General features: G+C 39.0%; 1 protein-coding gene across 4 annotated transcripts; it reads right to left on the bottom strand.

Moving 5' to 3' along the window:
- Positions 1–28658: 28658 nt before the first annotated feature.
- Positions 28659–60314, bottom strand: KIF1C (kinesin family member 1C). 4 transcript variants are annotated; one of them, XR_007953437.1, is made up of 24 exons: positions 60044–60314; positions 57883–57985; positions 57529–57661; positions 57040–57116; positions 56621–56800; positions 56196–56261; positions 55893–56071; positions 55617–55728; positions 55221–55298; positions 54996–55061; positions 54807–54882; positions 54382–54460; positions 54017–54162; positions 51156–51325; positions 50917–50996; positions 50699–50774; positions 42036–42115; positions 41130–41224; positions 38124–38207; positions 34904–35090; positions 34602–34674; positions 33454–34065; positions 31950–32708; positions 28659–31312 (listed from the first exon to the last, which is right to left on the bottom strand). XR_007953437.1 is itself a non-coding variant. In XM_051995944.1 (24 exons), exons 4-24 carry the CDS (start codon positions 57632–57634, stop codon positions 32025–32027), a joined length of 3306 nt encoding a protein of 1101 aa, XP_051851904.1. In that variant the 5' UTR covers positions 57635–57661; positions 57883–57985; positions 58773–58851; positions 60044–60314; the 3' UTR covers positions 28659–32024. The 4 variants fall into 4 exon arrangements, 3 of the variants coding, with proteins under 3 accessions (XP_051851904.1, XP_051851903.1, XP_051851905.1); XM_051995944.1 differs by adding an exon at positions 58773–58851 and having other exon boundaries at positions 28659–32708; XM_051995943.1 differs by having other exon boundaries at positions 28659–32708.
- Between the last annotated feature and the right edge of the window lie 11775 nt (positions 60315–72089).

Genomic DNA, 72089 nt, shown 5'->3' with positions numbered 1-72089 from the left:
AATGCTAGCTAGCTATACCATCATTATCAGATTTATTCTATGTGTTAGGTGGATTTCCTAGTGTTTTTTTCCTCCTTTTTCTTGTTAAAACATTTATTATAAATAATAATAAGCAAGTAAGGCAAGGCTTATATAATATCATTACAATAAAAATTATTCCAATAAGTAATAAGCAATACTTGCTGAAAGGGATAACATGGGGGAATCTAGGTGATATAAAAACAAAAGGTATCACAAAAAAAATTTTATAAGAATGAATTGTTCTCAAAAAAAAAAAAAAAAAGATGAATAGTTAAATCTTGTGAATGGGGCACCTTACAAATAAGGAGGGAAAAATCCAATTGTAGGATGTGGCACTCAAAAGATCTGCAATGAAAGAGATTCCTGTTTCAATAATATTTAAAGTATGTTCTAGAAGAAGCAAACTAGACTTCTACTGAACCTCAGTCCTAGGTGCAGCACCACATGAGATCTCACGGGAGAGATGGAAAGAGATTAGAAGAGAAAATAGATTATTCACAGGTACTCAGATCACCATCTAGTGGCTGAATAATGCACTACATGTCCTCAGTTGGTAAATGAATAAATCCTATGACAAGCCTTTGTAATAAGCAGAAAACTGGGAAATAGAGGTGACTAGATATAATTCTGGCACTGACACTATATGCTCCCATCACACTTAGAGTATTCATCTATCTTCTACAACTCAATTCAAAAGTGATTTTCCTCCATCAGGATTTTCTACCTTTCTAGATGAGTTAATGGTTTTTCCCTACTTAGCTTGGTGAGGTAATTAGTATTAAAGATTATAACCTCCATGAAGATGAAAATTACTTAATATTAATCACCCTTAGAATTACAATCATGTACATGGCATTAAATGAATATTTATTGTTTTTGCTTTTGCTATGATTATCTAATGTTAATTTACTGTTTGTGCTGTTTTTTGTTGTTATTGTTGTTTAGTATCCTATTACCCCCAATTATATGTAAAAACAATTTTTAGCATTTGTTTTTAAAATTTTGAGTTTCAGATTCTTTCCCTTCTTCCCTCTTTGCCATTGAAAATGCAAACAATTCAATATAAGTTATACTTGTGTGGTCATGCAAAAAATTTCTATGCTAACCATGTGAAAGAAAGTATAGATTAAGAAAAAAAAAACTCAAGAAAAATAAAGTTTAAAAAGTGTGCTTCAGTCTGCATTCAGACACTATCAGTTCTTTTTCTGGATATAGATAGCATTGTTTACAATTTATTCAGCCATTCTGCAATTGGTGGGCATCCCCCTCAATTTCCAATTCTGAGTATGAGTTTTGAGCTTCCTTGTCACTATAATAACTTTCTATGGTCAGAATTTATTTCTGGTATTTGCTTCAATCTTTGTTAAAGTAAGGCTTTTTTCCAGCATGCCTCCATTGTCCCAAGCTTCAAGGGGTTTGTGCAACTGTTTTTCAAAGCTATTTCTAAGGACTTATATAAGTGCAGACATATCCAATCAGAAGGCCAAGTTATAATATCAACCTTTGAGGTTATTTTTCTCCTATAAAAGAATCTACTGATTCCCCATTTCTTTGATAACTCCTTTTAGCTTACTTATTGTCTCAGTGGCTAGTTCATTAGGAAATCAGCCTGTCTTGATGGTGTCTTCTTGTTATAGCATCTTTCCCCTTGTTATGGCAAATTCTGCTAGGAAATTCATTTTTGGAATTTAGTCTGCCAATCATGATATAATAATAAAATCTTTGATTTGGAGATGGTTTAAGCTTACAAATTCTTCTGAGACAAATCATGAAACTGACCCAGAATCCCAATATATATTTGGGGTCCAACCCCATTCCCCAACATTGATAGGCCATGCTGGAGAGCCCTGGAATCCCAATATTTAGTCGGGCACAGGTTCAATGTTTCTGTACTCCTACACTCCATCATTTCCAATTCAGGGTTTTAGCAACTATACCATCCAGCTATCCTACTTATCCTCTTGTACTGTTTTCAACTTTGCAACTATTTATAATACTGCTAAGAAAATCTTTGACCAGAATTTTTAAAATACATATTCCACATTAAAAGGAATATAATAATCTTCTCAGTCTGCAAAATGAAGGAGTCCCAAGAAATTGCTGAGTCACCCTGCTAGAGTAAAATTTGTTGTATGATGAGATTTGGCCCAGGGCAGGGTGTTGTGGGAACTCCTTTCTGGCAGCGCAGGTCCTTCATAAATGAATTTACGAACCTGAAAAGTTAAACTAGCAAAAAGAAATTTATTAATTGGCATTGGGAAGTCAGCCTTTGCTAGAAAGACTGAATTCCTTGGTGGCAAGATCCCGACAGAGGAATATAAAGTTTTTAGCAGAAAAATCCTATCCTAGCAGAGAAATACCAGCAGGAAGGTAAAGAGGGCATAGTCCTGTTAGGGAAATAGGAGAGAGAGAGAGAGAGAGAGAGAGAGAGAGAGAGAGACAAAGAGGGAGTAACACTAAAAGAGAATATTTTTCAGCAGGCAGAAAGTCCTGCAGGTAGCTATGCCAAGGGAGGCCCCTTGACCTGTCATGATTCCTGCTTTGAGATCTTCTACTGCAGAAGATTAAGCCCAGCTTCCCGCTTTTATGGCTAGAAGCTGGGGGCAGCTCTTGGTGGGGACCGGAGCAGTTTGAGCTGGAATCAGAATAGAGAATCTTGGAATTGAATGAGTGTCTCTGGGCTAATTTCCAACTCAATAGAGTTGGATAGAAATCCTATCTCCAAGTTGGGCTAAGTAGGAGTGGTCCTGGACTCAACTAGTCCCACCCAGATAATAAAATAAAACCACTTTATCTTGATTCACTAGGGCAGGTCTCTCAGGGGAGAGCTTAGTGTTCCCCTCCAAGTCACAGAGAAAGAGAGTTTCGGGGCTCCCCTCTTCAGTTTCCTGAAGCTCCCTTTGACTATTACCTAACTGCTAATTTCTCAGAGTTCCTCTTTCCCAAATGTTGGATGCTATTTGACCCAGATCCCAGTGGACTACCCTTCAGCCATTCTTCCTGACCACCCCTCCTTTAGGGAGTAACTCTCTTCAATAAAACCGGTATGCTTCACTTTCTGTCTGTTCTAATCTTGTTTTGCTACTTCTTCTATCTCTCAAGCCAATTTCCTCTTCTGAAGCATGAACCTCCTCCATGAATATGACACACTTCTATCAGTTTTTGACTTAGGAATGCAAAATGCAAAAGCTAAATCAAATTGCACTTGGCCCAGTGGCAAGAGCCTTCTCCTTTTTCCTTCTCCTATGGGCTGACTAGGAACCCTGTCTCAAACTACATACTCGTGGCAAATGGTTACTGATGCTATTTGAGTGGTCCAGATTCCTGGTGGTCTAGAGGTTAGTGGCTATAAGAGAGTTATTAAGAATCCCCTTTAAATCAGCCGCAGGTTTTAGGAGTGAAAGAATTCACTCATTCCCAAATATTAGTTGCAAAATGAAAGTTTATTGTTAGATAGAAATCAGTTTACCCAGAGACTGACTTCCATAGTGGCAGATCTATGGAAATGGAGTTTTGCCCCTGAGAATGCAGTTCTCAGTGGACAGAAGGTCCTGGGAGAAAAGGGAGCTGCCAAGGTCCATCTGCAAAGACTTTCATTGATGGAAGCTATTATATGGAGTGTCTTGGTGGAGGCTGGGGAAAGCCTGAGCAGATCAAAACCAGGGCAGGCTGGGACAAGCCAGGATCTCCTATTGGAATTCAAAGGGATGCTTTTTGACCAGGATTTGTAATTGAATTAAAGGCTCTGGCATCCTGGAAAAACAATTTATCTGGGGAGCATAAGCCTCAGCCAAGAGGGGCTGGGAATCTGAAAGGAATCACAGATTATTAGGAAATAGTTTCTTAAAGGGACCCCAACCCGCTTCAGTTACTACCTTTTCTTCTTTCCTTGTACTATATTGTAATAGTCTGAATTTCCCTGAATCTGTGTTATAATAAAAATATGATTCAATTAATTATTGGACCAAAGGGCTGCCAATACTCTTAAGATTTACAAAATGATTATTTTTGTAACTTTTATTGCCAAATTGCTCACCTAAAAGATTCTTTAGTATTAATATTTTCATCACCATCAGTATGAGTCTCCCTAAAACCCCACCAACATTAATTTTATTGCTTCATTTTTTTTTTTTTTTTGGCCAATCCAATGGACTTGAGGTAGTACCTCTCAATTTTTTAAAAAAATTTTTTCTCTTTAATTATGAGTGAAGTTGAGCATTTTTTCAAATAATTATAAATATTTCCTTTTATAGTAACAATTTGTTCCTTACTTGAAAATTGTGTCCTTATCCTTTGACCACTGTCTGTCTTTATCCATTCTGAAGTAGGAGTTACCATTTTGACTTTTACTCTCTGGCTGGTATAGGGCAGGAGTTGGGAAATATTTTCCATGGACCACATCTGCCCTGTTTCCATAAAGCCCGTGAATTAAGTGATTTTTTTACATCCTTAAGAACAATAAAACTTTATTTTAAAATATAAAAACTATCCTTATCTCACAAGCCATACCAAAACAAATTGAGGGTATACTTTGTCAATTCCTATTGTAGTAGATGTTGGGGCTGGAGTTAGATAGACCTGATTCAAATCCTGCCTCAAATACTCCTACAATTTTGTGATCCTGGGCCAGTTACTTAAACTGTCTCAGCCCCAATTTCCTCATCTGTAAAATGGGAATAATAATAGCACCTACTCACAGAGTTGTCATGAGGATCAAATGAATGAAATATATAAAGTGTTTTACAAACCTTAGAGTGCCAGCCACTTCACCTGCTTGCTGTAGCCCTACATCTCTCCCCTTGTGGTTCTAAGGGATCCTGAGGATATTTGGGAATATATCTTTTCTTTAGGCTCAAGCTGCCAATAGCTGGCCCAGTGGCTAGCATTCTATTTCATTTAACCACTTAACAAGGCTTCAGAAACATAAGAGTAATGAACATACAAACTCTCCCCCACCACACACCACTTCAGTCTCTAAAGTACATAACATCAGATACAGCACAGAGAGGATCAACCAGTTCTACTCTGATCCTGGCCAGAGTTCAAAGAGCCTGGCCAGTCCATTGGCACTAAGGATCGGTCAGACTGGCTTAATAGGCAAGAGGGAGCAAGAGCTGCTCCAATGTCTCCTCTTATCCCCTCTTCTTTGGGGGTTGCACCTCTGCACAGACACCCAAGTTCCAGTGTATGAAGAGGTTTTAGCCTAAGTTGTGCTCTTCTCAACTCCCCTTACAACTGTGCTCACCAATCTGAGAATGGGAAGGTCGGTCACATCCCACACACTCCCTGAAATAGATGAGAGAACTAATTGTTAAAGTTTCAATATGAGGCAACAATACAAATCAGGGCTTGATTTGTTTTATTGTTTGTTTCTTGAGACTAACACAATCATACCTAGTTTTATTGCTCCTTCCCCCCATATTGCATCCCAATGTTTCTGCTCTACAAAGTGCTTACCTGCTCACTCTCTCTTTCTCTCTCTTTGTCTCTCTCTGTGTCTCTGTCTCTGTCTCCCTGCCTCTCTGCCTCTTTCTGCCTCTGTCTCTGTCTCTCTATCTCTGTCTCTCTCTGTCTATCTGTCTCTGTCTCTCTCAGTCTCTCTCTCTCTCTCTCTCTCTGTCTCTGTCTCTGTCTCTCCCTCTGTCTCTCTGTCTCTGTCTCTCTGTCTCTTTCTATCTCTGTCTCCATCTCTCTCTTTGTCTCTGTCTCTCTCTCTGTCTCTCTGTTGCTCTGTCTCTGTGTCTGTCTCTCTCTCTCTCTGTCTCTCTCTGTCTCTGTCTCTGTGTGTGTGTGTCTCTGTCTGTCTCTCTCTCTCTATCTCTCTCTCTGTCTTTCCCTCTGTCTCTCTGTCTCTGCCTCTGTCTTTCTGTCTCTTCCTCTGTCTCTCTCTCTTGTCTCTCTGTCTCTGCGTCTCTGTCTCTCTGCCTCTCTCTGTCTCTGTCTCTCTCTCTGTCTCTTTCTGTCTCTCCCTCTGTCTCTTTTTGTCTCTTCCTCTGTCTCTCTGTCTCTCTCTCTGTCTCTCTCTCTCTCTCTCTCTGTCTTTCTCTCTCTCTCTGTCTCTATCTCTGTGTCTCTGTCTCTCTTTCTGAATCTCCCTCTGTCTCTGTGTCTCTGTCTCTGTGTCTCTGTCTCTCTCTCTGTCTCTCTCTCTCTCTCTGTCTCTCTGCCTCTGTCTCTGTCTCTCCCTCTGTCTCTCTCTCTCTCTGTCTCTGTGTCTCTGTCTCTCTCTCTGTCTCTGTGTCTCTGTCTCTCTCTCTATCTCTCTCTCTCTCTCTCTCTCTGTCTCTCTGCCTCTGTCTCTGTGTCTCTGTCTCTCCCTCTGTCTCTCTCTCTCTCTCTCTGTCTCTGTGTCTCTGTCTGTCTGTCTGTCTCTCTCTCTCTCTCACACACACACATACACACACACACACACACACAGCCCAGTAAGTTTCCTTAAGGCACTCTCACAAGTGCCATTGGGAAATTTCCAGCTCCCCACTCCCTGACGCTCCCAGATCACCTCATCTTGGCATCAGGTGCCTGCTTCCCTGGAGGATGTAGGCTCTGTGTTTGGGGGCAGTGACCAAACCATTTTGCATTCAGAGTGAGACAGAGTGAGTCACATAGGGTGAACAGACATGGTTGAATTGTGAGCTGGATTGCAGATATTGTTTTCCCCACAGACCCACCCAATTTCCTCATTTCTCTGCTACTCTTGAGGGCAGCAGCATCCTTCTATTCATCCAGGTTTTTACAACTTTATCTTGTGAGTTCTATTTTCACATTTCTAGTGTCTGTCTTCTTTCCCTTTACTCATACAACTATCATTCTAGTTTAGTCCCTCATTCTGTCTCACCAGGACTATTGCCTCTTCTGACTTTTACATTAAATTTTTTGTAAAGTGTATGTCTAGGGGCAGCTAGGTGGCGCAGTGGATAGAGCACCGGCCCTGAAATCAGGAGGACCCGAGTTCAAATTTGACCTTAGACATTTAATACTTCCTAGCTGTGTGACCCTGGGCAAGTCACTTAACCTCAATTGCTTCAGCATAATAGTAATAATTTTTTACAATGAATGTAAAGTGTATGTCTGACTATTGTCACTTTGTAACTCAATAAACTCCAGTTACTCTCCATTACTTTTAAGATCAAACATTATTACAATTTGTCCTTTTAAAATGTTTATTTTTATAAGTTTTATAATATAAACATTTAGTACAGTACTATATGTAGGGTATAAATAAGTAAACATGCATATATTGAGAGGCATGCTCAACCATTTTTTATTAATAGGAATCAATAAAATTTTATACTATAAATAAAGTAAAAATTCAGGGAACCCCAAGACCTCTTTAGGGGTCCAAAAGTCAAAATTATTTTCACAATAATACTAAGATGTTTTCATTTCTAATACAATTAAGATTAATAGATATCCAGAGGTATTCTGTAACCTGGTTCCAGAGAACTGATTGTTAAACTTTCAGTGTGAGGCAAACACTACAAATAAGAGCTTGTTTTGTTTTTATTGATTGTTTCTTGAGACTTGTTATTTGTACCTATTCCCCCATCTTCAATCCAAAGCTGTTTGTTAAACATTTACCAACATACATCTGGATAGAACCTACATAAACAAAAAGAGGGATGATTCTCAATAGTTTTTAAGACTGTAAAGAGATCCTGAGAACAAAAAGTTTGAAAATTGTTATTGTAGAGAAACAGTGGGACTTAGGAGATTCTATCAAAGTCTGTGCTATGGGAGAAAGAGAAAGGGCAAATCATTCAGAGTTCTGGAAGAATTAAGGGACTGTACGACTTAGAACTAAAAAGCACCCTAGTAACTAGATGAGATTCTTAATCCCAGGTTAAGATAACTTTGTGTAAAGATATAAATGGTGAGCTCATATGTAAAGAAAGGTCCACGTGTAAGGAAGGCTCATTTGTAGTAAATAAACTATTACTGGGTGACTTGAAAGATGCAGAATAGATAATTTTAGCTTCTTCTCCCCAACTGTTCTCTGAGGGAGACTTTCATTTCTCACAGGAGGGAAAGCAGGAGATTGGGACAGGAGAGTCTTCCTCAGAGGAAGAGAGTACCAGCAAGCAGCTTATCTATATGTTGTTTTAAATATTCTTCATCTAGTATTTATGATCAGATTCCATTTAACTTTTGATCACTTTGTCATTTGGGGGAAAGAGGAACCCTAAGTTATGTCTAAGACTTGACTCCTTTCCTACCTAATACCAATTCCACAATGAATACACCATATCAAATAGCAAAAAAGCCCATTTATCCAACTCAAATTGTGTTAGAAGCAATCTTACTAACTCCATGTCCCATACAAGTTAGATTAATACACATACCCACACACAATATACATATATATATATGCTATGCATGTGTATATAATGTGTGTATGTATGTATATGTGTATGTATGTGTATATATATATTTATTTATATATATAAATACAATGTATGAACATGTATGGATTTGCACGCATACATACACACACACACACACACACACACACACACACTTTAAAAGATATTGAGACCATTGCTAAGACAAGGTTTGTTTAGGAGACTAAGGTTCAAACTACTGATACCTTTTTATCATCATCTGAGTACAAAAACAGTCATGAGAACCTCCTCCAGGTATTCAGCCTGACCACTGACTAATCCTTTGCCTCCTCAGGCAAAAGTGCTCCAGGGAATCAATTGAAGGTGTCCTCGATGCTGCTTCTTGTTGAATATATTCCTTCTACTATGGCTAAATGGATCTCTTTTTGTTAACTGTTTAAGACCCACAAATGTAGGTACACAAATAAAGAGTGGCCAAGTCAGACCTAGTCCAGGATAGCCCTCATTTTACAGATCAGAGGATCATAAGTTTAAAGCTTAAAAGACCAACCTTCTTCCACCAAAAGAAAATGTTTGTTCAGCCTTCCCCTCAATAATCAAGTAAACACAAGATTTCAGTTGTGCCCAACTCTTCATGACATATTTGGGGTTTTCTTGGTAAAGATCCTGGAGTGGTTTGCCATTTCCTGCTCCAATTCATTTTACAGATGAAGAAACTGAGGCAAACAGGGTCAAGTGAGTTGCCTAGGGTCAAATAGCTAATAAGCATTTGAGACTAGATGAATCTTTCTGACTCTAGATCTCTGTACAATGGAGAAAGAATTGAATACAAACAATTCTGACTTTGCTACCTAGGTATATTTGGGCAAGACACTTTCCCAATCTGGGCTACCACATAGTCTAGTGGCGTAATAGGCCCAGCTTGATCTTGTGTCATCTAATTGCCAGGTAGAAGAACTTTTTTTTTTTTTAAGCTTTTTATTTTCAAAACATATGCACGAATAATTTTTCAACATTGACCCTTGCATAGCCTAGTGTTTCAGATTTTCCCCTCCTTCCCTCCACCTCTTCTCCTAGATGACAAGCAATTCAATATATATTATAAATGTTAAAATATATGTTAAATACAATATGTGTAAACATATTTATACAATTCTCTTGCTGCACAAGAAAAATCAGATCGGAAAGGAAAGAAAATGAATAAGAAAACAAAATGCATGCAAACAACAAAAAGAATGAGAAAGTTATGCAGTGATCCACATTCAGTTTCCACAGTCCTCTCTCTGGGTGTGGATGGTTCTCTTCATCACAAGCTTATCGGAACTGACATCAATTATCTCACTGTTGGAAAGAGTCACGCCCATCAGAATTGATCATTATATAATATTGATGTTGCCGTGTACAATGATCTCCTGGTTCTGCTCATTTTATTCAGCATCAGTTCATGTAAGTCTCGCCAGGCTTCTCTAAAATCATCCTCCTGATCATTTCTCATAGAACAATAATATTCCATAACATTCATACACCATAATTTATTCAGCCATTCTCCAGTTGCTGAGCATCCACTCAGTTTCCAATTTCTCACCACTACAAAAAGGGCTGCCACAAACATTTCTGCACATGTGGGTCCCTTTCCAAGAAGGGCTTTTCTAAAGAAGACCAAGATAATGCTGATAGATACACATATCCAAAAGGGCATGGGCCACTGACTCTCAGCTTCTTCCTCACTGGCATATCATAGGAAAATAAGATTAGAGATAAGGGAGATAGGATGAAAGCACATATGGTTATATATTAACTAGAAGGTAATATAAAGGAAGAGGAGATGGGAGTAAAGTACAAGCTACCTCTCCCAACAGACTGAATAACACATACAGAAAGATAAGCAAGACTGGAAGCAATGGAGTCATTCAGGCAGACTCAGCACAAGTTTCAATACCCTTCCCCCTACATAAAAGGTACAGAGAATTAAATGCCCCATCCCTTGTGCAAGCTGACCAGCATGAATAACATAAGGTCAAGAAAGCTATACCCAAACTACTTGCTGTGTTCTCCCTGAATATCCATTCCTTGACTTTTGTAATTGTTAAATAATCTGTAAGTACTCTATTTCATTGCAATCTCAAACCTGAACTACAAGACCAGCCTGATTCAAACTGGGCCTATTAGCCACTAGACTATGCGGTAGCCCAGATTGGGAAAGTGTCTTGCCCAAATATAGCTAGGTAGCAAAGTCAGAATTTGTTTGTATTCAATTCTTTCTCCATTGTACTGAGATAGGGAGATATGGAAGTTAGTTTATGAAGAATTTCAGTGAAACAATCCCAAATTGGACAAAAGGGGAAAGAATGGGTTAAAGAAAGGCAATAGAAATTCAATCCAAGAAGGATACCTCTGAAATTTACTATTTGTGAGAACATGGATATAGTTGTTTAATTTCTGGTCCCCAGTTTGCTAATCCATAAAATGGTATCTAGGTGGCACAGTGGATTGAGTGCCAGCCCTGAAATTGGGAAGATCTGAGTTTTAATCTGGATTTACTGGTATACAAGTCATTAAACGTATTTGTCTCACTTACTCTTCTGTAAAATGAATTGAAAAAATTGGAAATTAGTATGGCAGAAACTAGGCACTGATCCACTTAACAAGATAAGGTCAAAATGGGTTCATGACCTAGGCATAAAGAATGAGATTATAAATAAATTGGAAGAGCATAGGATAGTTTACCTCGCAGACCTGTGGAAGAGGAAGGAATTTATGACCAAAGAAGAACTAGAGATCGCTATTGACCACAAAATAGAAAATTTTGATTATATCAAATTGAAAAGTTTTTGTAAAAACAAAACTAATGCAGATTAGAAGGTTAGAAGGGAAGCAATAAACTGGGAAAACATTTTCACAGTTAAAGGTTCTGATAAAGGCCTCATTTCCAAAATATATAGAGAATTGACTCTAATTTATAAGAAATCAAGCCATTCTCCAATTGATAAATGGTCAAAGGATATGAACAGACAATTCTCAGACAAAGAAATTAAAACTATTTATAGACATATGAAAATATGCTTCAAATAATTATTAATCAGAGAAATGCAAATTAAGACAACTCTAAGATACCACTACACACCTGTCAGATTGGCTAGAATGACAGGGAAAGATAGTGCGGAATGCTGGAGGGGATGTGGGAAAACAGGGACACTGAATCATTGTTGGTGGAATTGTGAACACATCCAGCCATTCTGTAGAGCAATTTGGAACTATGCTCAAAAAGTTATCAAACTGTGCATACCCTTTGATCCAGCAGTGTTTCTACTGGGCTTATACCCCAAAGAGATACTAAAGAAGGGAAAGGGACCCGTATGTGCCAAAATGTTTGTGGCAGCCCTGTTTGTAGGGGCTAGAAGCTGGAAAATGAATGGATGCCCATCAATTGGAGAATGGTTGAGTAAATTGTGGTATATGAACATTATGGAATATTATTGTTCTGTAAGAAATGATGAGCAGGATGAATACAGAGAGGACTGGCGAGACTTACATGAACTGATGCTAAGTGAAATGAGCAGAACCAGGAGATCATTATATACCTTAACAACGATACTGTTTGAGGATATATTCTGATGGAAGTGTGTCTCTTCGATAAAGAGAGCTAATTCAGTTTCAATTGATCAAGGATGGACAGAAGCAGCTACACCCAAAGAAAGAACACTGGGAAATGAATATAAACTGCTTGCATTTTTGTTTTTCTTCCAGGGTTATTTATACCTTCTGAATCCAATTCTCCCTGTGCAACAAGAGAACTGCTCGGTTCTGCACACATATATTGTATCTAGGATATACTGTGACATATTTCACATGTATAGGACTGCTTGCCATCTGGGGGAGGGGGTGGAAGGAGGGAGGGGAAAAATCGGAACAGAAGTGAGTGCAAGGGATAATGTTGTAAAAATTATCCTGGCATGGGTTCTGTCAATAAAAAGTTATTTAAAAATTTAAAAAAAAAAAAAGGATAGGGAAATCAAGATTTAATTTTAAAATTAAATGGATCAATGTGAAAAAAAAAATGAATTGGAGAAATGTGGTCAAAGACAAGACTAATCAGCAAAACAGCAACAATGAAGATAATCACATCCCCAAAGTTCATTTCAAGGGTTGTTATAAAGAAAAAAAAATGCTACATAAACTTTGAAATGAAGCGATTAGTGACAGTGCAGAGAGTTGAGGTGTGAGAATCCCCTTCTGGTCAGCACGGGTTCAACTTCAAAGAATTCATGGACCTGAAAAGTTTGACTGTTTTATTGTTGGCAACTGCAAAAGCCAACTTTGCTAGGAAGACAAACTTCTGAGTGACAAGGTCCTAGCAGAGAAATAACAAAAGGCTTATCACTGAGAAGAGGGTCTCTTCACAGCAGGCAAGAGTCCCAGAAGGTAGCTATGCCAAGGAGAGAGGTTCCTTGACAAGGCATAATCCTGCTTTGGACCTCTGCAAAGAAATGAGTTTAAAATTGCCTTTTTTATATGAATGAAATTCCTTAGTGGATATCTTTGACAAAGAGAAGATCCAATTCAGTTCCAATTGATCAATGATGGACAGAATCAGCTACACCCAGAGAAGGAGCACTGGAAAATGAATGTGGACTACTTGCATTTTTGTTTTTCTTCCCAGGTTATTTTTACTTTCTGAATCCAATTTTTCTTGTGCAGCAAGAGAACTGTTCGGTTCTGCATATTGTATCTATCCCTTTAACATGTTTATCATATATGAGATTGCCTGCCATCTAGGGGAGGGGGTGAAAGGAGGGAAGGGAAAAGTTGGAACAGAAGTGAGTGCCAGGGACAATGTTGCAAAAATTACCCATGCATATGTTCTGTCAATAAAAAGCTATAATTTTTAAATTAATTAATTATGTTTTTTTAAAAAAGAATGAGATTCCTTCAATGTTGTCACTGCCCCCAGGCCTAGATTTCTAATTGAATGAGACCACTTAAGTTCTAGCTACTGGGAGTGGAACTGGATTAATTTTCAACTCAATAGAGGGTGCAGCTAGTCCTACCAAAATAAGAGTATGAAACCACTTTATCTTGATTCCCTGAGATGGGCCTCTCCCAGAGGAGAGTTTCTCAGAGTTCACCCTCATGGCTTCTCCCGCCTCATAGTCAGGGAGGACAGTTTCGGTGTTCCCTCTGTCAGAAACTCTATCGTTGATATAAATTCTATAATCCTAATACTCTTAATTCAATGTAGATGATGAGTATGAGATGATGGGTATGAGAAGGTCCCTGTGGACCTGACTCAACACACAACTGGAAATATGTTCAGTAGTCAGAAGGAACATTGGCCCTGGCAGTCTTTATGTAAGCAATAAATGGGTAGCAACAGCTGTCAAGCAAGGAATCACTGGAAGAGTAATTTCTTTCTTTTTAAAAAAATTATTATTATTGTAGCTTTTTATTTACAAAACATATGCATGGATAATTTTTCAACATTAACCCTTGCAAAACCTGTTTCCACTTTTCCCTCCTTCCCCCATCCTCTCCACTAGATGGCAGGTAGTTAAATATGTTAAAGTGTATGTTAAATCTAATATATATGTATACATATTTATACAGTTATTTTGCCACACAAGAAAAATTGGATGTAGAAAGAAAGAAAAAAACCTGAAGGAAAACAAAAATGCAAGCAAACAATAACAGAAAGAGTAGAAATGCTTTGTTGTGGTCCACATTCATTTCCTATAGTTCTCTCTCTGGGTGTAGCTGACTCTCTTCATTATTAAACAATTGGAACTGGTTTGAATCATGTTGAAGAGAGCCACATCCATCAAAATTGTTCATCGTATAATTTTGTTGTTGCTATGTATAATGATCTCCTGGTTCTGCTCATTTCACTTAGCATCAGTTCATGTAAGTTTCTTCAGGCCTTTCTGAAATCATCCTGCTGGTCATTTCTTACAGAACAATAATATTCCATAATATTCACATGCCACAACTTATTCAGCCATTCACCAATCATTGAGCATCCATTCAATTTCCAGTTTCTGGCCACTACAAAAAGGGCTGCCACAATCATTTTTGCATATGTGGTCCCTTTCCTTTCTTTAAGAGAAGAGTAATTTCTTGATCAAGATGAGGAGTTACATACCCAAGCAGCAGCAGAATAGTAACATTAAGAAAGGAAAAAATCTTTTTGGTATTCTTTATTGTGTATTAAAAAATGTGTTCTACATTCTATCTCATGTTAATCTGGTGCTAGTGATGAGGGCAAGGGTATGGAAGAAGAGGTTAGGCAGGAATGGGTGAGGTTTCCTTGTTCTCCAAGGCACGAGTTCGCAAAGAAGGAATTTCGCTAAACCCAAAGGCTATGGTAAAAAAAGCTTTATTTTTAAGGGAACACCAAGACAGATTCTCTTGGCAGGCATATCATTCTCCAGAGAGAAGTGATCTGCAAAGAGACATTTTCTGAAGACCCATTTTATGCATGAGTCCAAGAATTGACATCCTGTCAGACTTCCTCCAAGTGCTTATGCAAGACCATTTGAGTTTGTATATCAAAGGAGACATTTTCTGAAGACCTATTTTATGCATGAGTCTTAAGAGAATCCTGTCTCCAGAGGATGCAAGACCATTTAGGTTTGTATATACATTTTACAGCGCTGTCTCAGGTCAAGCAGAGTTTTACTCCCATCATTAGCAAAAGAACTGAGATCGCCTAGATAAGACTTAGAAACAAGACTAATATAAATGAAATGGACTATCCTGAACCATAAGCAAAAGAAGCCATTGGAAGTATTATTTCTTGAAATGCCTCAGAGATTGGTTTTGTTTTATTGATGCCCATTGTTTTTAACTCCACTTTTATTTAAAAATATGTTCCTCTCCTTTCCCAGTGTGTCCCTGCTTGTAACAAAAGTTGAAAAAGAACAAATTCAGTAAATCTTATTGAGTGGCCCATTTTTTAGGAGGCACCTATTTGCATATGAAAGCCATGAAACTAGGCTGAGGTTTAGTAAAGACAATGGACTCTTCAACTTGGCTAGAGGAGAGGAGAGGATAAAGAAGGAAAAGGATTATTGATTTTGCTCTTCTTTTACCTTGGATAACTCAAATGGGCCATTTAAGTTCCCATGTTTTATAAAGTACAAATGAGCCATTCAAAGTGTCAAAACTTTACATTTTCCCTTTCATAAGATGGAGTAGGGGACTCAGTTGATCAGAGATTCTGTGATCAATGCCTCCCTAAACATTTTTTAAAATTCTTCATGTATGTCATTTCTAATGGCATAGTGATATTAATATCATAATTTTTTAAGCTAGCTCTCAGTGAACATATTTGTTTTCTACCCTTTTCTTAATTCCAAAGCTTTCCCTATGTTTATAATTTTGCATGTATCTTATATATAGCTCTTTTTTGTATATAATTGTTTGCATATTGACTCCTTCATTAGATTGTAAGCTCCTTGAGTATAGGGATTGTCTTTTGCTTTTTATTGTATCTTCTGTTATGCCACAGTCTCCTTGAATTGTCCTACCTCAGTTATTCTGCCCCAACCCCCAGGCAACTCATTGCCCTTCCCTCTTAATCATCAGGATGTTTGATAAGGAGAAAGATCTTCTATCTTAGACATCCTGACCCCAGAACCCTCCCTACTTATCAGAATGTCCGGTGCCTCTCCCCATTCTGTCATTGTTCTTTTTGACCCCAATTTACCAGAATGTCCAATGCCTCCCCACCCTATCAGAATCAGAATGATAGTCCCTTCCCCTCTCCCTGCTCTGACTCTGCCCCTGCCTCGTTCTACCTCCTGTTAGCTTGGAGCTATGTGTATATATACTTCATGGGAAGCACACATTAGCTGCTGGATGCTCCCCAGCACAATCTCTCCCTTTCAAATAAAATATTAAAACTCTCTAATCTCTATCTTGCCTCAGTTTCTCTGGCATTACACCTCTACACTTAGAACCATACACTTAGAACAGTGTCTGATCTGTAGTAGATGCTTAATAAATGTTTATTGATTGATTGATTATTACAAAAATCACCCTGGTATATAGGGTGTAATGTCCAGTAGAGCATTCTCTGGAGTCTGGAGTCTGAGCTCGAGCACACACATACTCAAGTCTCCTTACTTCAAGTCTTCTTCTCAGCCCTTATATACTTTAGTACAATTACATCACTATAACACACTGAGCATGTGTCAACTGTAGAACCATTACATCACCATACTAAGTATATGTGAAATAGAGAGCCATTATCTCATCAATCCCACTGAGTTAACACCCTGCTGTAAGTATCTTTGCTTCAAGTATACTTTTCTCAGAGTTCCCCAATATCTGTGGTCCTCTACATATGAAAACTTTTTCTGTCTTTCACCTTCTTGAGGTAAGATATTATTGCCAAAGCAATAATATCTCTGAGTCAAAAGTTAAGCTATTTTAGTCTTTGAAATATAATTTCAAATGGTTTTCAAGAATGATTCCATCAAAGCAGAAATACTGAGGAGTATGAGTAAATCTAGAATGGCTTTTCTCTGACAATAGGGGTCAAATGTCAATATTGGTGAAGATGGGGAAGGAATCCAAGAAGTTGTTTCAGCTTTCCCGTTTTCCTTGGAAATAACGTTAAATCAAGCCTTGAAATGGATCCTGGAGTGACAGAGTCTACAAAAATGAATGAAATAATTTTCCAACTTAAGACAACGTAAAAGGATTTCAGGGAAGGTCTGTTTCACTTGGGTAAAAGGGGAGAGTAGCCCCGCACAGTTGGTGGGCAAGCCAAAGGGAGGCCTTAAGCCATAGCACAGATCAGCAACTTAAACCCTTTTGTCTTAGCTCAGCAGGCCAGCTGTGAGGCCTCTAGCCCCAGTACAGAAGACAAATTACCAGCCTTAGAAACAAGGCAACAACAGGTGCGACTAGACCAGGTCACCCCTGTATAGTAAATAAGCCACTGGCACCTGAGGCCCAGCACACAAAGTCAGTGATCAGCTCCCTCATTCCCAGCACAAGAAACCTGGGACAGCACCTCTGTGCCCCAGGAATAGAGCTCAACTTTAAAAGCCATGAAATAGACCCTTCCAAAATTAGCAAGAAACAAAAAAGAACTTCCACCATAGAAAGCTACTATGGTAACAGGGAAGATCAAATCACAAATTTGGAAGAAGGCAACATTGTCAAAATACCTACATGTAAAACCCCAAAGAAGAATATGAGTTGGTTTCAAATAGAAAAAGCAATCTTGAAAGAGTTCAAAAGAAGATTTCAAAAGTCAAATAAGAGAAACAGAAAAAAATTAGCAACAGAAATGAGAGGTATGCAAAGAAGAGTAACAGCTTGGAAAAGGAAGGACCAAAATTGACTGAAGAAAATTATTGGACTACCTGATCAAAAAATGAGCCTGGACAACATCTTTCTTTCTTTACTTTTTAATTGAAGGTTTTTATTTTCAAAACATATGCATAGATATATATTCACTCTTGCAAAACCTTGTGTTCCAAATTTTTTTCCTCCCTCCTTTCCTTCTATCCCCTCCCCCAGACTGGCAAGCAATAAATATATATTAAACACATGCAATTCTTACATACATATTTTCATAATTATCTTATTGACAAGAAAAATAAGAGAAAAAGAGAAAAAAATGAGAAAGAAAACAAAATGCAAGCAAGCAACAATAAAAAAAGTGAAAATATTATGTTGTGATCCTTACTCAGTCCCCACAGTTCTCTCCCTGGGTGCAGATGACTCTCTTCATCCCAAGACCATTGGAACTGTCCTGAATTACCTCACTGTTGAAAAGAGCTATGCTGGACAGTGTCTTTCAAAAAAAAAAAAAAAAGTTTTGATATTCTAAAACCAAAGAGTGATATAGTCTTTGAAAGAACCCATCCATCACCTTCTAAAAGAGATTCCAAAATAGAAATTCCAATGAATATTGTAGCCAAATTCCAGAATTATCAGTTCAAGGAGAAATACTGCAAGTAGCCAAAAAGAAACAATTTAGATACCATGGAACCACAATTAGAACTACACAGGACTTAGCAGCTTCTATATTAAAGAATTTAAGGATCTGAAATATTATATTTTGAAAGACAAAAGAGGCAAAAGGATTGGAAAGTCTGGGCTAGCTCCCTGGAGGCCTCAGGAACAGCCAGAGACAGGATAAATTAAAGTCCTTGGTCTTTAAGGGGAGAAGTGAAGGAGACAGACAAAACTGCCACAAGGCTCCTGGATTCTCGAGTCCAAAGTCACTAACTTTTCTCCTCCTCCTCCTGCTGCAAAGTGAAATCTATACTGTTTCACCCCATACTCTAATCCTTGCCTACAATTATCTGTATACACCAAACATGGAGTAAGCACCAGTGGTGAGAAGGGCCATTTTTCTAAACATACACTAATAGAGTCATTGTCAAATAGGTAATTAGTCTTAAGTGCTCAGTTGTCTGATTCAAGTGCACTTATTCAGAGTTTTAGCCCTTTACAAAGGATTACAACCAATAATCAACTACTCAGTAAAACTGAGTATAATGTTTCAGAGGAAAAGCTGGACATTCAATGAAACAGGGAACTTTCAAACATTCCTGATGAAAACCCCAGAGCTGAACAGAAAATTCAATCTTCAAATACAAGATTCAAAGAGAAGCATAAAAAGGTAAATAGGAAAGAAAAAATGTTATTAAATAAAATTAAACTGTTTACAGGGAAAAATGATGCTTGTAACTGTTGAGAATTTTATCTTTATTAAGGCAGAAGAATATATAGACAATGTAGATAAAAATTGACTTTGATGTGATGATATTAAAAAAAAAAAAAGTATTGGTGCAGTGGATAGAACACCAGATCCGAAGTCAGGAAGACCTGAGTTCAAATCTGACCTCAGACACTTAACACTTCCTGATTGTGTGACCCTGGGCAGGTCATTTAGTCCCAATTGACTCAGCAAAAATAATAATAATAATAATTAATTAATCAATTAATTAAGGATTGTACTGGGGGAAGAGAAAAAGGTAGGCAAAATAGGTTAAATTACATCACATGAAGAGACACAAAAAAGCTATTACAGTAGAGGAAAAGAAGGGAGGATGAACATTGTTTGAATTTACTGTTTTGGGATTTGGATTAAAAAGGGAATAACATATTCTTTCAGTTGAATATAGAATTTTATCTTACCCTATAGGGAAATAGGAGGGAAAAGGGAAAGAAAAGGCAGGGAGTGATAGAAAGGAGGGCAGATTAAGGAAGACAGTCTGAAAGAAAACACTGGTGAAAAGAGACAGGGTAAAAGAAGAGAGAAAAGTAAAAATAGGATGAAATAGGACAGAAAGAAGTACACAGATAGTAATCATAATTGTGAAAATGAATGGAATGAACTCTCCGATGAAATGGAAACAGAAAGCCAGGAGTGGATTAAAAAACATAATCCTACAATGTGTTGTTTATAAGAAATATATTTGAAACACACAGAGTAAAGGTAGAAGACTGGAGCAGAATCAGACAAAGCAAAAGCAAAAATAGATTTAATTAAAAGATAAGGAAGGAAAATACATCTTGCTAAATGTCACCACAGACAATGAAGTAATATCAGCAATAAACATATATGCTCCTATTGGCATATCATCCAGATTCTTAGAGGAGAAGTTAAGTGAGTTATAGGAAGAAATAGACAGCAAAACTATAATAGTGAGAGATCTCAACATCCGCCCTCAGAACTAAATAAATCAATAGTAAGGAATTGAATAGAATTTAGAACAGTTAGATATGACAGACTTTGGAGAAAACTGAATGGGGCTAGAAAGGAATATATCTTTTACTCAGCAGTAGATGGCCCCTACATAAAAACTGACCATATATATTAAAGCATAAAAACCTCAAAATCAAATTCAGAGAGGTAAAAACATTAAATGCATCCTTTTCAGATCATTATGCAAAAAAAAATTATATTCAATAAAGGGCCGTGGATAGACTAAAAACTAATTGGAAATTAAACAATTTCATCCTAAAGAATGAATGGGTCAGACAACAAATCATAAAAATAATCAATAATTTCATCCAAGAGAAGAGGCAACATACCAAAGTATATGAGATACAGCCACGGCAGTTCTTAGGGGAAATTTTATATCTCTACATGTTTGCATAAATAAAACAGAGGTAGAGGAAATCAATGAATTGGTCATGCAACTAAAAAAGCTAGAAGAAGAATAAATTTAAAATCCTCAAATTAAAATAAATACTAAATTAGAAATTCTGAAAATCAAAGAAAGATTTATAACATTGAAAGTAACAAAACTACTGAACTAATAAATACAACTAGACAATAAATATAATTAGAGCTGGTTTTATGGAAAGAAAACAATAAAACAGATGAACCTTTGGTTAATTTGATTTTTAAAAAAAAATACTAAATTGCAAATATTAAAAATGAAAAGAGTGAATTCATCACCTATGAAGAGGAAATTAAAACAATAATTAGGAGATATTTTGCCCAACTTATTTGCTAATAAATCCAACAAGCTAAGTGAAATGGATAAATAATTACAAAAATGTAAATTGTCCAGATAACAGAAGAGGAAATAAAATACTTAACTAATCCCATTTTAGAAAAAGAAATTGAACAATCTATTAATGAATTCCCTAAGAAAAAAATCTCCAGAGGCATATGTATTTACAAATGAATTCTACCAAACATTTAAAGAACAATTAATTTCAATACTATATTCACTATTTGAAAAAATAGACAAAGAAGGAATCCTACCAAGTTCTTTTATGATACAAATATGGTATACATATCTAAACCAGGAAGAGCCAAAACAGAAAGAAAATAATGGACCAATCTCCCTAATAAATATTGATGCAAACATTTTAAACAAAATATTGGCAAAGAGATAATAGCAATTTAATACACTATAACCAGATGGGATGTATACCAAAAATGCAGAACTGATTCAGTGTTAGGAAAAACTATCAGCACAATTGACCAAAGTAATAACAAAACTAACAGAAATCATTGATTTCCTCTACCTCAATAAATGCACAAAAAGCTTTTGACAAAATGCAATATTCATTCCTATTAAAAACACTAGAGAGCATAGGAATAGTTTTCTCCTTAAAATGAAAAGCAGCATCTCTCTAAAACCATAAGCAAGCATTATACTTAATGGGGATAAGCTAAAACCATTCCCAATAAGATCAGGAGTAAAGCAAAGATGCCTATTATCACTACTATTATTCAATATCATAGTAGAAATGTTAGCTTTAGCAAAAAGAGAAGAAAAAGAAGTTGAAGAAATTAGAATAGGCAATGAGGAAACAAAACTATCATTCTTTGCAGATGATATGATGCTATACTTAAAGACTTTTAGAGAATCAATTAAAAACTACTTGAAACATTTAACAAATTTACCAAAGTTGCAGGATAAATAAAATAAACTTAAATAAAACATTAGCATTTCTAAATATTACCAACAAAGCCCAGTACCAAGAGATAGAAAGAGAAATTCCATTTAAAATAACAGTAGACAATTCAAAATATTTGTGAGTCTACCTGCCAAGACAAACCCAGGAACCAATTACAAATACCTCACACAATTACAAATAAAGTTAGATTTATACAATTGGAAAAATATCAATTGTCTTATGGGTAGGCCAAACTAATATAATAAAAATTACAATTCTAACTAAATTGATTTATTTATTTAGGTCCTACAAATCAAATAACCAAAATTATTTTATAAAACTACAAAAAAATAATAACTAAATTCATCTGGAAGAACAAAACATGAAGAATATCAAGGGAAACAATGGGGAAAAAATGCAAGGGAAGGTGGCCTAGCCATATCAAATCTAAAACTATATTATAAAATGACAATCAAAATTATTTGGTCCTGGCTAAGAAATATAGTAGTGAATCAGTGGAATAAGTGAGATACACAAGACACAGTAGTAAATGACTACAGTATTTACTGTTTGATAAACTCAAAAACTCTAGCTTCTGGGATAAGAACTTCACTATTTGACAAAAACTGCTGGGAAAACTGGAAAATAATGTGGCAGAAACTAGGCATTGACAACATCTTCACACCTATACCAAGATAAAGTCAAAATGGGTACATAATTTAGACATAAAGGTGATACAATAAGCAAATTAGGAGAGCAAAGAATAGATCCTGTTAGATCTGTGGAGAAAGTAAGAATTTATGATCAAATAGGAGATAGAGAATATTATAAAATGCAAAATGGATAATTTTGATTACATTAAATTAAAAGGATTTTGCATAAACAAAGCCAAGATAATCATGATTAGAGCTGAGAAATAATTTTTATAAGTTAGTGTTTCTGATAAAAGCCTCATTTTAAAAATATATAAAGAACTATCAAATTTATAAGAATACAAGTCATCCCCGATTGATAAATGGTCAATGGATATGAACAGAAAATTTTCAGATGATGAAATTAAGGCCATCTATAGTCATATGAAAAAATTCTCTAAATCACTTGATTAGAAAAATGCAAATTAAAAACAACTCTGAGGTACTACCTCACACCAGATGACAGGAAAAGAAAATGATAAATGTTAGAGGGGGTGTGGGAAAACTGGGATACTAATACACTATTGGAGTTGTGAACCAATCCAACCATTCTGGAGAAAAACTAAACATACTACTATGCATACCTATTATAAACTGTGTATATCCAGCAATTCCACTACTAGGTCTGTATACCAAAGAGATCATAAAACATGAAAAGTGTTGTGTCACTGGAGCCACCTGACAGTGGCTGCTGGAGATCCAACCCAGACCTGCCGAATGGATCTCCTCATGTGAGAGGATGACACAAGGAGACTGCAAGTCAGTTGCTGTTCTCTGACCTCTCTGACTGAGAGAGGCTATTGCATTGTCTGACCTCTTTCCTCTTCCCTCTGCCTCCAATTTATCTCATTCCCAGTCCACAATACCTGTGTCAGCAAAGGCTGCCCTGCAGCTCCTTCAGATGTTATGATTCACAGTTGTGGAAGCTCTCAGAGAATTGGCCTGTCCCTTATCAAAAAAGGACCTATATATACAAAAAACTTTATAGTAATTCTTTTTGTGGTGGCAAAGAACTGGAAATTGAGGGGATGCCTATAAATTGGGGAATGGCTGAAAAAGCTGTTATATATGAATGTAATGGAATACTATTGTTCTATAAGAAATAATAAGCAGAAAAATTAAATGTACTATATACAAAGTAATAGCAATATTGTAAGATGATCACAGTTATGAATGACTGCTATTCTCAGCAATACAATGAGCCAAGACAATTCTCAAGGACTTAATGATGAAAACTGCTATCCACACTCAGAGAAAGAACTAATTGTGTCTGAATACAGATTAAAATATACTTTAAAAAATTTTTTTTTCTTGAGGGTTGTTTTTTTGTGTGTGTTTGTGGTGATGGAGGATATCTCTGTTCTCTTTCACAACATGGCTTTTATGGAAATGTTTTGCATAACTTCCTATATGCCTTCTCAGTGGGGGAGAAGTGTGAAAGAAGAGAGAAAATCTGGTACTCAAAATTTTAAAAATGTTAAAAAAAATTGTCTTACATTTAACTGGGAGAAAGAAAAATATTAATTTTTTTAAAAATGTTAAAACCAAAAAAGGAAGAAATGGATGAGCAGGTAGATTTCAGAAAAACCTGGACTTACATGAATTGATGTTGAGTGAAAGGAACAGAATCAGAAAAATACAGTACACAGTGACAACAGCCTTGTGCAATAATCAATTTTGATATACCTCTTCTCAATAATATAATGGTGTAAGATAATTTCAAAAGACTCATGATGGAATTAAGAAAGGCCATTTTGAGGAGGGAGGAGATAAAGGAAAGGCTCAGAGAAACAAAACTTGAACTCAAAATCTTATAAAAGTGAATGTTGAAAACTATCTTTGAATGTGTAATTAGGGAAAAAAATACAATTAAGCAGGGGGAGGGGAAAAGAAACTTAGACTTTCAAAATAAAGCAGCTTTTGATTATTGATTGTCTAAACCAGTGGTTCTCAAAGTATGGTCTAGAGAATCCTGGGGATCTCTGAAACCCTTCTAGAGGGTCTACAAATTCAAAAATAGTTTTTATTTCCAATATGGTAAATATCTATAAATATAATCCAGATAAACAAAAAAATTTTGGAGAGATCCTCAATAATTTTTAATAGGATAAAGATACTGAAAACAAAAGTTTGAGAACCACTGGAAGATGATGGAGAAAATATTAATGATGGAACAGACAATTCTCAGATGAATAAATTGAAACTATTTATGGACATATGAAAATATGCTCCAAATCATTATTAATCAAAGAAATGCAAATTAAAACAACTCTGAGATACCACTACACACCTGTCAGATTGGCTAGAATGACAGGGAAAGATAATGGGGAATGTTGGAGGGGATGTGGGAAAACAGGGACACTGATACATTGTTGGTGGAATTGTGAACACATCCAGCCATTCTGGAGAGCAATTTGGAACTATGCTCAAAAAGTTATCAAACTGTGCATACCCTTTGATCCAGCAGTGTTTCTACTGGGCTTATACCCCAAAGAGATACTAAAGAAAGGAAAGGGACCTGTATGTGCCAAAATGTTTGTGGCCCTGTTTGCAGTGGCTAGAAGCTGGAAAATGAAAGGATGCCCATCAATTGGAGAATGGTTGAGTAAATTGTGGCATATGAATGTTATGGAATATTATTGTTCTGTAAGGAATGACCAGCAGGATGAATACAGAGAGGACTGGTGAGAGTTACATGAACTGATGCTGAGTGAAATGAGCAGAACCAGGAGATCATTATATACCTCAACAACGATACTGTTTGAAGATGTATTCTGATGGAAGCGGATCTCTTCGATAAAGAGAGCTAATTCAGTTTCAATTAATCAAGGATGGACAGAAGCAGCTACACCCAAAGAAAGAACACTGGGAAATGAATATAAACTGCTTGCATTTTTGTTTTTCTTTCCAGATTATTTATACCTTCTGAATCCAATTCTCCCTGTGCAACAAGAAAACTGTTCGGTTCTGCACACATATATTGTGTCTAGGATATACTGTAACCTATTCAACATGTAAAGGACTGCTTGCCATCTACAGGAGGGGGTGGAGGGAGGGAGGGAGAAAATCGGAACAGAAGTGAATGCAAGGGATAATTCTGTGAAAAATTACCCTGGCATGGGTTCTATCAATAAAAAGTTATTAAAAAAAAAAAAAGAAAATGTTAATGATGTAGGTTAAATTTGAATGTGTCTGAGCCTTTTCAGAGTTAAACATTTACTAGCATAATTGTGCCTACTGGTAGTCCATCTGCCTTTTCCTTCTCTGTATCCTTTGCCAGCTCATTATCCATAACAAGCCCCCTCACCAGAGGTAATGGACAGATTCAAGGGAAACTGGAAAAACTTCTGTTAAAATTGAAAAGAATCAGTAGGACAATGTATATAATTAACATCATTAGAGAAAAGAACTTTGAAAGTCTTTAGAACAGAGATCAACAAATATAAATCACAAGTCCTTGGAATTGAAGATGAAACATGAAGCATGTTTTCATCTACTGCCAGAGAGATGATGGTCTTAAGCAGAATAAGTCCTGCATTTTTAGTTATGACTAATACGGGAATTTGTTTTTCTGGATTATAAATATTTGTTATATGATTTCATTTTATGTATTTTTAAAAATATATTCAATTAGGAAGGGACAGTTGGGAAGGAGAGAAAATAAATACGTGTAAAATATGTTTAACATGTACAAAAATAAGAGAATGAATGGAAAAAAACTTAATTACTTCTACAAAGAGTCACCTACATTCAGTTATTTCCCCCAATCTCTTCTTATTTGATCTCCCAGTTTTTTAGGTGGGTTGCATGGATTCTCACATCACATTTACCCACAGATTCAGGAAAGAGAATAGAGAATAGTGTTGTGTCCAAGATTTCAGTGATGGATTATGGATTCTACTGGGTAAAATCAGGAGAAGCAATGAGCAAAAGAATCTTCCCCTCCAATTCATTAGCCCTACTACAGAAGTCACCCACATCTGTCAGTCTCAGAACTGGTCTGGTAGCTTCTGCAGGACATGTTCCCAGCAGCTTAATCTTTGATCTTAATCTTTAATCTTTGGCTATGATAGCAGTAGTGGCTTTCCCATAAAATTCCCATTTTGGAAGCTCTGTAGTCTCAATCCATTGGCAGAAACTGTTTACTACCCATTGCACTTGGAAGTTGCAAGCCCAGTCAGCTGCTAAACCTACCAGATCTGTAAATGAAGCTGAATCTCCAGGGAAGTAGAAGGGAAAAAAAGGCAACCAATTCCAGATGCTGGCTTCCACATCCTGTCTCTTTCATCCCATCATAGTATTGGCCAGCACATTTTTCCTCTTACTCCCAAGGAAAAGATGAGATAAGTACTTGAGAGCAAGGCCCAGGCAACCTGGGATGCCCTTACCAGCCTACTTCCATCCCACTTAGCTCTTCCCTTCCTCTCAATCTTCCTGATTATGTTTATCTTTTTCTACTTCCAGGTAGAAGCTTATGACAAAGGTCCTGCTCTATTTTCATCTTTGGGCCAATTTCCCAATCCAAATGGGTCTACCTTAGATCCTCCAGTTCTCTAGCTACAGAACAGGAATCTCTCCCCTAATCTCTCTCCCCCTCTCCCCCACTGTTTGGATCACCAATTATACCAACTACAATCCCTTTAGTAAGATGAAGCACCAGACTTTTCCATCATCTTTCCACTATATTTTTCAATGCACCCCATAGATCCCTGAGCCTTGCCATACATTCACCCCAGGACCACCAGGCTTTGCCATATTCTCTATAGTTTAACCCAGAGAAAGATTTACAGATACTGATCCAAAATTAAATAAGCAGAACCAAGGAAACAGTACACACAAAGACTACAACAGTAAATGGAAAGAGAAACAATGGAAACTTAATGTTGTGAAAAAAAAAAAGTTGTAAGAATCAAATTTGACCTAAAAAAAAAAAAAAAAAAAGATATGAGAAGACATCATTCTTTCTCTTCTTTGCAGACATGAGTGTCAACCTTCTTGATGTATTGGTTAGTTTGCCAGATTATTTTTGATTCTCTCCTTTAATTCTTTGCTCTCTAGGTAAAGGAAATATAAGTGAAACAAAACAAAACACAATATATGTAAAGTCCTTTATAAACTTTAAAGTTACAAATAGGTAAGTGAACATCTCCATGTCAGCTGAGACAACTTCTCTGTCGGAAGGAAATAATGTTTTTATGATATTTATGGTCTGCACATACTCTTTACCAATAGTGGTTTTCTGCTGTTGTTCTTCATTCTCAAAGAGGACCATGACAGGGAGATGATGCCATGACATGCAAGTGGATTGGATTTAAATTAAGGAGGGTTGTGCAAGGTCACCTTTCTCACCTTTCCCCCCCAAAACCATCTGGGTCCAGTGGCAAGATATAGATCAAGACGACAGGATAAAGACCTTGGCCTTTTTAAATAAAGTTCTTCAACAGATCTGTTTGACTAAGGCCCCACCCATTCAGTGATTAAAACAAGGTAGCAACTGAGTCAAAGAATCTCCTTTTCTAGTCCAAAAAAAAATTAAATGAATCTGAGAAAGCAGAAATGACTGTTATTTACAATCAATCTCAGACAATCAGGACCCAAACACTGATTTAACAGGGGTTGGTCCAGGACCCATTGGTGCCCAATTAGAATCAGATTGGTTTTGGTTTAAAGCCTGATCCTTTGGAAAGAAATCTAGGCAGTAAACCCCAAGATATCTTGGGAAGGTTCAGAAGTGCAAAAGACAAAAAAGAATGCTTTTAAGAGCCTCTGTAGATAAGGATATGATACCCTAAATGGACAAAGGAAGGGAAGAAGGGAAGCTCAAGTATCTTCACATACTACCAGAAACTGATCAGTCCATAAAGTACTCCTATTCACTACTGCTTTAAGCTGACCAAATTTGGAATTTTAACTAGTAATGATATGAAATACTTATCAGGACATTTATAATCAATCTCTAGCCTCTATATGGAATCTTCTCTATTCATAGATCACCTTTCCCTGCTAGAGAAATAGATAGCATAGTGTATTAAACAGAATCAGGATTGGAAATATTTAGAATCAAAAAGACATGAATTCAAATACTACATCAGACATTATTAGCTGTGTGACCTGGGCAAATTACTTTCAGATTTGTCTATAAAATGAAGTAGCATTCAATGACCTCAAGGTGCCTTTCAACTCAAAATTCTATGATCATATAATATACACAAGTCCAAATTCAATGTACTTTGGCAACATAGTTTATTGGACATAATTAAAATGAAAAGAAATTAAAACACTACAGCACCCTCCTCTACCCACAATCTCCTAAAATGTTTATTCTCCCAGACCTTTTTGGGGTGCTAAAGGAACAAACCTTAACCACTACTTCAGACCATGGAAAGGATGAGGAAGGCAATCTTTATGGGAAGCATAATATAAGTGCTTTCCCCTTCCTTTCCATTTCTTCTACTATATTGATCCCTGGTGTTTGAGTATTTGGATGCTGTAAATTTAGGGAAAGCCGGTTCTGTTCTTGGCTTTTTCCTAGGCAGTTTGTGACTACTACAATCCACCAGGACCAACCCCAAGATTACTGGCTGCTTGCCTACAAGGTTATCAATAGCCCTGACTCCATCAGTAACTGTTAGGCACCTTAATTTCGCCCAGGATAAGAAATTTCTAAATCTGAAGAGCAAATATACAAAAAAGAATTCCATACCCAGATGTCCATGTCTAGAGCTCCTCTTTCCTTCCTCCACTAGAACACTGCTGTAATTTTATTTCCAAGGCAGAGACTGTTTCACCTATTTCCTATATAAGAATTTCAACTCCCCAGTAATAAGATTATACATAAACATTGACTACATTTTAGGTTTTTGGTGTTTTCTCTGCTTGATAAAAGGGAAGAGTATGGATGCAGGTTATAATGCTGATGGTTGGTTTTAAATGTCCTTGCAACAGTGAGTTGGGGGGGGGGGGAATATTTATAAATGGCTATTTTTAAAAAAATCAATACAACTTTGATCTAAAGAATGTAAGTAGTCAAATGCAGAAATGACAAGTACTTTCTTGTTAAGTTGGGTGCATTTAGCTTGTCTTCCCCCCTCCCACACTCTCAGGCATAGGTTACATTGAATCATACCTTGGTAGAAATGGTTACTGTGACTATTGACAACACACTTTTTCTGAGTAAGTTTCCTCACTATAAAAAGGCAAGGATGTTTGCTCTATTTCACAGAATGTTGGGAAGCATCCATGAGTACCTTGCACTATAGACATGAATGTTTAGTTACATGTGCAGTTAAGTGTCCCTAATTGGAATAAACGTTCCTCATGGGCAAGAGTGATTTTTTTTGTCTTCCATAAAGTCTGGTGCAATACCAGAATAAATTTCCCAGTTGAGTTAATGACCTATCAGTTAAACAATCCAAAACTAACTCTGTAATCAGCTGCCAAACAAGAAATCAGTCATCAAGTAAGGATGTCAACAGCAAAATGGAGAATTTCCCACTCCAATTTAAAAGTCACCTACACTTAGAAGACTGGATGTAGGTGCTTGTCATCAAAGAGACAAGGTAAAATTGGAAAAGGTTTAAGGGTCAGGTGAAGTATCAAGAGTTGGTTGCAAAGGTTTTCATAAGGACAGGATTGAAAAAATCAATTTCTACTGAAAAGTCAAAAACAAAGTAGACAATCTCTAAAACTGCTAAAGATGTGATTAGGATGGAAATGCATTTATTCATCAAATCACTGAATCCTAAAATAAACATTTTCCAACTCCTGAAGTCTGAAAAATAGTTTAGGAGCAAAAAACCAAGAGTACAAACTAGTAATTTTTGCACCAGAGAAAATTACCACAAACGACACCAGGAAATTATCCATGGTAAAATCTCAATTGAGTTGCTTGTGGTAGAGGAAGGAAGGGAACATTAAGAAAATTGTCCCCAACTACCTTTAGTACTTAACTCTCTTGTTTCTATATTGAAAGATAAGTGCTTTTAACTCTTTCTAAACTGAGCACCTGAGGACAAAACATAAGTTGCCCTGGTGTAGTTATGGCACTGGTAGATGCAAAATCTAAAGTGGGCATTCACTCTCTTAATGATGGCAAAGGCTGAAAATGTAAATATGATCAAGAAAGATTAATACAAAAGTATAGACAATACATCCAATAAGGGATATTTCGATATTAAATATAGATAATAGGGTGATGTTCCTTTTTGTAGAAAGCTGCTTTTCCAATGGATCAGTAAGGCATTTCTTGAATCTCCATTCACCATTCAACTCCTCTCCTCTCTTCAATGTAATGAGAAAAGAAGTGATAGTGACACTTGATAAGACTTTAGGAAGGCAAGATGTTTGGATAGTGTAACTGTAAAGTGCTTTTATAAAATCTAAGCTCTGTGATAAAGTAACTTTCAAAAGGTGTGCAGTAGTAATTGTACAGAGTCAGTTTCTGCTAAGTGTGTTTTGAAATCCTTTGTCCCATCCCCACTCTAAGACACTGAGTCTTGGCTTTGAATCAGGAACTTCATAATAATAGGTCTACCTCCTCTTCCCTAAAGGGGTAAAGAAAGTGAAGTGTTTGGGAGAAAAAGTGTAAGAATCCTAAGACCCAGGTTTTGGATCTGGAGGCCCCATTGTCTGGGAACCCCTTTTGTTGCTAATTTAAATGTTCAGTGTATTGTGACTCATCATAGCAAGCACTATGCTGTTAATTAAAATAATCCCTGGACTGTGTTCTTTAGGGAAAAACATGACCAAAGCACTATCAAAAGTGAGGGATAAATCAAAAGAATTTCCTTTATAGATGCCTTGCAATTTTCCAAGAACGGGTAAAGAGCAGGTTTCCCTCATTAAAATGGCACTCCTCTGTTCTTCATCACCATCCTTCCCCTAAAAAAAGCAAAGCAACCCAGGGTGTGTCAGCCTAGACATGGAGGCCATTCAATAGACTCACATCCAAGACAAATCTACACAGTACTTTGCTGATTCTCCTAGTCTTCTATTCCAGTCTCTTTCTCTATTATACATCTCTCACTTTTGGCCCCCCCATATACACCATCATCCTACTAATGAGCCACAGACCTTCCTGTTTGCTTCCTTTTAATGAAGGGTCCCACTCTGCTGTGGGACCCCAACTACACCTGGCATGCTCCTGAAAACATATTGGAAGGCCTGGAGGGGAAGGGAAAATCTTAGGATGGCCTCATCCCCTTAACATGGAAACCCACTGGTTTGGGGATTTTTGTAATGCTCTCTTATGTCAGCATACCTGCCCCACTTGAAAACAAAGAATTAAAAAAACCACACACACAAAACTGGCTACATAGCACCCCACTCTTAGCAGCATTTGGGGGGAGGCCCCCCTCTGGGAGACATGGCCTTAAGGCAGCCTATCCCCCTTTTCCTTCTCTTCCCTTTGGTTTACTCCTGGCAACACTACACTGTGCATCCTACTACTTCCTCCAACTCTAAGACCAACCTGCTCAAGCCCCCCAACACCTACTCTGCCCTTCTCATCTGTCCCTACCTGTGCCAATAATCCTACAACTGGGGGAGCAGCAACCCACATCTCTCCTCTCAGCAAGGAGCCCCAGTTAGGCTCTCACACAGCTGCCCCCTTTTCCTTGAGGTCAGGGGCTGAGCGCTGTCGTCTCATTCGAGGAGGTGTGGTGTAGGGAGGATATCGTGGACCAGAGGGCCGCTGAGCTGGGTAAGGTTGAAGCTGCTGGGGATAATAATTGTGCTTCTTGAGTTGAAACTGTTGGGATTCAGGTTGGTTGGGACCTCCACCCTGAGGGCGGCCTCCTCCATCCAGGGAGTTCCTCCGAGGCCTGTGGGGCCGTCGAGGACTGGGGAGCCTTCTAGAAGTAGGGGTTGATACAAGAGTACCCTCCTCAGAGGGCTGGGGTATGGCCAAAGCCTCTCCACTTTCCCCAAACCCAGGCCATGACTCTCGGTGCTGGGGATTGCTCTTGAAGGGAAATCGCAATTTGCAATCATGGGGTGGAACAAATCGGGCAGGAGGTCTGCGAAGCCCCCCACCTCGGCCTCCAGCAAGGCCTTGTAACCCCTGAAGGCGCTGCTGCTCCTGTTTGAGCCATCTAAGACGGCCACGTCGGAAAGCAGGGTCTTCTTCCATCAACCTGGACACCCGTTCCCAGCTTGAGGGAGGAGGGGATGGGGGCTGGACAGTGGGGGTAAGAGCTCCATGGGTTGTCCCTTCTGGACTTTCTATCCCTTCTGAGGCTGCCCAGGTCACCTCAACATCCACTTCATCCTCATTTTCCTGTGAAAAATAGGAAGAGAAAAGAGAAGAAAGGGCAAGATGAGTAGGAATGGGGATATCTGAGTCTTGAAAGATCGAGATGAGAGAGAGAAAAAACTCCAGAGAAAGAATGGCCTGTTCATTCAGCATTTATTCAGTGCTATGTCTCTAAGCAAGATATTTAACCACTGAGCCTTCATTTCCTCATCTATAAGACAGAAGCTATATATATATATATTCTAAATTCTAAAACTACTTATCATTCTAAATTTTAAATTCTACAACTACTCCAATCATTAAATTTAAAGCTGCAAAAGATCATTAGTCCAATCCTTACCTCCCCTCCCCTGACCTTCTGCAAAAGAAATTGAGTTTTAAGACAATTAAGTGACTTGGGTAATGTCACAAAAGTAATTTAAAAAGTAATAGTTCCAGCTTTGAACTCAGTTCTCTAAATGCTATGCTTTTTCCACCCTACCATGATATTGTGAGGATAGCCATCTATGAACTGTACTGAAGTTGTCCCTTCTAAATGATTCTAATTATACAGTATAAGCTATATCAGGGGCCTTACAAAAAACAAATGTAAGAGGAACAAGAGTTAAGGGGTAGGGACCTAAGAAGGAAAGAATACAATGGGGGGATGGATGACTAGGTAAAGATGGAAGTGAAGGAACAACATTTCCTCAGAAAAAGGGTAGAGAGAAAAGCGAAAGCCAAGCTAAGGAGTGCTTGCCAGGGTCCAGAGATTTAAGAACTGACTCACCTGGGTGAGGGGGATGACTCTTTCCATCCTCAGCATCCGATCCCTTAGCGCCCGAAGTTCCCGATCTTTGGTGCTATTTTGCAGCTTCACTTCTTGTAGGATTCCAGTCAGTTTGTCAATGTGTGCTCGAAGATCCTCTACCTCAGCCCCTCGGGCCCCATCCTCAGTAGACCCTCCTCCACCACTTCCTTCTTCTTCCCCTACTGTATCCCAAACATCTCTTGCCACAGCCCGCCAGGCATCCCCAGGCCCTTCAGATTTGCCATAGGTACGGCATAGCTCCTTCATCTTGAGGGCAGCCAGTGCCTCGATCTCTGCCCTCCCATGCCGGAAGTCAGCCAATGCCACCTCGTAACAGATTTCCTTCACTGCCTGCATCTTCAGGTCTGCCATCGTGGCCCATCGAGGGTCCTTGCCCTGCAGTCGCCGTCGCTGGGGAATCTGATAGACTCTCCGTGGAGCCCTGCGCTTACCACTGCTGGGCAAGCCACAGCGCTTGACGATGGACTGGACAGTGGTGGGTGGAAGTTGCTCTCGCAGTGACGAAATCAGCCGCCAGCTCTCCTCACAAGAGCGTTTGTCTGAATCATCCCCGCTGTCTGAGTCTGCATACTGGGGTCACAAAAAGGTATGGAGGCTTAGGCTTTATTTTACACCTTGGGACAACTGGTCTTAGTATGTCAGAGGGGAGCTAAGACAGGGATTGTAACAAGCACACAGGAGTTATGCAAGTAATTATGGTACAATGGAAAGAACACCAAGTATGAAGTGAGTTGACACAAGTTCTTTTCCCAGCTCTGTCTCTAATTAAGTGTATGACTTCTGACAAAATCCTTTTCTGGTCCTCTACTTCTTCATCTATAAAATGAGGGGGTAGGATAAGCTCTCAGAGGTCCCTTTTAGTTCTAACAAATATTTTGTGCAAATTCCATTTTTTTACTTTAATCTTCATTATCTTTTCTTCTTGTCATTACCCTGAAACTCTATTCTTACCCTAATCTCAAACTCTCATCCCCATAGTATTCTGCCTAACCCATATTGTCACTCAAAGTCCTAGCACTAATCATGAGAGTAGCCTAGGCATGACGGCTAAGGCCAATCTCCCCACTCCTCCAGCATTAGTTCTTGATCTCTCCTGTCCCACTCACCAATCGATGCTGCTCTAACAGAAGATCAGCCTCTTCTTTCTCTTTCCGGTATTGATTCTCAAGATCCTGTAGCCTAAAGTGAAGGGAGAAAGAAAAATTTCAGGACCAATTTTTTTTCCTGTGGGATTAAGGAGGCATAACTACAGAGGAGCGGTAGCACAAATTGCAGCAGATGGGAGAAGAATATTAAGAGTTGAAAAAAGAGTCATGTCTGGACCCCCTAAGAAAAGAATGGTATCAGAGCAGAAGGGAGGGGAGCAGATATTAAGACACACTTCTCCCTCTTCCCCCACCAAAGGCACCTCTTCTCCATTTCCAGCTTGATATCAATGCCCTGCTGCTCTAGAAGCTCTTTTTGGGCAAAGTTCCAATCCACAGGTTCAGCAGGTGGCCCTGAGGTTGGGGGGACTCCACGCTCTCGTTCTAGTCTAGCCTGCTCAGGGTGATTGAAGCGGAAGACATGGTTCTTGCCCAGGACAATACGGTTCCCTGGAGATGGGGGGAAGGAAGAAGAAAAGATCTATCAAAACATTTCTCTACTCACAAAGCAGGAACTAGAATTTTCCCAAGAGATACCCAAGAGGGACTATAACAGTCTCTCTCCTTTCCATCCCAAGTTAGAGTCTCTATGTAGTAGGAAAAAAAATTTTTAGTGTCCTTCCTTGAACTCTCTTTTACTCAGGGACAAGAAGCCTCATCACAGCCTGATGCTAATATAACTATCTTTTCTAGAAACCAACTAAAAATGAAGCAAGACAAAGTTATTAGAATCTGATTCTACATTGCTATTTCCTTGGAACAGGAAGAGTAAGAGGGTTTTAAACTTGATTGCTTGAACCTTGCTCACACGACCCTATATCTGTTCCTAGAAACCTGTCAGCCTATTTTAAGTTATTTTTCTTGGACTACTCCTTTGTGTATTTTTGGCAAAGCAAATAATGTTTCTCGTGCTATCTAACCTTGTGGATAAGAAGGAGGAAAATAGTTAGTTAATCAACATTTATTAACCACCTATAAGTGCCAGGCATTGTGTTAAGTACAGGGGATTAAAAAAAAGGCAAAAGACAAGATTATCAAAAAGCTTACAATCTAATAGAGGAAAATATGTATGCACAAACTATATGCAAGGTAAATAGGAAGGAATTAACAAAACAAAGGCACAGAAATTAACAGCCTGGGAAAGGCTTCCAGTAGAAGAAAAGTTTTTAGTTGGAACTTCAAAGAAAGCAAGGGAAGTTGGGAAATAGAGATGAAGAAGAAAAAAGAACATCCCAGGCACAGGGAACAACCAGAGAAAATACCCAAAACTGAAAGGAGTTTCTTGTTCATGCAATAGCCAGAAGGACGTGTCATGTAATCAAAGAGCATGTGGCAGAAAGTAAGATGTATAAAACTTAGAAATATGTAGAAGAGAGGAAAAGAGAATAGCTAAGTTATGAAGAGTTTATAAGATCAAACAGAGGATTATGTATTTAATTTCTGGGGTAATAAAAGGCTATTGGAATTAATTGAATATGGACTTTTAACATAGTCAGACCAGCACTTTAAAAATATCACTTTGGTGGCTGAATGGAGGATGAAGTAGAGAGTGTTATAGCAGACAGACTACTATAAGTCCAGGCATGAAGTGATAACAACCTACAGCAGAGAGGTGGCAATATCTGAGAGAAAAGGGCTGCATTCAAGAGATATTATAAAAATTAAATTAACAGATTGGGTTGGGTAGATGAGAAAAATTGAGGAACAGTAGGCAACATCTGCATTGTGAGGTTGGGGAAGTGGATGGTGGTACTGAGGGGGGGCGAACCCTGAAACTGTGTCCCTTTTAATTTCTAAAAGAAGGGAAATTTGGAGTCTCAGGCTTTCCCTGGGAAAGCATACCTTCCCAGACAAGTGGCTTCATTCAATTGGAGATCTTGGTCTTTGTCTGATGGTCCTTCAATTATTAGTCCAGACAGCTCCCAGCCCCAGGTCAACCTTTGCTCATATAACCAAGGGTCTGTTAAACACACCTTTGCCAAACTTCTAATGAGGAGTTTTGTCCACTAAGAAAGCCGCCTTATTAGCGAACAATAAAAATCCTTTTTTGCCACAGATTTTAGGATTCATGAATGATTTCACATTGGACCTGCATTTCCAAGCAGAAGGGATCTCTTCCCCTATTCCCACATCTCAACAGCACCCTCAAGAGTAATAATGAAATAAAGAAGACAGGACAGTTTAGGAGAAAAGTTAATATGTTTCGTTTTGGACATCTTGCAATTAAGATGTCTTACTAGAGATACACTTTAAGACGTCTGAAGGACAATTTTATGTGAGACTAGGACTGAATAAGCAAAGCTGAGAATCATTAGTATGGAGATGAAAACTGAGCAAATGGGAGTTGATCACCAAGTAAAATAGTACAAAGAGAGAAGAAAAAGTGGCTCAAGACAGAACTCTGTGGGGCACTCATAGTTATTAAGTGTAACTTGGATAAAGACCCAGCAAAGAAAAAGGAGGAACAATCAGATATGTAGGAAAAGAACCAGGAAAAAGAGATGTCCCAACATCTTAGAAATAAGAGAGCATCAAGAAGAGGGTGACTGACAGTCAAAGGCTGAAGAAAAGATCAAGGAGGATGAAGACTGAGAAATTGGAAATTTGGCAATTAATAGATCATTAGTAAATTTGGTGTGTGCAGTTTTGGTTCAATGACATGGTTGGAAGTTAAGTTAAGAAAAAGAGAGAGGTAACTATTATAGACAGGCAGAAGAGATACAGGATGATAATTAGCAGGAATGAAATATATCAAGTGAAGGTTTTTGAGGCTGGAGGAGACATGGGCATATTTGTAGATCGTAGAGAAGGGACCAATAGACAGGGAGATTTTTAGCTTTTGCTAAGAGATTCTAATACTGCCTTAGAGCCAAATCTAGAAGCCAAATCAAGTGAAGCAACTTAATGCATGGTGCAGATTGTTTGCCCATAGTCCAAGGCACATAGGTTTTTCCAATTTATTTAAAACCAATTTTATTTAAAATATTTAATTTATTTACACCCTTATCGGGGGTATGAGAACTACTGTTGTGAGCAGTAAACATAGAGGCTTCCCCCAACCATAGTTATCCCTAAGAGCCTGAACTATCCCCCTTATGAAACTCTTGACCTGACAACATGAATATAGAGTGAGCCTAGAGAGAGAGAAGGATATGTGGTACCACTCCTTTACTACACAAGGATTGTTTGTAGAAAAAGAGAAAACTTAAGAGGGCCATAACAACTGTTTTCAAGTAATTTAAATGGAAGATCTACTGGACTCCAGGGAGAAGAACTAGAATTCTTGGGTGGAAGTTGCAGAGTGACATAAAAATTATTAATTATAACTGGCCCAAAGAGAAAAGGTTTGCCTCAGGAGTTCTGGGTTCCTTCTCACTGGAGATTCTCAAAGTGCTTTCTAAAAAAATTACTTTATTTCCATGCCTCTGGCAATCTCCTCAGACTTATCCAATACCAGAAACCCCACCTCTGAGACCCTTCTACCTGATCTTAGCACCAGTGGCTGGGTCACAGGGTTTCCATTTACATATGTCTCAGCTCCCTCAAAGGGCTCCAGAGTCACCACAACTGGAAAGAAAAAAGAAAGTTCAAGGTGGAGAGGGTGCCTATGGGCTTGTATGCTGTAACTGGTTGTATGTCTGTTCTGTCCCACCCTCCTCCTAGCTCCCTTAGAACTCCTAGTCAATGAGATTTTCAAATGCTCAATCACACAAACTCAGACACACACTCTCAAGCTCACAATGCCTCTCCCCCTACCTGTGGGGGATGGATTGGCCCCGCTGGTGGCAGCACAAAGGGAAGAATAAAATAAGTTAGTCCTAATTCAATTGCCTTTGTTGTGGACCTCCTCATTCACTACCACTATCACTGTCTGAAAAGTTGACAGGAGACAATTCTAATCAGTCACTTTGACCTCCAATCTTTTTATTCAACCCACTCCATTTCCATTTTCATCATCTACATAGCTTTACCTTTATTTTAACAGGCTCCTAACTTATACCCTACTATAATTCATCCTCCAGAGAACTGCCTGACTCATCTTCTTCATCTACAACTTCCATCAGATAACTTCCCTGTTCAATAGCCTTCAATGGATCCTACTCTCCTTAGAATAAAGTCCAAGGTCTTCAGTCTGGTTCTCATAATTTGCTTTTCCCCTACTCTTCCTCACTGAATTCTCTGCTTCTCCTTTGTTTCCGAAACATCATACTCAGTTCTTCTCAGTTCAATTTGCTCAGGATTCTCCCCATTCCCTCCTGAAATGCCATGAAGTATGTGATGGGGGCTGGGCCTAGGTACTGTTGATAGGGAATAGGCACTAAAGTGGAGATTCTGTTAAGAATGTGTGTGTGTGCACGTGCATTGTTTTTATAGTAGGATTGAGGGAGATCTGGAAAAAGCTGACCTGATCTGAGTCCCAAGGTTATTGTCAGGGCAGGGTGGAGGAGAAGGGGAGAAATTCCTGATGGATTGGGGGGGGTGTAGAAGGGAAGAATTCTTTGGACAACCTAGAGACAAAGTTCCCTCCAAGAGATATGATCTGTGCTGAAGGAAGCTTAGAGCACTCTGACAACCTGGGGGGAAAAAAAACTAGCATCACTCAATCCTATATTCCAAAATGAAGTACATCTATGCAGGGCTAGCTGGTTCCTAGGTGCCTTCAGAGCATCAGGCTGGTTAAAAGATGCCTACTGTTGGGGCTACAATGCAATGTAGTGAAAAGAACACTGGATCTGAAGGGGTCAGAAAGACCTGGATTTGAATCTGGTACTAACTACTTTATCTCCAAACCCATCTATAAACCATCTGTAAAATGCAGAGTTTACTCTAGACCAAAGGTGCCAAATTATCTTGGGCCACATATAACTTTCAAAAGTCCAGTGATTAAAATGTAATTGGGAAATGTTTACCAAAATAAAGAAAAATTACAACACAATAGCGATTATGTGCATTTATGGTTTTCTTTATCAGATCTGTTTCTATTTGAAGTGAACACCTCTGGTCTAGATGACAATGCTAAGTCTTTTCCACCTCTAAATCCTATGATGCTTATTGTTTCCCCCTTTTTCTGAATTCTTCTATCTACCCATACCACTCAACACTTTAGATACAACCTTACATTATTACTGACTTATTTTTCATGCACTTGTATGCTGCTCCCAGGCCATACTTGTATCCCTGTCACCTGCCTGAATGTCTTAGCACTGTGCTAGACAGATATCTAACAGAAATTCAGCAAGTGACTTAAGTTCAACCTCACAGCTGCCCGAAGAACTGAACCGAGTCAAAACAAACCACATTAACTTGCTAGGGTGACCAAGTCTGACTAACTCCCTGAGACATACTGTGAAGTATCATGCTTCAGGTGACCTGAAATGCAAAGTAAGACACCAAATTTTCAGACGTGATCACTATAGTAATTTGTTTGGCTCAACTGTACTTATTATAAGACAGAAATTAATTAGAGTGAGTGTCAGAAAAATCACTGAAAAAAGATTATGGCAAAAAAAAAAAAAAGGAAGAAAAGTTTTTAAAAAGTACCAATAAAATATTAAAAAGAAATATCAATCTGTTAAACTTAGGCATGAATTTTATATAATGAACTGTGATTCAAACCAATTCTGGGAGGGTTGGGGGAAGAAAAACCAAAATAAAACAAAAACTACATGTTCCTCATCCCCTTAACTCCGAGGCAGGAAAGCTCTCTTGAGGTCACATCACATGAAGCTCCCCTTCCCTGTTCTCCTAGTTAATCTGCTATTCATTTAACTTGGCCTGACTGTATGTGGACCCACTGTTTCCCCAAAGCTAGCCTGGATGCTATCACAACCTATAGAGAACGTCTATTTCTACAGAAAACAGGCTGAGAAGTCTCTCTGAAAACTTTGGTTCGTGTTCATAGAGTCCATAATTCCCCAAAGTCCTCACTACTTATAGTTACTCTAGAAGATGAAAATTCCCAGAAGTCTTTCTTAAAAAGCCAAAGAAAAGCAACTTCTGCTAAAAACAAATGCACATTCCCAAAACATACCTTGATGGTACTCCTGCCTGCTGAGGAAACTGAAAAAGTGATATTGATCTGATTTCCTTCTCCATTCAGTTCTCCATTCTTCAAAATTTTCTTTGGATAACACTGACCCAAATTATTCATATTCGCAAAACTAGAGGATGGCAGAGCTAGGAGATTTCTTAAAGATCACCTAGTCTAATCTTCTAATTTTACAGATGTTCAAAGTAATACACAGGATAGCAGCAAACCTGGTATGAACTGTTGAGTATCTTGACTTGCAATGACCTTTATTTTTTGATATGTTGATATATGTTTCTAAAGTATGCATCTTGTCTCTCTTCCTCAGGTCACCAGAGGCCTAGAACTATTATCTCTCCATTAAACATTTACCCCCACAGCACTGGCAAAAAGTGCTAAATACACTGGGTATTGAGTATATGATATGTCCCATCTCCCTGCTCAGCCCAAACTCCCATTACCTTCTCCATCAGGCTGAGTGAGACTCCGAAATACACAGTGCTTCTCTAAGATGAATTGCCCAGTCAGTTTGATATCCACATCTACTTGGCCTACTCTAGGAGGGAAAGAGGGGGAAATGGTAGGTAGGTTATGGTGACAGGGAAGAATCTTTGAAAATGCCAGGATCCCTGCTAAGAACAAAGGAGTACTTTCAGAAAAAAATTAAACCCCTCTGTTGGTACTGGAAGGTAGGGTCATTCCAAGGGATGAGGTCTATTATACTCTTTCCCTTTACCTTTTTCCCCCATCCCAAAATTCTTGCTTAGTTTTTTTACATTTTTATAATTCTATTCAAATGGATCAGATTAAATTAAATTAATGCCCAAAAAAATGGTCTGAAAGGGAAAAAGAATTCCCAGGAAGAAAACATGAAACATAAGTGGAAAGGGAAAAGAAACTAGACCTTTTGCCATTAATAATGGAAAAAATCTGGATTAATTTTATGTATCTAGGCCTCAGATGATAGAACCTGCCTCCTTTTTCTCCCATGTTTGGGATTCCCAAAACAATTAACCATGAGGACACTTTGCTCAGGGATAATCTGTAACTATATAAGGAGCATAGGGATAGGAAGAGACCTGCTAGGGCTAGATTTGGAACCTGCAGTCTTACATTTAATTGAATTTCTTCCTTAAGCCTGAATAACAAATTCAAAAGCAGATTAAAAAAATGAGGTCATACATGGGTAAGGTAGAGTGCCTGAGGATTATTAAGGGCTTCATTTCCAAAGACATGTGTTATCTTAAGTAGTTCTCTTTCTCAGGAAGAGGAGACAAAGGAAAACACCAAAACGTCACTCCTGCCAACCCAAAAGGTGATTGGCTCTGGAAGCTAATACAAAAAGGGTGACTGAAAAGAACGGCTACCTGGTGATACCGTCTTTAATGTGATAGAGTAGACACTCTGACATCAAGGGATCTTCATTTAGGTTCACTAGATGAGGAGTCTGTAGAAAGGAAAGACATGAGTTTTCATGAGTTGAGGGGAACTAATCAGGGAATAACAGGATAAAGGGAAGGGAATGAGGCATGAGGGAATGAGTAGAGATCTTGGGAATCATTGAAGCAATCATAAGAGAAATATCAGAAAGTATAAAGATATGAGAGAATAGAGACAGTTAAGATCAGAGATCAAAGGGAAAAAATCAGAGACTAAAAGAGAAGACAGCCATGAAGCACATACAATGTAGTAGTACACAGTGACTTACTAAGCCAGGGTGCAAGACCAAAGTCATCCCACCTGATTGGTGAAGGGAGGAAGAGGGGGAACCCCAACTCCTTTTGTGAAAGCTGACCTTCTTGTGCCCCATGTCACCACACCAAAGCCTCACCCTTTGGTTACCACTAGATAAATGTCCACACTGACACTAAGACACTTATCCCCCTTTCCCTTCTCCACTGAATCTGAGAAGGAGGGGAAGGATTCCAGATCTAATTCTTCTTAGGAACTAGATTTGAAGGCCCCCACTTCCTAGTATTTACAGAGATACTACCTAATTTACCCTGCACCAAACTCTACATAAAAGGGAATCACACCCCTGCCCTGTATAATGGCTGAATCCATAAACAGCCAGTCTCTTGCTGCCAGAACCTCATGAAGATCCAAAGCTTCAGCTACCAAGGCTAGATAGACGTCATGGGCACTCTATACCCCCACTACTGTCTCCCTACCATAGGATAAGGTAAAGTGAGAGTCTCGTCAGACCCTAAAGATCTGATTACCAGGAATTGACTAATTAAAATCATGAGACTTGATCTTACTGCCTCAACTCTACCTCCCTGATGTCTGAGACAACAGTAACTGAGGAGAGGTCCAATTAACCAACCAGTTTACTCCCTCCTCCCTTAATCCTTCTGATTCAGAGTCAATCTATCATTGTGAAACCTAAACCCCAGATTCTAAAACCCTGGTTTAATCTTTGACAAATTTCCCCTCATCTAAGATTTCTTCCTTTCATATTCTTTACATTTTCTTAATATTCTCAGAAACCTGGTTCTCTCCAAAAGACAAACTCTATAATGCACTTTTTCTCATGTGCCCCTAACACTGGGCACAGAGCATATCCTTTGCATCTCAAAGCCACTTTCAGATGCTCACTCTGCTCCCAACACTAAACTCTTTTTTTTAGATAGTCACCCAGCTCTACTATTACTCCCCTCTATCTCAAGTAATTTAGTAGATGATTTCCTCTCTACTAACCTCATACTCCAGAATTTCAAGATAAATCCTGAAGTCCCTCAAACTGACTAGTCCCCTAGTTCACTTTTTGCCATTAGCCAACTGGCCATTTTCAGTACTTTGGTCTCTGATATTTCCTTTTTTGATCATCTCTCTTGTGTTTCCATTTCCCCTTTAGCTTCACTTTGCCATAAAAGATTACTGTAATAGACTGAGAGCTAGAAGGGACTTCATCACAACCTCCACTTCCTGTACTCTCTCAGACCATGATCACTTCCCCCCTTTCAGTTTTCACCTTATAGTTAATGAGTTACAAACAACACCTTTGTCTTACATCCTACAAAATCCCAAACCTGGTTTATATACTCATGGCCTACCTTCCAGCATCACAGATTTAGAACCGGAAGAGCTGGTTCAACCTTGAAATCCAAAGGCTAAGCAACTTGCCCAAGATTACACCCAGCTTCTCTGACTCCAAATGCAGCATTCTTTCCCCTGTACCAATCTGCTCCTCAGCTCCTGCTCTCATGAAGAAAGTTACACTATTGCACTGATCAAATCATTATCAAGTAAAGCAGATACAGAATAAAATACTATTTTTTTTTTTTAACAAAGACCATGTGGAAAAATATTAGGCCTCCCTCATCTCATTTAGAAATATTTTTTAAAAACCATGTTCTCAGTATCCTAACCCAAAATCTTTGGACTACACATCTAAATGAGAAACTCATCAATTATGCTATTGATTCTGAAACAATACCCTGCACTGAAATCATCTTATAGCATTCTTTTTGAAGACTTCATTTCTTTTTTTTTTTTTTTTTTTTTTTTTAAAGAGAGAGAGGTCTGGTTAGCTCAGAGATGACTCTTTTCCAAAATGATTAGGATAATGCTTTGATGACTTCAGTCATTCAGTTTGATGACTTAATACCTTCTGAGTTCACCTATGACCAGAATCCTTAAGGCAAATGATTTAACATCAATTGGAGAATGGCTGAATAAATTATAGTATATGAATGCTATGGAATATTATTGTTCTGTAAGAAATGACCAGGAGGATGATTTCAGAGAGGTTTGGAGACTTATATGAATTGATGCTAAGTGAAATAAGCAGAACCAGGAGATCATTATACATGGATGTGGCTCTCCAACAATGAGATGATTCAAACCAGTTCCAATATGTTCAGTAATGAAGAGAATCGGCTACACCCAGAGAGAGAACTATGGGAAATGAGTGCGGTCTCCAACATAGCATTTCCATTCATTCTATTATTATGTGCTTGCATTTTTGTTTTGTTTTCCTTCCCAGGTTTTTTTTTTCTTTCTAGATCCGCTTTTTCTTGTGTAGCAAGATAACTGTATAAATATGTGTGTGTATATATATATATGTGTGTGTATATATATATATATATATTGGATTTAACATATATTTTAACATATTTAACATGTATTGGAGTACTTGCCATCTAGGGGAAGGGGTGGGAGGAAGGAGATTGGAAAAGTTGGAACAGAAGGTTTTGCAAGGGTCAATGTTGAAAAATTACCCATGCATATGTTTTATAAATAAAAAGCTATTTAAAAAAAAGGAAAAGGATTTAAAAGGGAATGAAAAGTTTCAGCAAAATAATTCTAGGGTAAGGTAAGAAACTACTTTCAGTTTGATGAATCATAACTGTTTACAGAACTTTCATCTGAGATCTTACTGTAGAGTTATGTCTTTGGGCAGATTACAAATTGCACGTCAAAGATGGCTTTTACAAGATTTATGAAAATATGGGGAAAATCTGTCCTCTTTGGAATTTTTCTCTTTGAGCAGAAGTTCTCAGAATTAGAATAATTAAATTAATAGATCTCTCTGCCAGGCTTGTGCCCCAAACGCTGAGTAATAAATCTATTTCTACTAAATTGAAACTACAGTACAAAATAGAATTTATATTTTTTGCAGTGACTAATCTTGGTTCCAGAAAACAACTAATAAAACACACTTCACTCCTCTCAAAAGAAAAGGAAGAACTACTAGTACAGAAAGTTACATTCTCTTATAAGCAGTTGTTTTGTAGATCAGTTTTATTTAGTTGTTTTGTTACAAAGAAGGGTTCAATTAGGAGTGAGAGTAGTATATCAAAACCACAATGTAAAAAACAAAAGAGATCAATAAATCTTTAAAGGACAGAACCTCTGATCCACTATTTTCCTTTTTCTTTTTTATCTTTCACAAAGTTATACAAGGCTAATTACAACTCTTAACCTCCTCCTTCTCAAAGTCTTGCTGCTGGCTTCTAACCCCATCACGCAACTGAAACTCACTCCTTTAACTACTAAATTTCTTCTACTTTACTGTAAACTTTTGACTCAACCACCCCCTGTCCTCTCCTAGTTCATCTTCCCAACTTTCAGCCATTGCTGCCTTACTCTCCAAAACTTGATCTATGGAGTCCATTTCCAAGAGGAACTAAGTCAAGGGCTGAACTCTCAGGGACTATGTTTCTTCAGACTAGCCACAATATTCTACCCAATCATTCCAGATTACCTCCCTCTCCCTTTTTACTTCTTGCTCACACTTTAGTGGGAGAGACAATGTGTAAATAGTGTATCATACAAATTATAGACAGAATAAAAGGAAATAATACATAAAGGGAAAGTTGTGAAATTAAAAGGGATCAGGAAAGGTTTCCTGTAGAAGGTGGGACTTTAGCTAGCTAGGACTTGAAGGACCCCAGAAGACAGAAATATGGAGAGAGAGCACAGAAGGACAGTCCAAATGCACAGTAAGGAGGTAGAGGACCTTGTTTAAGTTCAGGTTTATAACCTCAATCATTAGTAACTGGTCCCTCTTCCTCTTTGTCCCCAATAGTGTCAGCTGCCAAGTTTTGTGGCTAATGTTTCTATAATATATCATCCCATACAACCCTTTCCCTACATTAACACAGCAACTTCCTTAATTTGGGCTTTCATTGCCTCTTGTCTAAATGACTGCAATAGCCTATTGGCCTCTTTGCTTCTATTCTCTCCTCATTTTAATATATGAAGCCTTCCCCTATATTTCCCAGTTGTTAGTGACCTCTCCTTATTCAACTTTTGTCTTTATCTTTATCTTTTGTCTTTTATCTTTATCTTTAGTCTTTATCTAACTATGTACATGATGTATTTTTCCTTAGTAAACTCTCTGAGGGCATCTAAAACTCAATAATAAAAAAATCAGATTGAGATTACTAATAAGAACCCTTCATATAACAGTCTCTTCACTTTATCTGTATCTGTATTATCTTATCCTTCCCTCCAGTTTCAAAAGGAAACAATTTTTTCTTTCACATCTCGAGAATTTACCTTTCCACTTTCCTCTGCACCACATTCTTGCCAAGTAAGTCATATTTCTACAACACTAAAATTCAGAAAGTACTTTCCTCAAGACAGTTCTATGAGACACTTATTACAAGTACTTATCCCCATATTACAAAAGAAAGAACTGACACTAAAAGGCCCACAGTCATATACTAGGAATATACACTGATTTCAAGTTAAAAATAGTTCAGTGTGTGGCAGCCCTGTTTGTAGTGGCTAGAAACTGGAAACTGAATGGATGCCCATCAATTGGAGAATGGCTGAATAAATTATGGCATATGAATGTTATGGAATATTATTGTTCTGTAAGAAATGACCAGCAAGATGAATAGAGAGGCTTGGAGAGACCTACATGGACTGATGCTAAGTGAAATGAGCAGAACCAGGAGATCATTATACACTTCAACAATGATATTGTATGAGGATGTATTCTGATGGAAGTGGATTTTTTTTGACAAAGAGACCTAACTCAGTTTCAATTGATAAATGATGGACAGAAGCAGCTACATCTAAAGAAAGAACACTGGGAAATCAATGTGAACTCTTTGCATTTTTGTTTTTCTTCCCGGGTTATTTTTACCTTCTGAATCCAATTCTCCCTGTGCAACAAGAGAACTGTTAGGTTCTGCAAACATAGTGTATCTAGGATATACTGCAACATATCTAACATATATAGGACTGTTTGCCATCTAGGGGAGGGGGTGGAGGGAGGGAGGAGAAAAATCGGAACAGAAGCGAATGTAAGGGATAATGTTGTAAAAAAAAAAATTACCCTGGCATGGATTCTGTCAATTTAGTTCTTATAAAATAAAATAAAATATATATTAAAAAAAATAGTTGTGAGGTTGTCCAATCCAACCCTCTCATTTCAAGAGGAAACAAGTCTGGGATAGTTAAGTGATTTGCCCCAGATCACAAAGGAAATAAGTATAAGATATGGGTTTTGAACCTAGGGTTCCTCAATTAATTAATTCCCCCTCTAACATATTCACTCTCACAAGTGACTGGGAAAAAAAAAAAAGTAAACCCGTCAATCTCGCACCTCCTAAAGAAGGCTCATTTAAAGTCCCCCACACACAAATTCATTTGCTGATTCTTGTAATCATTAAGCCTCACTGCTGCCCCTATACTTTTTTGAAACAGTTCTCTCAGACACTAACGATGACTTCCTTCTTGTCATCTCTTAGTCCTTTTGCTTCTCGACATCTATGTGGCATGCAGCATTGTTGACCACCCCATCTTGAGAATGTCCCCTTCTTTGACAGGGATCTGATTAATTCCAACTATTGGACTTGGTTTTTTAAGCTCTCTATCATTGAAAGGCAGGCTGGCCATGCTGATTGAAAGGCTCAACTTGAAATCCAGGAAGGTCTGAGTTCAGATCTTACTTTGGACACTTAGGCAAATTACCTAACCTCTCTGGGTCTTTATTTCCTGAAATGCAAAATAACACTAAGTATTATCTACCCCCAAAGAGTTATGGTAAGGTTTAAATTGAATAATGTATGTAAAGCACTTTGCAAACCTTCAAGCCAGTCAGTCAATTAAGAGCCAACTATGTGCCAAGCATTGTGCTAAGCACTGGGGATGCAAAGAGAGTTTTGAAAAGGCAGCAAGGAGATCACAATCTAATGAGTGAGACAATAAGCAAATAAATATAATCAAACAAAAAGGAAAAACAGCAAAAAAAAAAATTTAAGAGAAGAAAAGGCTTCCTTTCCTTAAAAGGGATAGGGAACATCTGGACAACAGGCTAGACAAGGCCTTTGAAATCATTTGCTAAAGCAACTGAAGGCGATGGTCAACTGAAAGTTAGGTATAATAACCTTCCATTGCTTGAATTCTATAAGTTGATAATTTTGTATGGTCTCCATTTCTATTATCTCTTTCTTTCTAGTGTATCCTGCATATGGTTGCTAGACTAATCTTCCTAAAACTTAACCTCATAGTCAGAATTTTAGATTCAGAAGGGTCCCTAATACAATCTAATCCAATCCTAACTCAAAAGGAGTGATAACTAACAAATCATCCTTTAAATTGTATGTAAAGATCACCAGAGAAGAGTGTACCTCCTCTTTTTAATTACAGAACAGTTCTAATGTTAAAAGCTTTCCCTGACATTAGACATAGATTTGCCTCTTTGCAATTTCTATTTATTCCAACTCCAGCCCTCTGAGGCCATTTGGGATGATATTCCCAAATCATTTCATAGTCTTTCATGTCTTCATCATGTCCCTCCCTTGCTTTAGAACCTCTCCCTGCCCCTTGTTATCAAGCCCAAACTGTTTAACCTGGAATTAGTCTTCCAATTTTAGATGAATAATCCCAACTCTCCAGTATGAAATATCTGCCCCACATTAGTCTCTTCAGGATTCTGTACACAAACCAAGATAATTCCATTTCTACTTTTACATTTACTATACTGAAATGTCTTAAATTCAATCGAATGTCTTTATTCAGTGAATATTAGAAGACTGCAGTGTTTTCTCCCATTTTACTCTGCCTATACAACTACTTCTCATTCTTAAAAATTTAACTCAATTTCTCCTTCCATGAAGCATTAATTGACTATGCTAGCATCCAGAAATCTTGTCTTTTTCTGAATCTTCAGAATCAGAACTATACAATTTGACATAATCTTAATGTTCATTAGTCTTGTCTCTTTAAGCAAACTATAAGCTCTTAAGAGATGCCTCCTTTCCTACTGCCTTCAACAATATATTTAAGTACCTCTCCTTTATCTTTAAAAAAAAAAAAAAACAACTTTTATATATTACATAGAATGGTAGGCCCTACCATCCCTCAAGCCATATTACATCTTGTCTCCCTTTTATCAGACAAACTCCTAGAAAAAACTGTTTATATTTTGTTGCCTCCGATTTTTCTTTTCACTTACACCTTTTTGCATTGTGGCTTCTGACCTCATCACTCAAATGAAAATATTCTCAGCAATGTCGTCAATAATCTCTTTTAATTACTAAATCTCATGGTTCATAACTTTAGCATCATGTTGAACTCCTCATTCTATCTAATCCTAGATAGCTAATCAGTTGCCATCTTACCATTTCTACTTCCACACTTTTTCTATCACATCTTTCTTTCCACTTCTAGTTCAAGCCCTTATTCGGTCCTGCTACATTATTCCAACACTCTCCTAGCTGGCCTCCTTTCACAAATTTCTTACCACCAACATCCTACACACTGCTGCCAAAGTAAGTTCTTAATACTATACTAGGTTTGCTCCTGATGGCTTCCTACTGTCTCCAAGATAAAAACAAAAACCCATCACCTTCTGGTTAGCTTTTAAAAGCTATATACAAATCTTTTCAGCCTCACTGGACATCATTTCCCCTCATGCTGTAGTCCTGCCATACTGACCTTTTCTCTTTTCTTTACACATGATAAACTGTCTCTCACATCCGTGCCTCTGCATTGCCTTATCCCACACCTGATTTCTCTTCTCTGGCGCCAAAGAATCTTTCTTCTGTTAAGATGTGTATCTCAAACACCATCTTCTGCAAGAAGCTTTTCCTAGCCCTCCAATTGATGTTTTTCTCCCAAATCATGCTGGTACTTAGCTACTTTGTATTTATTCATTTTATATTTATGTTGTACATATTTATATGTTTAACTTATCTCCTGCATTAGGATATGTTTCCTCATGGGTAGGATTTGTCCTTGAATTCCCAAAAGGAGATTTCTACCTTTGTCCTTGCAATCCCAGTTCCTGGTATATAGTAGGTATTTTATAAATGGCTGACTTCTGCAGGCCCCTATAGAGTGAGACACAGAGATAATTTAAGTAACTGAGAATGGAGGTAAAAGATAGAGATGAGATTGTGTGGGAAGAAACAAAGAAAAAAAGGGAGAAAGGTTAGTGATACCAGAGGGACAGATCACAAGGGGAGACAACACAATCAAATATAAATATTTCTTTTGCCCACCAACCCTACCGCTCTTCCCCTCATTACTGTAGACTTCCCTTTGACTCTTCACCTGGTCTCCTCACCTTCTTGGGGGAAAAGACGCCCACAGTCCCCCCATCTTCTCGTACAGCTACACCCATCTCTGCCAGCAATGCTTCTCTGTGGGTAAGGAAAAGAGATGTTCATATTGCTTCCCTTTCACTCTTCCTTTGCTTTTCCTTCTCCATAGGGACAAATAACCCAATCCCTCATTCTTCCCTTTCTGAAAACCTAGGTAACCAAAGACATCACAATCCCATACCTCTCCATTCTTAGAGCTTCCGTCTTACGTAGTTTCTCCTCCCAAGTTTCATTCAGCTCTGCAATGATCTTTTCTGTCTCCTGGATCCAAAGAGACAATGGGTCAGCACATCCCCTGACAACTATCTCTCATGAATATCTCTCAAACACATAAAGCCTCAGAGCTCCTTCCCACTCCAAGAAACTGTGGTATTCTCAAAATTGCTTTCCCAGCAGCTGATGAGTCTCCAGGTTTCTTACCTGTAGTCTCTCCATAGCTTCCTCAGGTCCAATATGGGGCTCAGCATTAGAAGAAAATGATGACTCCAACTCCCCATTGTGAAGTGGGGTATTCAAAGGTGAGTCTGGGGCAGGTGGGGATGGCAGAGCAGGCAAGCCAGTTTCACAGCTTCCCTTTTCTAACTTTGCAACTGGGGCAGAGAAAGAGGCAAAAGAGAATGAGTCTTTAAAAAAATATGAAATACAAAGAAAAAGACATCTAGAATCATGGAATGTTACAGAAATAAAAGAGTTTAGAAAACATCTACTCCAGAGCAAAAATCCTTCCTACAACTATTCATTAACAATTCAGTATATGAAACTCTTAAGTACTACACAGCAGGAATGATACAGAGACTCTTTGCCCTCAAAGAGCCTTTGTTTTATTGGGCAGGTACATGTCCAAAGATAAAGTAAATAAATACAAAGTAATCTGAAGCACAAACTAGAAAAAGGAGGCAAGGTTTCCAGATCATCTGAGCTAGACAATAAAGATTCTAAGAAAGAGGAGGGAGGTGAACATTCCAGGACTAGAGGATAGCTTGTGACAAGGAATAAAAATAAGAAATGGCACATTAAATTCAAAGAATAGCTAGAGGGCCAGTTTAGCTACAACTGAGAATACTAAAGAGTAATATGAGTCATCAAGTCTAGAATATGTTGGTACCAAGTTATGGGGGGCTTTAAATGCCAGACTGAAATGTTCATATTGCCTCCTAAAAATAAGAAAACATTTAAAATAAAAATAGGAGAATACCTACAATCTAAGATTATTTTGGTAATTTTGTGGAAGATGAATTGAAGAGGCAAGAGAGGAGGCAGAAAAACCAATTAAGAGGTTATTTTAATGGTTTGGGCAACATGGGATGAGGCCCTGGGGCCCTGAACTAGGACAACAATTATATTGAAACAAGGACAAGGCATACCCTTTGATCCAGCAGTATTACTACTGGGCTTATATCCCAAAGAGATACTAAAGAAGGGAAAGGGATCTGTTTGTGGCAGCCCTCTTTGTAGTGGCTAGAAACTGGAAATTGAGTGGATGCCCATCAAATGGAGAATGGCTAAATAAGTTGTGGTATATGAATGTTATGGAATATTATTGTTCTGTAAGAAATGACCAGCAGGAGGATTTCAGAAAGGCCTGGAGAGACTTACATGAACTGATGCTGAGTGAAATGAGCAGGACCAGGAGATTATACATTTCCACAACAATACTATATGATGATCAGTTCTGATGGACATGGCTCTCTTCAACAATGAGATGAACCAAATCAGTTCCAATTGTTCAATAATGAAGAGAACCAGCTACACCCAATGAAAGAACTATGGGAAATGAGTGTGGACCACAACATGGCTTTTCCATTGCTGTTTTTGTCCTCTTGCATTTTTGTTTTCCTTCTCAGGTTATTTTTAACTTTATTTCTAAATCTGATTTTTCTTGTGGAACAAAATAACTGTATAGATATGTATACATACATTGTTTAACATATACTTTAACATTTAGCATGTATTAGTCTACCTCCCATCTGGGGAGGGAATGGGGTGAAGGAAGGGAAAAGTTGGAACAGAAGGTTTTGCAAGGGTCAATGATGAAAAATTACCCATTCACATGTCTTGTAAATAAAAAGCTATTTAAAAAAAAAATGACAGAGATAGACTAAAGAAGGTAATATCACCACTACTTCGCAACTGATTGAATATAAGAATGAGGGATGAATCCAAATAAAAAAGATGGTGTTGAATGTCCTTAAAAGAAACAGTAAATTTTGGTACAAGGGAAAGTTTGGAGTGAGGATAGGGAAAAGAAATGATGTTCCTCCACACCACTTGAACATCTTCAAGAACAGAATTCACTGACCACCTCATTAAGTAGTTCAATCCATCCATTCCATACTGAGACTAAATATCCCTTGTTAATATTTCATCCATCAGTTCTACCCTCGAAAACAATAGGAAACAAACCTACTTTCCCTCCCACATGGTTATCTTTCATGTTCTTTAAGGTCAGAGATGGGAATGATTATATCAACTGAGTGGCACAGAAGATAGGGTACAAGACCTCTCTAGTAGTCAGAAAGATGCAAGTTCAAATCCTATATGACACTTGGCTATGTAACCCAGATCATTTCACTTAACCTCTGCTTGCCTCAGTGTTTTCATATGTAAAATGGAGATAGTTACAGAGATTTAAATAAGATATTAATTGTAAGGTGCTTGGCAAACGTTAAAAATGTTTTACAAATACCAGCTGTTGGTCATTATTGTCAACATTGTGGTTTGTATAAAGAATAAGACAATTCTGTATACCCCCTTAATCTTTTCTTCTAATCATGTTCCAACTTATCAACTTTTCTTTAAAAACAACTCAAAATAGAATACATTAGAGATATTATCTGACCAGTATGGAATATATTAGAGAACTTTCCTATGATCTAGACTTCCTACAGTTCTGAAATTCCCAACTCTTTATTTAATAACTGCTGCCAAGCCAAGTCTCTATACTTATAATAGTAATTTTTTAAACTTAACTATAGGAATTTCCATTTCCCCCTATACTGTCTTGCTGGCTTGGTCCCAGAATTCTGATCTATCAAGATAATTCTGAATCCTGATTCTCTCCATGGTATTAGCTATGAACTTTGTTCTACTTAACAAGTTTTATGAACATCTCTCCTAGCTCTTCATTATCTAAGTAATAAGTAAACATTTAATAATAAATATTTGTTGAATTGAATTCATCCAAAACACCAACATTAAGGAATACCCTAACCACATACAGGTGAGGAACCTGATGGCAGATAAGATGGAAACCCAGCTCCCAACCTCCCAGTCCCTTATACCTCCCAGAGCAGAGGCTGAGAGCCCTTGGGCCAGCAGCAGGTCTCGGAGCCGGGCTACCTCCTCTTGTAGCTCTCTGATCAGCCGTGCATTAGGGTCTTCATTGATAACTGCATTACAGCGGATCTGCTTGGTACGGTCTGCATATCTGAGGCAGGGATGGAGGGTCAGGGAAGCCTAGACTTCAGCCAGCTCCCTTTTATGGTCTGTCTGTCTGCTTCTCCATCTCTTCCAATCAATCAACATGTCTAAAGATATAGGAAGGGCACTACAGAGCCCTTAAATCAAGGTCCTAAGCAACTATCCCCTAGGTCCCTGGCTTCCCCTTCCTGTCCATCTGATGCTTTCAGTGTCCCAGAATCCCAACCTGAGGGTGCTGAGTGTCTCTTCATAGTTGATATCTGCAGGGCTCAAAGCAGCAATCATTGCTGTGCGTGAATTTCCTCCTGGAAATAAATTAGAAGAACCAATGAGGTTGAATTTCAACAGGAGTCAAAATGGCCGAAAGTATGTATAAGAAGTTACCTAGAACACAGTGATTACCTAGAAAATGAGAACCATGGTAGGACAGGGCACTTAGGGAATGAAGAATGAGAGAATTATGAAATTAATAGCAGATCTTGGCAGCAATGAGAGAAGTGTGAAGTCCCTGCAAAGGTCATGAAGTTAGTGGGAAGCATGAAGTGACTAAGTGGTTATAGGGTAGCAGTGCAAAGAATAATCAATGCCATAATCAGATCAACACAAGGGGAGGTAGTAACATAAAAAAAGCCAAGGCATAAGAGCTCTCACCTAAATTCTCCTTTAGCAGCCACGTGAGCACAGAATCCCTATAAGGGATGAAATCTGATTTCCGCTTCTTTGATTGCTAGAGGAGACAACAACAACAACAACAACAACAAATAGTGCAAGGTAGGATGAGATGGGAACTCTTTCACCAGTATAAATCCCTCTTTCTGCCATTAATGATCCAGGTCTCACCATTTCTGCTAGGGCTGAGATCACTTTTCCTAAAGTGGTCAGGGACTTATTTATATTGGCACCTTCCTGGAAAGGGAGAAGAAAATGAGCAATGAGGTGGCCTCTGAATAATTCCTCCCAGCCCCTCAGCAGAACATCTCCTCCACCCCCACATTCTTCCAGATTCCTCACTCCATATTATCAGAAATGGATCTCTTCCTATAACATCTCCAAGTTCCTTCTCACCTTCAGCCTCATGCCCCGCGCCCCTGAAGAATCAGCTCGTTCACTCCCAGCCAGATCCACCAAACTAATTTTACTGACCTGGAGGTTAAAAGTTAAAAGAAGAAACAGGAAGTGATGAATTAGCCCAGGGGAAAAAACATAGGAGACAAAAATAATGAGGAAACATGATAGAACTACTCAGCAGAATCTTGGACAATGATTTAAATAGATATATTATTTATTTTTTCTTTTTGAAGGAAGTGGTAGAAATTGGAGGAAAGATGATCAGAATCAAAGTGACATACTTTATCCAATAAAGTAGGGAAAGGTGGTATCCCTACCCTGAGAGAAAAAGCAATGGGTCTTAGGTTCAAGAGCAAAAAGTGAGAAACCCAGAGGGGAGACAGAAAATGCTACCTTCTCTGTGTCTAGTCCTGAGAATTGGTCATGACAACGCTGAGTAAAAACAATAGTGAAGACAGCATGAGAACGGCTGCTGGTCTCATTCATGTTGGTGGCAGCCACCGTCCTAAAGAAAGGGAAAAAGAGAAGATTGGGATTCAGGGATCCAATGATCCAGCTTCATCAGCCCTAGGCTTCTTCCTGGGATTCAGGCATTTAGAGTTTCAGGCCCAAACTTCCTCCCCTTCCAGTGCTATTCCCCTCAGACTCCCAGGCCCTACCATTCCTCACCGGGCCTTGTTGCCACAGTCCATTAAGTCAGCGATGTCAGCATAGGAGGTAACTGCCAGCTTGGACAGGTCCTGAACATAGGGGCCCAAGATGGGGTGCTCTCGTACCCGCAGACCCCCCCTACTCTTGGGGTTCAAAAGGTCCCGTACACGCTCACAATAGATCTCCATGTAGCTCACCTGGAGCAGAGGGTATAATAATCCATGTGTGAGGCTGGTTTTAATTTGTTTCTCTATCCCACCTAACCCAGTTCTGCGTCCCCCAGGGATTCAGGCATTTAATTCCTCTGAGTCCCTTTCTCACCTCCACAGAGTAGGACAACTGAGCATTCTGGTTCTCACTAACTCGAGAGAAGAGGTCCTCACAGAGCTGAAGAAAAGAGGAACCAAAAAAAAAAAAAAAAAAGGGGGGGGGGGGGTAGAGGGGAACAAGGGTCAGACTTCTCCAGGCCACTCTAATCGAGAAAAGGAACCTAGTTCTAATAGCCAGTCTTCTTTTCCCATCTAGCTAGTCCAGGCTCTCCTTCCATCATAAGCCTAAGTACTTTCTAAACTCTCAAGAATCCCTTGGGTCCAAGCTTTCTAAACCTCTAATCTTTAGGCTCTCCCTTGACCCTGAATCCTTCCTTCCTTCCTCAGACCAGATATTTGTGTCCTTTGCCATTGACTTCTCTCAGGGACCCAGAGATCTCCCATTTTACTTCTCCCTAGACTATCTGAGGGATATACCTGAGGCACAATGCCTTGCTGTCCAGGCTCCTGCCGCCCCATCATGGTATAGGATTTCCCAGCGCCTGTCTGTCCATAGGCAAAGATGCAGACATTATAGCCCTCAAAGGCATGAAGCAGCATCTCTTCTCCAATATCCTGATACACTTGAAGCTGAGATGCAAACTGAGGGTCCTCTGCCTGAGAAGATTCAAGAATAAAGAAATAAGGTATCAGGGCAAGGAAGAGATGAGAACTAGTTGTTTTGGTCTTCAGTATTCAGGACTCAAGAATCTTCTCTCCCAGTCCCCATTCCCTACCCAGAACCCAAGAATCTAACCACACCCCCTGCCTTTCCCAAGCCTTCCTCACTACCCTACTCCCCACCCCTCAAATCTTCCCCTGCAGTCTCCCCTTCCCTACCAAATAAGTAATCTTACCGAGGTGTGGGACCAGTAGGAGTAATCAAAGGTGAAGCTTTTGGGAGCATCCTTGCTTTGCTTGGGGTTAGTGATAGCTAACAAAAGGAAATGAGGTAAGGACAGGACTGGGCTCCAAACTCCAGAACTCTTCTCCCACAGAGCCTCAGCCATTGGATCAGGGAACCAGGAACCCTCTGCCCCAGATCACAGCTCCCATTTAAGATTCCCCAACCCCCTCTAGTCACTAGAGCTAATTTTGGCTCCCTAAGACCTGCCTCCCCACTGAGCTGCCTCCCTGATTGGGCAACCAGGGCTGGAGGCCAACATTCCTTATTCCCTTCCCTCCCCCCCCCATGGCCCAGAGAACACACAAGAGAAAAGGGTTGCTCCCACCCCTACTCTATGCTCACCTAAAACCCTCCCAGTTCCTCTAATGGGCATGTCCAATGTCCTCCAGCCTTCCCCCAATCCCAGAAATCCCTGCCAATGCCCCTGGGACTCACTCACAGGTGGTGTTGCCCTGCATGCTGACCACACACTTGGCATCATGGCTGCTCTCTCGGGCGTTAAAGGGTCGTACCCTCACAGCAACCTTCACTGAGGCACCTGCCATGGCCCTAGAGACTCCCGCCCCACTCAGCTGGAAAACGGAAGGGGAAGATGGTACAGGTAGCACCAAGAAAAGAAGAGGTAACAAAAGACTTCCATTCCACCATTCCATCCCCCCTGAAAGACCCAAATATCTCCTACTTTTCCCAACCTTCCAGCAATACACACACTCAGAAACCCACTTCCATCTTCCAACCCTAGCTTTCCTTTGCCCTATATATCTTTCTCCCCTCCAACTCCCAAGCTTGTTACCTGGTGTCCTGGCCCCAGGTTGGGAATACTGTGTTGCCTCTGGCTGCCGCTGGCCCTTGTAAGGGGGGCCCCATCCTTTGTTTTGGGCCTGGTAGCTCCTAGGCTATAGGGGATAAATGATAACATTGGGCTGTAGGGAATATTGGATGAAGCCCCCTGAAATCCCTAGGTTCTAGTTAGAAGGCATAGCCAAAATAGTAGAAGGATAGTGGAGGAGATAATTAAATGCCTAACTATGTAGGTGAGTTTTGTCCAAGATGAAACCAAAAACTTGGAGAACTATCCTAAATCCACTAATAAAGGGTAGGATACAGACTCCTCAGATAAAGGGTAAGTGGAAGACACAGTTTGGGAGTGGGAATGAATGAGAAGTAGTAATGAAAAATATAATCAAACATAAGGGAGTAACTAGGACAGGACATAGAGAAATTAAAATGGAGAAGAGTTCTGAGGTAGGTAGAAAATGGGAGATGAGAAGAAACTGAGAAAAACAATGAGAAATCTGTAACTAATTTCCTACACTGAAGAATTCTGACCCCATCTGCTTAATCAGTTGATAATCATTTATTAATCAATATTGTGCTAAGCCCTGAGGACATAAAAGGAAAAAAAGTCTTTATCATTAAGGAGTTCACATTCTAATAACAAAGGCAATATACAAACAATTATACATATACAAGATATATAGGATAAATTGAAGGTAATCTCAGTGAAAAGGTACTAGCAATGTACATTGGATTATATATAAATTATATATATATAAAACCTGCCCATCTCTAAATGCAAATGTAGAAAAATAAAGGTGAGAAGTCTTCAGGCTTTGAGGGTCAGCACCCAGAATCCGGGATCCAAACATCACCTACTATTGTTTTGAGATTTTTCAAACCCACCTGTCCCTAGTATCCCAGCTGTTCCTTCCAAGGACAATGAGATTGGGAAGGTGGTGCCATCCTGTTTCCCTGCAATTCTCTAGAGAAAAGGGATGATGTTCTTACCAAGAATGAGTAAAGATGATACTGGGTTCCTCATGGGAGAGGGGGAAGGAGGAAGAATCAATAAAAAGGAGTTTGGGTCCTCAAAAAAGGAAACAGCCCAACTCCACTCCCCGATCTAGGACCCCAGCATCTAAGGTCTGGAAGGTGTCAAGCAGGAGCCCAGGAATGTGGATGAGCTGGTGACTACACCCTGGGAGGAGAGAGACTGAGCCAGCCTACGCCCACAGAGAACAAGGGCAGGGAGGGCAAGAGGAGTTACTGATCCTGAGATTTTCCTCTTCACTCCCAAGACTCCATTTACTGTCTTCCTCGAGTTGGGCTTTACCTCCGGTTCTACAAGCTGGGGCTTGGGAGGTAGGGGAGAAGAAATTGGGAAATAGAGCTGAATGGACGTTGACAGAAAGAGAGCTCAAAGTGAGATTCCAGCCGCTACCTCCGGAAATATAGTGCTGACCTATAATTCCTCCCTGGGGAAAGGAAAAGCAGGGACACTGGGCTGGGTACTGAGTTAAGGAGGATAAACAAAGCTGAGAGTGGGGGCTCGCTCCACTAGGATACAAGAAAAGTAGAATGGCCTCTTGGCTGGGTAGAAAGTGGGGCATAAATCAGAGCTTGGAGGAAGGGATGGTGCTCAAAGCAGCCAGGCATAGGGCCTGAAGAAAGGGAAGGAGAAGACTGAACTGGGGTAAGAGAGCTAGAACTCCGGGGGATGGAGATTCAGGGAGAAGCACTGGCTGCAGGCGAGGCCGAGGGCGATCGCCGGCGGCACGGGGGAGGGGGCGGCGGGAGAGAGAACCGGAGAACGAGGAGGGAAATACCAGGGTGCCCAGCCCTGCCCGATCAATGCCAACTCCAAAGCCCCTACTTCCTCCCCCAGCCACTGGGGGCAGCCCCGGCGGGGACGTAGCTCACGGGGAAAACGGGACACTGCGGCGCCCTAGGAGTGGGTGCCCAGGCCGGCCGGGCCGCCTGTCCAGCGCACCTCGCCTCCAGTCCCGCGCTGAATAATGCGCCAGGAATTCTGCTGCTGAGGCCCCCCGAGGCGAGGCCTGCGAGGCCTGGGCTTGCTCCTTCTTGTACTCCAGTCTCTCGGAGAGACGCCGGGGGTCTTTCCCGCCACACCCGCTCCCCGGGCCCAACGTTGCTCTGGGGCCGCGAGCGCTTACCTAGGCTCCCCTCCTCCTCCTCTTTCTCCTTTTCCTTTTCCTTTTCCTTCTCCTCCTCTTCCTCCTCCTCCTCTACTTCCCAGGACCAGGTCTCCTCGCCCGAGTGCCTAGCTTAGGACGAGGTGGCTCCTGGAGAGATTTCCCCCCAGGCCCCTTGCACCGGGGCTGGGGGAGGAGGTGCGAAAGACTGAGGGCACTGAGAGCAGAGCTGCCGCGCAGCTGCGCCCGGCCGCCGCGGCTACAGCCAGCGAGCAAGCAAGCAGGCGCCCGGGTGAAAAGAGGGGTGGGGGGAGAAGGGGAGGGGGGAACCGGCTGCGCGCGCGCATACGCGCGATCACGCCGGGGCGGGCAGAAAACTGGCTACTCCTCTAGTTAAAAGGGCGATGCGCCCAGCTGCCAGGAGCCGACTTGGAGAACGCTGCAATAGCCTGGGCAGGGTGCCCAGGCTCCAACAGGGAGGAAAAGAGGGGAACGAGGCATCCTGCTCCCCATCCTTCAGGGCGCCATCTGGTGGGTCCTATCTTTCTGGTCCATGGCAAACACTGCTTCCCCTTCCCTTGCCCCTCTGAGGTTGTTTCAGGTACTCACGCCTCCACCTGCCAACCTCTTTGATACCCTTTCTCTTTCTGCAGCTCGTTATCTCAAGCTACCCCAGCTATTCTCTGTCCATCACCAACTGGCTCCCTCTGTCCATAATTATAACTCACATTTCTTTTTTTTTTTAATAGTTTTTTTTAAATTATAACTTTTTAATTTACAAGACATATGCATGGGTAATTTTTCATCATCGACCCTTGCAAAACCTTCTGTTCCAACTTTTCTCCTTCTTCCCCCCACCCCCTTCCCCTAGATGGCAGGTAGACTAAAACATGTTAAATATGTTAAAGTATATGTTAAACAATATATGTATACATATTTATACAGTTATTTTGTTGCACAAGAAAAATTGGATTTAGAAATAAGGTTAAAAATAACCTGAGAAGGAAAACAAAAATGCAAGCGGACAAAAACAGGAGTGGAAATGCCATGTTGTGGTCCACACTCATTTCACATAGTTCTTTCGCTGGGTGTAGCTGGTTCTCTTCATTATTAAACAATTGGAACTAATTTGGTACATCTCATTGTTGAAGATGGCCACGTCCATCAGAACTGACCATCATATAAATATTGTTGGTCCTGCTCATTTTGCTCAGCATCAGTTCATGTAAGTCTCTCCAGGCTTTTCTGAAATCCTCCTGCTGGTCGTTTCTTACAGAACAATAATATTCCATAACATGTACCACAATTTATTCAACCATTCTCCAATTGATGGGCATCCATTCGATTTCCAGTTTCTAGCCACTATAAATAACTCACATTTCTAGAACTTTTATAAAATACTTTCCATGAAATAACCTTGAGTGCAAACATTAGCCCGGTGGGTGTGGGTTTTTTTTTTTTTTTTTTTTTTTTTTACAATTTCCCTTCTAACTACTTCCATCTCCCAACTCTTTTGTTAATTTTAATGGTGCCCAACCAATCTCATGGTTCACTCTTAGTTATCTATAATTGTTTCTCTGTCCATCTCTACACATCTGAATTGTCTTTTGTACTCCTAGTTGTTCCCAACTATCCCTGGCCAGTTCTATCTCAAATTAGCCTTTCTGTCCACCCTTAACTTTCTCTAACTGTTTCTTTATCATTCACCCAGTACATTCATCAAGTATCTTTTATGTCTAACTTTAGGTGGCACTTCTATTTACTAATAGGTATGATGTCCGCGTATTTAAAACCAGACAGAGTCAGGAATTCAGATTAAGGGGAAAATCTTCAATCTTTATTGAAGTGAAGAGGTGAAGAACGATTGCAATATGGGCAGACAGGAAGCCAGCTAGCAGAAGGGGATTGGAGGTGAAGGACGGTCACAATAGCAATGCGAGCAGCTGTGTCAAGAAACCAGCCAGCAGTCTCTCTTTCCACTTCCCTCTCTGCTCCCCTGCCTCCACCAACCAAAATCGTCATTTCCTATACAATACACCAGGACTTGCACAAAGAGTGGGCAGGGCCACATTCTTTCTCCAAGCATATATATTAATAGAGTATGGTCCAATTACTATTTAGCCTCATGTGCTTGGGACCTCAGTGCATCAACTCAAGCCTCAGCCCATTATATCTCCCTCTTTCTTTTGTTTTAGAACACAGGTGGTCATGCCATCCCTGACTCTTCAGGGAGGTCAGAGCCCCCAAGGGGAGGTGATCAAACCCTCCCTGACTTCTCAGGAAAGGAGGTGAAAGCACTGAAAAGGAGGTGATCACAACCCCCCTGACTTCTCAGGAAGGGAGGTGAAAGCACTAAAAAGGAGCTAATCACGCCCTCCCTGACATCTCGGAAAGGGAGATGAAAAGCACCAAAGGGAAGTGGGGGTTGCTATTGGGTTTCTGGGCTGAAGGGTCTTATTAGAAACAGGTATGCACAAACCCATCAGCATGGGAGGTATTACACAAGCACACAGCAATAATGCAGAGGCTATTAGTGATGACTCTCCCCACAGTCAGTGCAGGCTTGATGTGGTATAACAAACATGAATTGTACACACAAGTAACAGTATAACAAACAATATAAATCAACATAGTGTTGTAAAAGATTGCCAGAAGTCCTAGAAGGAGAGTATGTAAACAGCAGTCACACATACGCATTCTTCAGCAGCCAAGAGATAGTCCAAAACCAATCTATGTCCATTGCTTCACATATCAGGGAATCCAATGATCCCCCCAAGTTTTTGAAGTCTTGTAAAAGTCTTTTTATGTGTTAGGGAATCCAATGATTCCAGCAGATTTTGAAGTCCTATAACAGTCTTATCATTTCTCAGAAAATCCAATGATTCTGAGGGCTTTCAAGTATTATGTTTCAAAGAATCCAATGATTCCTGAAGATTTTCAAGTCCTACAACAATCTTATGTCTCAGAGAATGCAATGATTCCTGAAGGTTTTCAAGTCCTACAACAATCTTATCATGTCTCAGAGAATCCAATGATTCCTGAGGGTTTTCAAGTCCTACAACAATCTTATCATGTCTCAGAGAATCCAATGATTCCTGAGGGTTTTGAAGTCCAACAATTTTCTATGTCCATGAGTCAAACGCCATAACTGCCACGCTCTTTCAATGGTGAGCACAATCCCAGCAACAGAACCACCCAATATTTCTTGGGTCTTCTCCTTCATTTCAAGGGTCTGCTCCGTCTCTTTGCGATGGACAAGGTGAATACGGCTCATTGGCACCCATCTGATTCCTTCTCCACCTGTAGAGATACAAGCAAACCCTCTCCCCCAAGCAGTTAACCTATCTGGTCCCTTCCATTCACCACTTTCTGGGTCTCTCCACATCACCTGGCGATTATCTAAAGATAGTGGAGCTGCTCGCACTGGACACTGCCCTTCCAGTGGGTTATAAAACCTGTCTGCGGGAGCCAGTGCATAAAAGGCTAGATTTAGAAGTTCTCTAGGCTTACCTGTGGCTCCCCCTTTCTTTTGTTTTTGGAGCAGCGTCTTAATGTCTCTGTTTCTCCTCTCTACTATTGCTTGTCCTTGAGGATTAAAGGGTATGCCAGTGGTGTGTAAAATCTTACACTGTGCACAAAAGTGTGCAAAATGTTTGGAGGTATATGCAGGACCATTGTCTGTTTAAATGGCCTACCATTAGAAGGATTGGTAGACACAGGTGCAGATCATACAGTCATTAGAGGGGCCAATTGGCTCAGTCACTGGCCAAAGATTAAAGCAGACACCTACATGTCTGGAGTAGGAGGATCAATAGCAGCTGAAGTTAGTGCTGCCCCTATGAGATGGACTTTTGAAGGCAAAACAAGGAGTTTTTACTCCTTTTATAGTTGAAAAAATACCCATCAATCTGTGGGGAAGAGACATTTTACAGCAATTAGGTTAAAAATGAGTACTTCAGTTTTTTAAGCAGGGCTGCTGTTTAAGGCCTGCCAACACTTTCACCTATTTCTATCCAATGGAAAACTGATACACAGTGTGGATAGAACAGTGACCCTTAGGTAGCGACAAAATTCAGGCCTTATTAGATATAGTACAGGAGCAGCTTGAACAAGGGCATTTACAACCTTCTCTAAGTCCTTGGAATTCCCCAGTGTTCGTTGTAAAAAAGAAATCTGGAAAATGGAGGATGCTCACTGATTTAAGAAAGGTGAATGAACAGATGGAAACTATGGGAACTCTTCAGCCTGGACTTCCATCTCCTACTCAATTGCTTAGAGAATGGCCTCTTTGGGTCGTAGATATTAAGGATTGTTTCTATTCTATCCCTCTGGATAAGGAGGATATGAAAAGATTTGCCTTTTCAGTGCCCAATGTTAACTTAGCTGAGCCTTATAAAAGATATAAATGGACAGTTTTGCCACAGGGAATGAAAAACAGCCCCACATTAGGCGCCAAGTGTGATGACTGCGTATTTAAAACCAGCCGGAATCAGGAATTCAAGTTAAGGGGAAAATCTTCAATCTTTATTAAAGTGAAGAGGTGAAGAAGGATTGCGATAACAATATGGGCAAACGGGAAGCCAGCTAGCAGAGGGGGATTGGAGGTGAAGGACAATCACGATAGCAATGAGAGCAGCTGTGTCAAGAAACCAGCAGTGTCTCTTTCCACTTCCCTCTCCACTCCCCTGCCTCCACCAACTAAAATCGTCATTTCCTATACAACACATCAGGATTTGCACAAAGAATGGGCAGGAGCCATTCTTTCTCCAAGCATATATATTAATAGAGTATGGTCCAATTACTATTTAGCCTCATGTGCTTAGGACCTCAGTGCATCAACTCGAGCCTCAGCCCATTACAAATAGGTCCCAAATACAAATTCTGTACCAATACCTGTACCCTAAATGCTTAGATTTTGATCCTACCCCTCCCCATCCTTTTACCTGGCTTCCCTCTAACTATCCCCATTTGTCAATTTAGTGTTACCTGCAATCTGTAATTTCCTATCTTTGTACCTGTGCCTTAACCATCAGAGGTTGGTTAACTACTTTTACACATTCAGATTCATCCACTCCACAGCCCAGCACTGGAAGAGGATAGAGACCTTCCTCTAATCACACCTTCCATCTTCAGTTTCACATATCCCATAAGGTGACAAGGGGTCAGGTTAAGAGTGACTTCTCTTGCTACTGTCTCATCCTAATCTACAGCCCTAGATGAGAATTACCCAACAGAGGTATGAAGAACCGCTACTATAGACCTCAGGTCTTCTATTTCCTATTGTGTTTTTTTCTATGATGGAAAAGCAAGGGAAAGTAGATAGGGAGTGAAACTTTCATCTCTAGATCTATCGGCTTTCCATCTCATGCTCTACTTGTCTCCAACACAACTTCTGGCCTCTTCTGAAAAAAGGATTGGTATCTTCCTATTGGAACATTCTCACACCAGGTCATGCCCTACACATCACAGTGATTCTGAACACCTCTAAGTCATCATTCAAACTCCATTGCTCATCCCCTACCCCCTAATACCTTATTCCCATACCCTTCAACATTCTCACCCGACTCACTCCACTCATCTCTTCTTACTTTGCCCTCCAGAATACCTGGTCCATACTTAATTAGCTTTTCTTTGTCCTAAAAACTTTATTCTCCCCCTCCTAATCTTCTAGTTATTACTGAAACCTGACTCCTGTGCTGATGACATAATCTTCTTGGTTACCCTTTCTAGTACAGGCTGCACCTTCACTCATTCTCCTCAGCTTGTGGTTGAGGCAGGTGAGTTGGAATATTGCTTGGTCCACATTGCCTCTTCCAGGTATTGTTCCTTAACTCCATCATTTAGTAACCTCCCCTCTTTTGAAGTTCATGCAATTTATATCTACTGCTCCATAAATCCTGGTAACTGTTGTTAACCTGGTTGGTACCTGATTCACAATTTTTCTCTCCTCCCCAATTCTTGACTACAACATGGAGATTTCAAAATACATATTGACTTTCCTTCAAACACCTTCATCACTCAGTTTCTCAACTTCCTGACTTCCTATGATCTACTCTACACCCCCCACTTCAACCATATACAAAGATGGTCATAATCTTGATCTTGTCATCATCTCCATGTTCACGAATTCCAAAATTCCTTTATCTGATTATAATCTATTAGCTTTTTACCTTTTTCCTACCTTCCCTTACCAGATTCTTTGTCTGCACTTCATCTCTTGACTCTGAAATTCTCTTCTAGCACCTCTGCACTAGCCATTATTTTCTTTCCTCCCCATGTTGGCTTTTTGTTCTCTTCAGAAGAGATTATTATATCACTAATTACACAGCCAAATCTCAGCCTTGGATGACTCTCATTATCTCTCACCTTTATTCCTACACATATGATGCTAAATGAAGGTGAAGAAAAATCACACAACCATTCTGACTGGAATGATGTTTTAGATAAACAGTAGAGTGCTCGAGAACAGCCATGTGAAAGCTCAAGATCTTTTATTCATGTGTTCACATCCTGCCTAGCTGCCCTCCTGCTGACTCCCAATGAACACCAGGTCAAAGAGGACCTACTTCCTTGTCCCACTGCTTAAATAGGGTCTATGAGGTCACACACACAGCCAATCAGAGAAGGAGATGCCTCAACTTAATGATGGGATCTCAATGTGGCCAGAGTTTCTGCCCACCAGGTGGTCTCTGTTTACTCACAGAAATCACTTGGGGGGAGGGGTCTCAAGCATTACTGCCTTTTTACTTCCTGTTGTACTTGTATGTGACCCAAGCCTTACACTCCTCAGTTGAGAATCTTGCTTCATATTTTACAGAAAAGAAAATTGAAGCCATGAGCTCCTTTTTCTCCTCTCTTCCTCATTTTATATCATTCAAATGCTTTTTGCCACTATATGCTCTTTCACTGGTTTTACATAAAGAGGTGACCTGTACAAGCCATCCTATTCCATCTCATTTCATTCAAAACACTGCATTCCCATTATCACTTATTTTTAATCTCTCCCTATCTACTGGCTCCTTCCCTACTGCTTACAAACATGCCTGTATCCCTCATATTCAAAAAACTGTCACTTGATCCTTGATACCCTTATAGTCTGACTTCTGACTTCATCACTCCATCAAAACTGCTCTCTCTAAAGTTACCAATAATCTCTTAATAGCCAAATCCAATGGCATGTTCTTAGTCCTCACTCTTCTTGATCTCTTATAAACCTCTTCTCTTTGATATTCTCTTCACTCTAGGTTTTTGGAACACCACTCTTTCTAAACTACTCTTTCTCAGTCTCTTTTGCTGCATCTTCATCCAGATCATTCTATAGAACTATTGGTGTCTCAGAAGGCTTCAACTTGGTCTTCTTCTCTGCTCCTTCTGTACTACTTCATTGAATGATCTCATCAGTTCACATGGATTTAATTGCCATCTTTTACCATATGATTCTCATATCTACCTATCCTACCCTAATATCAAGTGACCTAATAGCTCACATCTTCAATGCCTTTCAAAACTGCAGAACTTATCTTTTCCCCTCCTAACTTCCCTATTACTTTAGGTAATATCATCCTCTTAGCTCACAGCCTGTGTCATCTTCAACTCCTCACTATCCCTCAATTCCTATATCCAATTTGTTGCTAAAGTGTGTTGATTTCTGGAATACTTCTTTCCTATGCCATTGTCACCTTATATTTCTAAGCTTTTTGGAAAAAGAGTCAAATGCTGATCTATTGCTTTCTAGCACCATCTACAGATTGAAGAGGTGAAACCTCTCAGAGGTACCTAGTTCTCTACTTCCATCTATGCTTTGAGAGGGGAAAATAGAAATAGGCTTTGCATTTGCTTTGTTATGAGAAGATATTTGAACCTGATTAGATAGAGCAGAATCCTTGACAAAATATAGCACCCATTCCTATTAAAAACATTAGACAGTAATGTTTCCTTTCTTTAAAAGGAAAAGCAGAATCTATTTAAAAACCATCAGTAAGCATTATATATAATGGAGATGAGTTAGAAGCGTTCCCAGTAAGACCAGGAGTGAAACAAGGATGTCCTTTATCCCCACTATTATTCTATATTGTACTAGAAATGTTAGATTTAGCAATAAGAGAAGAAAAGGAAATTGAAGGAACTAGACTAAGCAGTGAGGAAACCAAACTATCACTTTTTGCAGATGATATGGTGATATACTCAGAGGATCCTGGAAAATCATCTAACAAACTACTTGAAACAATGAAAAACTTTAACAAAGTTGCAGGACATAAAATAAATCCATATAAATCATTGGCATTTGTATATATTATCAACAAAGCCCAGCAGCAGGAGCTAGAGAGAGAAATTCCTTTAAAAATAATAATATATAAGATAAAATATTTGGGGATTCTGATGCGGTTAGTGGCAGTGCAGAGAGTTGTGAGAATTGGGATGGGGAATCCCCTCTGGTAGATGCAGGTCCAACATGAAAGAATTTGCAAACCGGAAAAAGTCTGAATGGTAGAAAAGGAAAGTATATTGTTCACTAACAATGGGCTCTCTAAATAGGCAAATTCCTAATGAGGAATTTTGCAAAGAGTATGTTAACAGATCCATGTTTTATGGGTAAATCTTGGCTTGGAGGATGGGGGGCAGTTTGAGCTGAGCTGATTATCAGACCAAGATCTCCAATTGAATGAAATCATTCTGAAGGCTTTTTTTCCAGTCTGGAATTTCCTGAAGGGGATCCAGGTCACCCCCAAAAGATCAGTGGAGGGTGATTTGACCAAGATTTCCAATTGAATAAAATCATTTTGAAGGCTTTTTCCCAGAGTCTGGAATTTCCTGAAGTGGATCGGGCCACCCCCAGAAGATCAATGGAGGGTGCTCTGAGCAATATCTCCAATTGAATGATGTTGGAAAAGTATGCTTTTTCCCATGGGTGTATCTGAGACCCTGAATCTAGTTTCAGGGTTCATCCCCATCATTTCTACCTGCCAAGACAAACCAAGAAACTATATGAACACAATTATAAAACACTTTTCATACAAATAAAGTCAGATCTAACAACCAGAAAAATATCAATTGCTCATGGGTAGACTGAGCTAATATTTGAAACATGACAATTATACCTAAGTTAATCTACTTATTCAGTGCCATGCCAATGAAACTACTAAAAAATTATCTTATAGAAGAGAAAAAATAACAACAAAATTCATCTGGAAGAACAAAAGATAAGTAATATCAAAGGAATTATTGAAAAATACAAAGGAAGGTGGCCTAGCCATATTAGTCTTAAAACTAAATTTATAAAGTAGCAATGATCCGATTGGCTAAGATGACAGGAAAAGATAATGATAATGCTGAAAAGGGTGTGAAAAGACTAGGACATTAATACATTGTTGGTGAAGTTGTGAACAGATCCAACCATTCTGAAGAACAATTTGGAACTATGCTTAAGGACTATCAAACTGTGCATACTTTTTGATCCAGTAATGGAATATTGGGTTTGTATCCCAAAGGGATCATAAAAAAGGGAAAAGGAGCTACATGTGCAAAAATGTTTGTGGCAACCCTTTTTGTAGTGGCAAGGAAGTGGAAACTGAGTGGATGTTCATCAGCTGGGGAATGGCTGGATAAGTTATGGTATATGAATATTATGGAATATTATTGTTCTATAAGAAACAATCATCAGATTATTTCAGAAAGGCCTGAAGATACACATATGAACTGATGCTAAGTGAGGTGAGTAGAACCAAAAGAACATTGTACATAGCAGCAACAAGATTATGTCAACTGTGATGGGCTTGGTGATTCAGAACAATTTCAATAGACTTGTGATGGAGAAAACTATCTACATCCAGAGAGAGGATTCTGGGAACAGAATGTGGATCACTACACCTTGTATTATTGTTATTGTTTGCTTGCTTATTTTTTTCTTTTTTTTATTTGATTTTTCTTGTGCAGCATGATAAATGTAGAAATATGTTTAAAAGAATTGCACATGTGTAACCTATATTAGATTACTTACTCTCTGGGTAGGTAAGGGAAAAAATATAGATACAAGATTTTGCAAGGGTAAATGTTGAAAACTATCTTTGCATGTATTTTGAAAAATAAAAAGGTATTTTCAAAAAGTAGCAGGCATTAAAATAATTTGGTACTGGCTAAGAAAAAATGTTGGCTTGGTAGAATAGGTTAAGTACATAAGACACAATAGTCAATTATTATAGTAACCTACTATTTGATAAACACAAAAAGTCCAAATTCTGGGGGAAAAAAACCTCACTATTTGACAAAAATTGCTGGGGAAACTTGAAATAATATGGCAGAAACTAGGCATTGACCAAAATCTCACACCCTATACCAAGATAAGGTCTAAATTAGTTCATGATTTAAACATGAAGGGTTATACTGTAAGTATATTAGGAGAACAAGGAATAGTTTATTTGACAGATCTTTGGAAAAGAGATTTATAACCAAACAAAAAAATTGAAATATTATCAAATGCAAAATGGATAATTTTGGTTATATTAAATTAAAAATGTTTTGCACAAATGAAGCCAATGCAGCCAAGATTAGAAGGGAAGCAGAAAACTGAGAAACAATTTGTATAGCCAGTGTTTCTGAAAAAGACTTCATTTCTAAAATATATAGAGAATTTATTTACATTTAGTATAAATTTACAAGTCATTCCCCAATTGATAAATGATCAGATATGAACAATTTTCAAATGAAGAAATTAAAGTTATCTATGATATGAAAATATTTGTAGTGTGAAAAAATGCTCTAAATCACTATTGATTAGAGAAATTAAAATTAAAACAACTCTGATGTACCATTTCACACTTGTCAAATTGACTAAGATGATAAGAAAAGATAATGATAAATATTAGAGAAGATGTGGAGGAAACTGGGACACTAATGCATTGTTGGTGGAGTTTGAACTGATCTAGCCATTCTGGAGAGTAATTTGGAACTATGGCCAAAGAACTGTCATACCCTTTGATTCAGCAGTGCCACTACTGAGTCTGTATCCCAAAGAGATTATAAAAGGAGGAAAAGAATCCATGTGTACAAAATTGTTTGTAGCAGCTCTTTTTGTGAATGAATGTCTGTCAATTGAGGAAAGCCTGAATGGGTTATTGTATATTAATATAATGAAATATTATTGTTCTATAAGAAATGATTTCAACTATTCGGTTCTGCACAAATATATTGTATCCAGGATATACTGTAACCTATTCAACATGTAAAGGACTGCTTGCCATCTGGGGGAAGGGGTGGAGGGAGGGAGGGGAAAAATCAGAACAGAAATGAATGCAAGGGATAATGCTGTAAAAAATTACCCTGGCATGTGTTCTATCAATAAAAAGATATTAAAATAAAAAAATAAAAATAAAAAAAAGAAATGATTTCAGAAAAATCTGGAAAGACTTACATAAACTGATGCTAAGTGAAGTGAGCAGAACCAGGAAAACATTGTACATAGTAACAGCAAGACTGTATGATGATCAAACATGATTGACTTAGCTCCTCTCAGTAATACAGTGATTATAGAAGGCAATTCTAATGGTCTTGGGAAGGAAAATACTACCTGCATTCAGAAAAAGAACTATGGAGACTCAATACATATGAAGTATCCTATTTTCACCTTTTTGTTTTGTTTTATTTTTTCTTATGGTTTTTCCCTTTTGCTCTGATTTTTCCTTCTTGACATGACTAATATGAAAATATGTTTTAAATGATTATACATGTATAACCTACATCAGATTGCTTGCTATCTTGGGGAGAGAGGAGGTAAAGAGAAGGTAGGACAAAAAAAATTGGAACTGAGAGTCTTATAAAAATGAATGTTGAACACTATGTTTACATATAATTGGAAAAAACAAAATATTATTAAAATAGAAAAAAAAAGTGACTCACAGTTAAAACAGCTTGTCACAGCTTCATCAATGCTTAGCAATGCTCAGCAATAGATCAGTAAGAACTAGAAGTTTAACAAGCAAAGAGGAAGCTTCATATGAAACTGACTAGAAAGGACCAAGAACATCAAGACATGTGAATTCCCCCAAACACACAAGTATTTGTGTGACTACTT

Source organism: Antechinus flavipes, chromosome 4 (genome assembly GCF_016432865.1).
Source record: "Antechinus flavipes isolate AdamAnt ecotype Samford, QLD, Australia chromosome 4, AdamAnt_v2, whole genome shotgun sequence".
NCBI classification, from domain to species: Eukaryota; Metazoa; Chordata; class Mammalia; order Dasyuromorphia; family Dasyuridae; genus Antechinus; species Antechinus flavipes.
Note: the sequence above shows the minus strand (reverse complement) of the source record. Positions and strands in the feature narration are given on the sequence as shown.

What these genes read in the sequence shown, in the direction of transcription:
- KIF1C (XM_051995944.1), bottom strand. Translation starts at nt 57,634, where the DNA reads ATGGCAGGTGCCTCAGTGAAGGTTGCTGTGAGGGTACGACCCTTTAAC. An exon ending in CGCGGGGCATGAGGCTGAAG is followed by an intron (nt 55,062 to 55,220) that starts GTGAGAAGGAAC and finishes CTCCCTTTCCAG; the next exon opens with GAAGGTGCCAATATAAATAA. An exon ending in GAAGCTCTAAGAATGGAGAG is followed by an intron (nt 50,775 to 50,916) that starts GTATGGGATTGT and finishes CCTTACCCACAG; the next exon opens with AGAAGCATTGCTGGCAGAGA.